Source organism: Silene latifolia, chromosome 8 (genome assembly GCF_048544455.1).
Source record: "Silene latifolia isolate original U9 population chromosome 8, ASM4854445v1, whole genome shotgun sequence".
NCBI classification, from domain to species: domain Eukaryota; kingdom Viridiplantae; phylum Streptophyta; class Magnoliopsida; order Caryophyllales; family Caryophyllaceae; genus Silene; species Silene latifolia.
In genome coordinates, this window is record NC_133533.1 from 31,810,778 (window position 1) to 31,882,866 (window position 72,089).

Genomic DNA, 72,089 nt, shown 5'->3' on the forward strand with positions numbered 1-72,089 from the left:
ACCCGATCCTCCACCGCTGGCTCTGGCCGGAGTCTGCAGTGTGATGATCTTTGGTTTGGGTGGATGCCGTCACGATTTGAGCCATCATATTCAGTTGTCTTTCCTCGGATCTTCAACGACCCCGACGAGAATGTCCATCCCTGAATCATCACCTGCATCGGATCAAGTCTTTGGGGACCCTCGCTTCGGAGAACTTCTGCGCTGAGCTTTCTGGGTCGGGCTTACGGATACGGCTTCTCCTCCTCTCTTGGGAAATTTTTGCTTTCCTATTTGGATTTTGGTCGATCGAGTTTCTTTGCCTTGGGAATCTGCGGTGGTTTCTGAGGCTGGGGCATGGCTCTGGTCGACATGCTAGCAGGGATCGTTTGGCTGGATGCTAGGGATGCACTGACTGGTCCTGCAGATGCAGAAGTAATTCCTGCTGCAGAAGATAGGGGCATACTACTGTTCTTTGGAAGGATTTGGCCAGTTCCAGACATTGTGATGGCTGGTTCGGTTTTGCGAGGCTTGGCTATAGAAAATGATCACTATGCCCCAAGGTGGGCGCCAAACTGTTTTGGTAAAAAGTTACCGAGTTATATATTTAAATGGTGAGTGATAGTGACCGATCTACGGCCGATTAATATTGGATTATGATTAATCTAACGAGTAAATATGCGATAAGTAAAGAAGGAAAAGATAGACAAAAGGATGACACGAGAGATTTTTGGTGACGCGGAAAACCCGGTGTGGGAACAACCGCGGGGGGAGTCGGAATCCCGCCAACTTTGCACTATAATCGATGTAAAATACGCCAAAATAAGGAAATACAATTTTATGTTGTTCAGTAATTATTGCCAATTGCTGATGGATTTTTAGAGACGAGTGTTGCTTGATAATCCCCAGAGTGTCCTTGTACGCTGCTTTGCCCTTGCTTTTATAGCTGTTGAAGACCAAATCTAAGGATTGAAAATTGCCTCTGCTTCTGTTGCGGAATATCAGGTCAACGTGCTGCAAAGTAGGAGTTTGTTAATTGACTGGGTCTTTTGCTCTTTCTCACGTGTGGGCTTCTTTCCTTTGGGCCATGTTGTGTTTGTTCTTTATTAATCTAGCGGTCCGTAATTTGCCACCTCAGCAATCCATCTTTCTTTCCCTTTCCAACCGTCGCGCGCCACATGTCCATTTCTTGGCCACTTTCTCCTGTCAACATGATGCCACGTTTGGATTTGTAAACAGCGTTTTTTATCCATAACAATAAGTAGGGTCGAACTCCACAGGGAGGCAAGGTATCTATCTGTAATCTGTCTATCTAAGTCACAAATGGGGTTTTTATATTTGATTTTCTAAACTACTAGAAGTCAAAGGGTAAGAGAAATAAAGTAAGAGCAGTAAAGGAAGAAAATGATAGATGTGATCAGATAAAAGAGAGTATGTCAGGATTTCGGTTCACCACGGCAGTTTATTGACTCAGTTGCAAATAGCCTAGACAATCTACTGTGAGAAGGATACAGGAAAGGTCCTTCCGATCCACTTTCTATCCTAGATTTCCGCTAACTTAACTTCCGTCCTCATTAGGGTAGTCTACTGTTCATAGCAGGTCTGTTCATTCCAATCTTTCGATCCAGGAACGAAATTAACCAGATTAATGTAATTTAGAAGCGTGCATTCAACTAAATTGGTGTACAGTTATATTGCTATGGGACAAATTCTCACAAGTAAACCATCTAGTCTATTCGCTACATCGTCACAATCCTACCATGGATTCCCTAGTCCTAACATAGAAGAAATTAGCTACTCATACTACTAATGGTGTCAACAATAATAATAATGAGCATACTAATCAAAAGCATGATGGAATAAAGATGATTAAGTATAAACTAAATTAGGGCAGAAATATTAAAGAGAGAAAGCAAGAATTTAAAGCAAACAAACAAAAAGATTAAGATTAAGAGAGAAAAGTGATTACAATCTAATGCAATCCGGCGTAAAGATCGATCCAATAGCAAAGCAAGAGATTAAAGGGAAGAGAAAAAGTGATTAACAGTGAAGGGTGTATATGAGAAAAGAGAGTTTTTGACCTAATCCCGACTTCCTTTATATAGGCAAGTCATTATTCACATAAAATAAACCTAACACGGGTTAAAAATCCCGAGTATATAAGCTAATCACTCGATTGAGTAACTTCATATCACTCGATCGAACAAATCCAAGCTAAAACCTCTCGATCGAGTACTTTAGGTACTCGATCGAACACTTACTAAATAGGCAATACTCGATCGAGTAGAAAAAGGAGTCGATCGAACACAATCGTACTCGATCGAGTACTTTCCAACGCACAATTCCTGCTTCGCGCACTGAAATTCAAACGGCTGCCATTTCTTCGTTACTTGGGAAAACAGGGCGTTTCCAGTGGAGTTGGAAAGCTAAGAGGACAAGCTTTCATCTCCAATTAGAATCACCTAAAAATCCGTTATAGAACTCGAGATATGGCTCTTCAAAATAGGCACTAGTAATTTGAAGTTCTTCCTTTGCTCGCCTAACTATCTTACTTCTTTGCTCATCATAATTAGTAGTTTCCAAGCTCCGACTCAACTCATCTCCTAAATGCATTCATAGGGACATGTTTTAGGCTTAATTATACTCCTTTCTGGTTCATACCTGCAAATAACACAAGAGAAACCAAAGTAGACAATTCGGGGGACATTTGTAGCCAAACACCACACAAAATACATTGAAATGCGTGCAAATGAAGTACCAAATACCTATATAAAATGCACATATCACATGTATTTAACAAATTAAAGAGGTGTATCAGTTTATTCTTACATTTCTGACATCTCCCCCAATTATTCAAAGTATCTAGATAGATTGATACATCCTCATAGATACATTTATTGAACTTTCTAGATACACACGACATTTTAATTGAAGAAAAATCAGTAATGTATACCTATAACTTCTTCTATGACTGAATCGTCCTCTCTTTTGTTATCTCCTACAATACAATTAAAAATAAAAAGTATTAGCATTCCTAAAGCAATTTCAGCAATGGGTCCCTAATTCAATTAATGTTTCTAGGGTTCCCCAAAAATGTATTTAGAACAATAATGCATATCTGAAGAAGGAGAACGTGATGAAATTATCACCATCCTAAAAATAGTATCAAAACATTAATAAGTTACCATCAAAAACTAAAAACACAATCTACAATCAAAATTGGTAAACCCTAATTTCTTCGAATTTCAATTGTTCAAAACCTAATTTTTGATTTTTCAATTGTTTATGTGATACAAAATAAAAATCTGAATACCAGCTTACCTTTGATGCGCGTGGACAGAAAGAAGAATGGTGGAAATTAGGATGGAGGTGCAGCAATGGAGATGAAGGCAGTGGAGATGTTGGTCCATGATTTTTCGAACAATGTTTGGTTAGTTTTGATGAGGAAGTGAGTTGGTGCGCGTGCTTAGTATGATTTAGGCTGGTTCGTACGGTTCGTACGTTAGAGTAGTTCGTTTCGAACAATATATATATAGAATCAGAATCCTGTATTAACCAAATTATGGTGCGAACCGTACGAACTGAATTACAAAACCAAATTGCCAACTCACTGTTATCATTTCCCCTACTTCCTAACTTCCCTTATACTTCGTACATATCTCATTCTCTCTCCTGCTAAAAACCATAACCCCACACTCTCTGACCTTCTGACACCGGTACCGGAGCTCCGGTAGCCACCACCAACATCAACTCCGACTAATATTCACCCTCTTCTCACACCACGCTAACTCCCTTGTACATATACACCGCATCACCAGCCTATTTATGGCATAAAATCAACCTTGACGATGACGGCGACATATTTTCCAGTTGATTATCACATGTATAGGTTCAGAATATCGATCAAGAGCATTTGTGGCATTAACTTTTCGAAATTTCTTGTAATTTTTTTATAGATCTAAAAATTAAATAAACAAAATAGAAATAGAAAAAACAACATTAATTGTGTCGTCGGATGGTGGTGGCGGTGGTTATGTTAGTTGTTGGTGGTTAGCGACGGTCGGTGGCGGTGGTTATGTTAGTTGCTGATAAGGAGATTAGGTTGTGGTGGGGTGTTGCGTGTTGGCTTGTGGTGGGGTGAGTCGTAGTGTTGCGGATCTGGGTTGGGTGGTCTTGGGGTGTCTGGTGGTATTCGTGGGGGTGAGTAATGGTGGTCGGCCATGGTGGGGACTGAGGAGTGGTCCTCTTATTTCCGGTAGATAGTCCTCCACAAATCCCAATTTCGACACTCGACATGATTTTGTGGATTTTTTTTATGTTTCATCTTGTTTTTCTTTTTTCAAGTGTTAGATCTGCTAAGAAATAAAAGTAATTTCGAAAAACTAATCATATAATTGCAATCCTCACAAAATTTCGATGATGTCTGAGTTATCGACGGTGGTCGTCTGATCGCCATCGTGATTCCGACCGGATTGATATCGGCGATAGCTTGAGGAGTTGGGGTGCTGGTGGTCCGAGGTTGAGTTCTGATGCTGGAGGAGGAGGTGGTGGTGATTAGTGTCATGGTGGTCATTGTTGGTCGTGGGGATTGCCGGTGATGTGGGGTCGGTGGTTGTCGCGGGGATTGACGATGATATGGGATCAGTGGTGGTCTAGTGGTGTAGTATTAGTGGAGGTGGTGAATGTGTCGTGTGGTTGTGAGTGGTGGTTGTATGGTGGTGGTGGCGGCGGCGGCCATATTAACAAATGTATCCAGCCATAGTAACAAATGTATCCAGCGACGGCGGAGGGCGGCGTTGGTGGTGGTTAGCGACGGTGGTTGTTGGTGGGAGTGGTGGTGGCAGTCATTATAGGTGGATACATCTAATAAGAGACTAGATACACTTATCAGTGTTGTTGGTACATGTGTATCTAAGTGGTGGTGGTGGCGGCAGCGGTGGCGGTGGCGGAAGTGGGGCTGTGGTGATGGTGGTGGTAATAGATGCACAAAATATCACCCTAGATACACGTGAAAATACTACCGGATACACTTGGTATCCGTTAGTAATACCATGCGTATCTGGAAGTATTAACATGCGTATCTGGAAGTATTAAGATGTGTATCTGGAAATATTAATACGTGTATCTAGAAATATTAACATGCGTATCTGGAATTATTAATATGTGTATCTGGAAGTATTAATTAGTGTTAGAAAGTTGTAAAAATGTATCCAAAATTTTAGTGTGGAAAAAGTGTATCTAGTTGTGTTATAAAATGTATCTGAATAAAAAGTGTATCTGAAAAGATAATAAAATGTATTTGAAAAAGAAAAAAAAAATGCAGCAGCTAGGCTAGTTCGTACGTTAACTCAGTTCGTACCTGAACCCGCTCCTATATATATATATATATATATATATATATATATATATATATATATACATAGAGAGAGAGAGAGAGAGAGAGAGAAGGGTTCTCATAAGTCTCTTATATCTTATGAGTCCCTAAGTCCTTATACCTTAGGATAGAAGGGATGGAGGGATGAGATTACATCTTGATGGAGGGCCACAAATCTCCCTCCCTAATCTACCTCACTAATCCTGTATAACTCCTTCCTAATCTGTGTAACTCTTTCCTCATTCTAATTCTCCCAACTCACTAACTCATTATTCATTCTCTCACACTTCTCTCATCCCTCTTTCTCTCTCATTTTCCTCTCATTCTCTCATAAAAAAAAACCCAAATAAAAACAAACTAAAAAAACCAAAAAATAAACACAAATCCTCCACCAAAAACCAAAAAATAACAACAAATCCTACACAAATTCTCCACCACCGTCCTCCTTCTCGGTGACCACCAGCACACCACGAACCCAAAAACCCAGCCTCCCACCACTTCCGCCTCCCTCCATTCGATCTCCACTGCCACTCCCTCCATTCGAACCCCACCATCGCAGCAACCACAACCCACCACGACCCAACGTCCTGCCGCGCACGCCACCACGACCCAACACCGCCGCACTGACGACGCACCAACACCGCGACAACAACCATCCTCCCTCCTTTTTTTGTGTATTTCAGATCTGGGTATGATAGGTTGTTGGTCGATTGTTGTTGGTTGTTGCGGCCGATGGTGTTGTTTGTATATTTTTTTTTTCTTTTTTTCGATTTCTCTGTGTTTTTGTTATTTTTTTTTTATATATTTTTAGATTTACTTAATTTTTGTTATTGTTATTTGTTTTTTTTTGTTATTTGGTTATTTGGTTATTGTTATTGTTTTTTTTATATTTTCAGATTTACTTAATTTTTGTTATTGTTATTGTTTTTCGGATTTTTTTTTTAGATTAGTACAACTTTGCCAATATTGGATGTTAGTGTTTGGTTTTTTATTGGATGTTAGTGTTTCGGTTTTTTATTGGATTTTTTTTATGTATTTTTTTTTTATTAATTTCAGATTTGGTTTTTTATTGGATGTTAGTGTTATTTAATAATGGTTTTTTTTTTAAATCTAGTATTGTTGGTTTAAATTTATTATTGTTGGTTTAAATTTAGTGTTGGTTTTTTCATATTGTATTTCTTTTTCAGATCTAGTCTAATCTTTTTTTTTTATTATTCATTAAGCACCATTTTTTTTAAGATTTAGCTCTTTTTCTCATTTTCCATATTATTTCTTTTTTTTATTATTTGTTAATTTTCGTAATGTTAATATTTTTTGAGATCTATATGTGAAAAGAGAAAAGTTACATTATTTACAACTAAAGTTATACCCTTGACATATTAAAGTTGTACTCTTTACGACTAAAGTTATACCATAAAATACAAAAGTTATAGATCTATTTTGTTATTATGGAATTTTATTTGGTTTTTTTTTTTGCAATACTATTGTTTTTTTTTTTTTTGCAATTTTCAGTGTTACTACTTTCAGATCTAGAATTATTTTTTTCTCTTTTTTTAAAGTTCATATTTTTTGCTAAAGTTATACAATAATCAAAATAAATTTATACTATTAGTCTCTAAAGTTATACTATTAACCTCTAAAGTTATACAATTTTGGACTAAAGTTATACGCTTTTACTTTCAGATCTAGAATTGGTTTTTAATTTTGGACTAAAGTTATACAATTTTGGACTAAAGTTATACGATTTTGGACTAAAGTTATACGATTTTGGACTAAAGTTATACAAAAATGGACTAAAGTTATACAAATATGGAGTAAAGTTATACCAATATGGACTAAAGTTATACAAATAAGGACTAAAGTTATACAAAAATGGACTAAAGTTACACAAATATGGACTAAAGTTATACAAATAAGGACTAGAGTTATACAAAAATTGCTTAAAGTTATACAAATATGGACTAAAGTTATATAAATTAGGACTAAAGTTATACAAATATGGACTAAAGTTATACAAATAAATACTAAAGTTATACAAAAATGGACTAAAGTTGTACAAACAGTACTTATATAAATTCAAATTTATAGTGTTGGTTTTTATTTGTTATTTTTTGTTCTTATACATATATTTTTTTTCATTTGTCAACAAAGAGAAATGAGAAAACAAAAGTTATACTTTCATTGAAGTTACACACATTTCTACTGGAGTTATACATTCGTTGAGTAGAAGTTATTCATATCGTTATTTTTATAACTTTAGTCCATATTTGTATAACTTTAGTCCTTATTTGTATAACTTTAGTCCATATTTGTATAACTTTAGTCAATCTTTGTATAACTTTAGTCCATATTTGTATAACTTTAGTCAATCTTTGTATAACTTTAGTCCTTATTTGTATAACTTTAGTCCATATTTGTATAATTTTAGTCAATTTTTGTATAACTTTAGACCATTTTTGTATAACTTTAGTCCATAACCATATAACTTTTGTCCATAACTGTGTATACTTTAGTCATTTTATATCATTTTTTTATAAAAATGTGAAATATAAGATTAAAAATCAACAAATTATAAGAATTTTAATATAGCTAAGATTAAAACAACAAATTTTATGAAAAATATTTTAGTAGATCTTAGATGAAAAAAAGTATATCACAAAAAAAAACGATATTTAAAACCCGAAATCTTTAAAAAAAACGTATAACAAGAAGAGATTTGAAAAGAATAAATAACAACAAAAACCAACAAAAATTAACAAATAAAATAAACCGACCCCAAAGAACAAATTCAACACAAAATCTGGAAAAAAAAAAGGACGAAAAAAACCGAGACGCAAAATCTGAAAAAAAAACGTGGTTATAGAATTTACCGACGGCAGTGGTGGAGGGTGGCGGTGGGGGTGGGTGGTGTCGGGTGGGATAGTGGTGGGTGGTGGTGAATGAGAAAGAGAGGAATGAATGATTTATTTGGGTTTTTTGGGTTTTTTAATTTATTTGGATTTTTTGGGTTTTATTTATTTATTTGGGTTTTTGGAATTTTTTATTTATTTGGATTTTTTGGGTTTTTTATTTTTTTGGGTTTGGGAGAGGAGATGAGTTGTGTGATATGTGAGAGAACTGATAGGAGGAAAGGAAGTTATAGTGAGTTAGTGATTAATTAGAAGGATTAGTGAGGGAGGAGAGAATGAGTGATATTAGTCCATAAACACACTTTTTGGAGGTTGATCTTGGCCATCCATTTTCACCATCCAAGGGCCCTTAATAGAACTTATGGACTCAAATACATATGGTGGACTTACATGATCTCTTCTATATATATATATATAGAGAGAGAGAGAGAGAGAGAAAGGATCATGTAAGTCTACCTTTTTTAGTTGAGTCCATAAGTCCTAATCTAAGCCTTTGGATGAGAAAAAGGAAGGGCTAAGATTAGATCAAAATGAAGGAATGAATGGTTGAGATTAGATTAAAATATGTGGCTGAGAATAAATTGAATATAAACCCTAATTCCTCTCGTTTTTCTCATTTTACTGCCACCAACCTCTCACTTTTCTCTCTTCCTCTTCTCTCTCTAAACAAACCCTAAATCAACAACCACCACCACCTCCTCTCCTCTATCTCTAAACAAACCCTAAATCAACAACCACCACCACCTTCTCTCCTCTTGTCGCCCACACCGCATCACCACTGCCGCCACCGTCCTTTTTTTTTCCAGATCTGAAAAAACCCATACCTAGCTCCTCCCTCGTCGACCTCTGCCGCACCACGCCACACCTCCCCTGTCGCCTCCCTCGTCCGCCCCTACCGCACCACGCCTCTCTCCCCTTCTCCTTTCTAATTTTTTTTTTCAGATCTAAGAGTTTGGTGTTGTTGTTGGTTGTTGCATTTTGGTGGTGGTGGGTGTGAGAGATGCGGTTGGTGGGTCTGCCGCCTCCCTTTCTTTCTCATTTTTTTTTTTAAAAATCGGATCTGAGGAAATTAGTGGTTGGTGTTGGTTGTTGAGGTATGTGGGAGATGCGGCTGGTGATGCACAGTGGGTCTGCCGCCTTTCTGTCCTTTTCTTTTTCTTTTTTTCTTTTTTTAAAAAAATTTCAGATCTGAGATAATAAGTGGTTGTTGTTGGTTGTTGCGGTTTTTTTGGTAGTGGTGGGACCGTGGTGGTGGTGCAGTGGTGGTTGGGGTAGGAGGTGGTCAATAAAAGAAGATTTATTAGTATAAAGTTACAATTCCGGGGACTAAAGTTACAGATTCAAGAACTAGAGTTACACTCAAAGGACAATAAAATTACATCTCTATTGATTTGAACTTTTCACCTCCCGGACTAAAGTTACAATCTTGAAAAACAAAAGTTACACCTGAAAGGACTAAAATTACAATAGTAATGTATATTAATTTAAATTTTTACATACAAACTAATATATAACTAAAGTTACGAATCCAACGACTAAAATTACACTTGAAAGGGGTAAAGTTACACTCGTAAAAGTATATAAATTCAAATTTATGCATAGAAAAACCATCATATGACTAAAGTTACACCTAAACGGACTAAAGTTACAGTTGTAGGGCAGTGAAGTTACACTCCTAAAAATTACCTAAATTCAAATTTATTTATTTAAAATTACATTTTTATACCATAAATTAAAAATTTTGTGAAAAAAATGGCTTGAAAAGGTTGAAGTTACACTATAAAAGTTGAAGTTACACCAAAGTATTGGGATCAAATGAGTCCTCCTCCTAAGTGTGAGTCCATAAGTTCTCTTTAAGGCCATTAGATAAGTGAGATGGAGGGTTGAGATTGAAACACAAAAATGGTGTTTAATAAGGTGTTTAAGAGACTCTCTCTCTACCAAACTAATTAATCTCTAATTTCTCACTAATTTAATATATATAGCTTTTATTTTCTCTCCCTACTTCACTTCTCCCTCATTTCACAATTCAATTCTCTCCCAAAACCAAAATAATTTCCCTCTCTAAAACATTCCACACAAATCTGACAAAAACAAATCACCCAAAAACTCTCAGCACCCCACTCACCAATCGACGAGCCACCACCACCAGCCCGCACTCACCAACCACCCACCCCACCGGCACGACCACCTCCCTCCCGCACGACCACCCACCATCACCTCCCCCCTTATGCCATATCTGCCGACAACACCATCACACACCCCACCTACTAACACCACAACCTCACCAATCACGACCACACCCTCACCCCACACCAAAACCACCGCACACATACCCATCACACACCGAAACCACCAACACACGCCACTCCTCGATCTGAAAACCCATGCTCTGCCTCTTTCTCTGCCGCCACCCTTCTTCTATTTCCCTCTCTCCTCCGCTCCGCCGCGGCTGGTTATAGGGTAATGGTGACTGGTGGTTGTTGGTTTTGAACGTGGTGGTGCTGAGTGAGGTGGGGTGGTGTATTTCCTTTCATTCTCGGTTTCCAGATCTAATTTTACCTTCTTTTGTTTTTTCGTTTTCCAGATCTGAATTTTCTTGTTTTTTTTTTTTCGTTTTCGTATATATTTCTTTAGATGCTAAGTTTCTTAAATGTCGATGATGGTGTTGTTGTGTTTTGTTACAACCGACGCGGTTTGGTGGCGGTAGTGGCGGTTTTGTGTGACACGGTTTTTTTAAATTGAGTTTTTTCAGTTTATACTCGTTTTTTCCGATTGAGTTTCACTTTTTTTTTGTATTGTTTTTCAGTCTTGGTGATTTTATTATAAATTTTATTTTGATTTTAATATTAAATTCATTCAATATGAAATAGTTTTTTTTTTAAGTTTCAGATCTGGTGGTTGTTGATGTTCTTCTCATTATTTTTAAAATTTTGTCTAAATTTTTGAAAGAATGATTTCTGCCCTTTTTGTTTTAGATTTATTTTTTAGATCTAGTTATGAAAATGTTAGATCTAGTATTTCGGATCTGTTTTTTTGTTCCTTTTTACTCCCATTTTTTTTATATTTTTTTGTCTTAGTACATGCAATTTTTTTTTCCCGGATGGTAGTATGACATTAGGTATGTTTTTTAAAATTTATATGTAGTTTTTTTGAAAAGTAACACTTTTCCCTATTAGAATTACACTTTTCTTTGTTAAAATTATATTTTTTTTCTATTATTAAAGTTACACTTATCTCTATTAAAGTTACACTTTTCTTTGTTAAAATTACATTTTTTTCTATTATTAAAGTTACACTTATCTCTATTAAAGTTACAGTTTTCTTTATTAAAGTTGCACATTTTTTTATTAAAGTTGCACGTATATCTATTTAAGTTACATTTTTGTCTATTATTAAAGTTCGGTTTTCTCTACTAAATTTACATTTTTTTCTATTAAAATTACATTTTTCTTTGTTAAAATTACACTTTTCTCTTTTAAAGTTACATTTTTCTCTATAATTAAAGTTACACTTTTATCCATTAAAATTACACTTATCTTCATTAAAGTTACACTTATCTCTGGTTACCCTTTCAATGGACTAAAATTATACTCTCAATGGACTCAAGTTATACTCTCAAAGTCTCAATGGACTAAAATTACACTCTCAAAGGACTAAAGTTACACTCCATATGGACTAAAGTTACACTCTCAATGGACTAAAATTACACTCTCAAAGGACTAAAGTTACACTTTTAATATGGACTAAAGACACTCTAAATGGGATATCTAAGAGATGTAGTGAGGATTTAGGGACTCAAATATATAGGTGGACGTATAAGAACTTGACTATATATATATATATATATATATATATATATATATATATATATATATATATATATATATATATATATATATATATATATATATATATATATATATATATATATATATATATATATATATATATATATAGAGAGAGAGAGAGAGAGAGAGAGAGAGAGAGAGGAGATCTAATGAGTCCCTTACCTCATTTGAGTCCTTAAGTCCTTATAAGGACCCTTACATGGACAACATCTATGGTGGAGATTTTTTAAAAAATGTAGGCAAAAAAAAAAGGGAAAAGCTTGGCTATGAAAGAGGACAACAATTCCTGCAAATTGTCCTTACCAATGATCATTTCCTGCAGACAAAAGCATATATCCTTTGTACTATGTTTCCACTTCCCACATTCTTCCTTCCTGAACACACTTAATTCCAACCTTTTTCTTTCTTTCTTCTCTCTAAAACTGGGTGCTTTCATCTCAAAACGAAGCTAAAGTTCTCTCTAAATCCTCCAAATCAGCGTAAACATGCAAATAATAGATGGCATCAATGGTATTTCTTCATTTTATTCATTGTTTTCAGTCACGTTTTCATATTTTTCAGTTGAATAGGAAGGATGAAGGTAATCATTACAGTTTTGCATGTCATCGAATTTGTTCATTCTTGTTTTGATTATTTGTTACTGGGTTTGAAATGAAGATTGTTAGAAGTAAATCTTCATGCTGGGTTTTCATTAATTTGAGTTTGGATTAGCATGAACGCATTCTGACAACATTTACATGAACATTTTTGCTATAGTTTTACATTTACACTTTTTATTGTTATATTTTTTATGTGAGTTAGCATTCTGACAACATTTACACTTTTGTTGACATTTACACTTTTAAAGCCTCACATTTACACTGCATTACTGCTCACGTTTACACTTTTCCTGTACTTTTAAATTTACACTTTTTTATTATTATAGTCACCTTTGCATTTTTATTGTTATATTTTTTATGTGAGTTAGCATTCTGACAACATTTACACTTTTGTTGACATTTACACTTTTAAAGTATCACATTTACACGGCATTCCTGCTCACATTTACACTTTTGGTATACTTTTACACTTTTGTTGACATTTACACTTTCAGACAATCACATTTACACGTCGTTTCTGCTACACATTTGGATGTTTACTCTTTTTGCTATAGTTTTACATTTACACTTTTTAATTGTTATAGTCACCTTTTAATTGTTAATATTATAGTTTTAATTTGAGTTAGCATTCTGAAAACATTTACACTTTTGTTGACATTTACACTTATAAAGCATCACATTTACACTGCATTTCTGCTGACATTTACACTTTTTCTGATATTTACACTTTCAGAACAGCACATTTATACTTCGTTTCTGCTGACATTTACACTTACACTTTTGGATGTTTACTTTTATTATAGTTTTGACATTTACACTTTTGATGACATTTACACTTTCAGAACAGCACATTTACACTTCATATCTGAGGACATTTACATTTACACTTACACTCTATGCACATTTACAGACTTGGTAAAACAGAATGGGGTTCAACCTGACAGGCAGGAGCTGTGGAGGGAGGTGGACAAGAGGTTTACACCGTACATCGGCCAGGAGTTTGGGGGGGTTGAGGATGCGGTGACTTTTTATAAGATATACGCCATTTCTTGTGGGTTTGATGTACGTAGGTACACAACAACAAAAATGGCGTGGCGGTGAGATCAAGTCAAAGCTCGTCGTTTGCAATCGAGAAGGTTTCGCTCACAAGACGCCCAGAAAAGATCAGGATGACGGACTGGATGGGGAGAAGTCACAGAGGATATTCAGGGTCACTAGAGTGGGGTGTAAAGCAAGGATACGACTATATATGAAGAATGGTCTTTTATTAATTGACCGGTTCCACGAGGGTCACAATCACGAGCTTATCTCACTTAAGGACAGAGAGTTCCAGAAATTGTCGCGTAACATAACTGATTATCACAAGATGATAATCGTTTCAAACTCAAAGGTTTGTAATACATAATCACTCTCTATACTAAATAAATAATTCCATTCATGTTATATTTATATGACGTATCTGTTAATGATTGATTGGCAGCTGAAGATAGGAGCAACAAAAACATACAGAATCTGCAAAGAACAAGTGAATGGATACAAAAACATTGGAGCAAGCTTAAATGATTTTAAGAACTTCCATAGGGATGTTAAATGTTTCATTCACGAACGGGATGGTCAGTTGTTTGTTGACCATTTCAAGGAAATGACTGAAACAAGAATAGGTTTCTACTTTGACTATGACCTTGACGATGATGGCAGCCTACGTAGGGCCATATGGGCGGACGGTACCGCCCGAGATAATTACAAAATTTTTGGTGATGCGGTGTCATTCGACCCAACTTACTCCACCAATAAGTATTCTATGGTATTCACACCATTCACAGGTGTTGACCACCATAAACGATCTGTGACGTTCTGTGGGGCTCTAGTTGCAAGGGAAGATTATGAGTCGTTTAATTGGGTTTTCAGCCGGTTTTTACAAGCAATGGGGGGTAAGGAACCCGAGTACATAATTACAGATCAGGACCCAGGTATTATCAAATCTGTCCCTCTTGTTTTCAAGACAGCGCGCCATCGGTTCTGTATGTGGCATATAATGAACAAAATGCCAAGTAAGTTTGGCGTCTCGAGAAGCGATTATAATGAGTTCATGTGTAAAATTAATGACATTATATGGGACGATGAGCTTGAAGCAGCAGAATTTGATGGTATCTGGGAGCAAATAATTGAAGATCATGGTGTTGGCGTAAATGATTGGTTTGCAGATACATATGTTATAAGGGGACAGTGGGTGATGGCGCATTGCAGAGACTTGAGGATGGCGTCGATTATGAGGACAACTCAAAGATCAGAGAGCGAAAATAGCTTTTTCAAGAGGTTTGAGCACAAGTCAGGAACATTGGTTGAGTTTTGGATGCGTTTTGAGAGCGCTATGGACCAACAAAGACATACACGAAGCGACTTGACAACATGGATAAGCACTCGTCCATAGCAACGGCGTCAACACATCCGGCATTAGAGATTCATGCGCAAAGGTGTACACCTATTCAGCTTTCCACAAATTCAAACAAGAAGCCATCTTCTCAATTGATACATGTAGAACAGAGAGGTTTCGAGAGAGGCGAGCTAGAGGTAACTTTGTCAAAGATTCAACCAGAAAGAAGAATTTTGAAGTTGCGTGATCCAGGTAGTTTACACTTCCTATGACATTTACACTTTCTGTTTTTATCTCATTTAAATTCCTATAACTTAACATTTACACTTCTAATAACTTAACATTTACACTTCCTATTAGTTTACATTTACACTTCCTATTAGTTTGCATTTACACTTCTAATAACTTAACATTTACACTTTACAATTGATGACATTTACACTTTACATCATATGACATTTACACTTCCTATACCTTAACATTTATACTTTTCCACTTATTGACATTTACACTACATTTCATGACATTTACACTTTACATCATATGACATTTACACATTTAAATCCCTATAACTTAACATTTACACTTCTAATACCTTAACATTTACACTTCCTATTAGTTTACATTTACACTTCTAATTACTTAGCATTTACACTTTACAATTGATGACATTTACACTTTACATCATATGACATTTACACTCCCTATACCTTAACATTTATACTTTTCCACTTATTGACATTTACACTACATTTCATGACATTTACACTTTACATCATATGACATTTACACATTTAAATCCCTATAACTTAACATTTACACTTCTAATACCTTAACATTTACACTTCCTATTAGTTTACATTTACACTTCTAATTACTTAGCATTTACACACTACATTTCATGACATTTACACTTTACATCATATGACATTTACACATTCAAATCCCTTAAACTTAACATTTACACTTCTAATACCTTAACATTTACACTTCCTATTAGTTTACACTTCTAATTACTTAGCATTTACACTTTACAATTGATGACATTTACACTTTACATCATATGACATTTACACTTCCTATACCTTAACATTTACACTTTTCCACTTATTGACATTTACACTACATTTCATGACATTTACACTTTACATCATATGACATTTACACATTTAAATCCCCTATAACTTAACATTTACACTTCTAGTACCTTAACATTTACACTTCCTATTAGTTTACATTTACACTTCTAATTACTTAACATTTACACACTACATTTCATGACATTTACACTTTACATCATGACATTTACACATTCAAATCCCTATAACTTAACATTTACACTTCTAATACCTTAACATTTACACTTCCTATTAGATTACATTTACACTTCTAATTACTTAGCATTTACACTTTACAATTCATGACATTTACACTTTAGATCATTACATTTACACTTCTAATAACTTAACATTTACACTTTACAATTCAATACATTTACACTTTACATCGGTGACACTATTTTTAACGTTCACACTTACATGCTAGCTTTATCTGATGACACAGGTACACGTAAAGCAAGCTGCAGTTGTACGATGTTTGAAAGAACCGGAATCCTATGCCGCCATATAATATGGATTTTTTCAGCAAGTGGGATAAAGACTATACCAGAAGATTATGTTCTGAATAGATGGATGAAAGAGTATCTCCGATTAAGGATTTTCAATACTAATGGTGAAGGAACAGAAAACATGCAAGTCATCGATGAAAAACAAATTGCAATGTCAATAATGTGGTCAGAAGTTCATGAAGCTATAGGGCTCCTTCGAGACAAAGGAATAGCTGATGTTGACAGCTTTTCTGCTGTAATTAGATCATTTAAACAGTCCTTGTCACCATTAGGGGAAGTGTTGAATAAAAATCAATAAATGGAGAAATTTCTGAATTGTACGGCATGTGAGGTAGTGACGATATTGCTACCAAAGAATTCGAAAAACAAGGGGACCGGAAAAAGATTGCTGTCAGCCAAAACAAAAGCAATGGTGTTGGCTAGGAAACCCAAACGTAAGTGTAAGAATTGCAAGAGAATGACAAATCACGACAAGAGAAACTGCCCTAACCCCTTCTCAGCACACACGCCATTGTGCGAAGGGTCGTCTGAACCAGAAGAGGATGAAGGAGAGGAGGAGGAAGAGCTGGAGTCAGAACAAGAATAGACGTCAGATCAGTGACAAGTGTTGCTCTATATATTTTGAGTGTGTAACTTTAAACTTTGATGTGCTATAACTGGAGCGGGTGATTAGGAATTGGTCTCATGGCAGCGTAACTTTGAACTGCAGTTGGTGTAACTTTTAGTAACACCAACGTTAGAGTTACACTATCATAAGACCAAAATCTCTCTGTTTTATTAGATAGCCAAACATTGTGTTACTTGAACTTATTTTGGATTACTTATGTTATTTCAAGTAATAGTTACACTTATTTTCAAATAACTGGTGTTAACATTTACACTTGCCATCTCAGCAAATTTATACTTCAAGTATCTTCACATTTACACATACTATATCCTCACATTTACACTTTGAATATCTTCACATTTACACTTCCAATTTAGTCAGATTTACACTTTATTTGTTCACATTTACACTTCTCCTATATTCACATTTACACTTTCTATTTGTTCACATTTACACTTTCTATTTGTTCACATTTACACTTTTTTTTGGTTCACATTTACACTTGGGCTGTCACCACATTTACACTTCCTATATCCCCACATTTACACTGAAATTCAATTTAATTTCAGTGTGTTTACATTCACACTTTCAGTATGATGAAGTTGACACTGACAGTGTTAACATTTACACTTTAAGTGTGCTAACATTTACACTTAAAGTGTAAATGTGACTAAGTTGCAACTGTGTTAACAGTTACACTTGCAATTTAGTCACATTTACACTTTGAAAAAACTATGATTATAACTGCGAAAAAATAGTCAACCATTACACTTCATTAGTGTAATTTACCATTACACTTCATTACTGTAATGATTACACTTGCAAACATTGCCAACCAAAGTACAAAACATTCTTTTCTAAGTTCAAGATTGCCAAACAAAATACATTTCAAAAAAAAATATGTCCACAAATTGATCACTTTTTCGATAACACAGCCTTAATTTTGCGCTTCTTTTGCAACTTATCCCATAAATCTTCTTTTCCAGCGATAAACCCATTCAACTTTGCTTCAAAAATGTCTCTGTTGACATTTATGTCAGCTAGAACAAGAGTCGCCACCAACTCGACTACCAAGTACCGTCGATTCCTCTTCCTCTCCAAGTCTGGATGATCAAAAGGTTGACCCTCGTACATCAGCATATACATCATACAGAAAATCCCTGATTCTGTTATGTTAGGAAGCGGTGCACCACCCTGTGCCACTTCACTGTCACCGCTGTCTGACAAATTTTTCAGCGCGTTATCAATACCAGCTGTCGCTATAAATTTCAACTGAAATGAAGATGAACTATCTTCAATTGACGGGACTACCACATCCGCATCCACCTTGTTCGCTACTTTTGAAAAAGACGCCTCCCCTTCACCAGAAACAGGCCCCTGTTCTTGAGCCAGCTCCATATCCATACCCTGCACAATCTCATCCTCACCTATCTGTACACAGCCCTCTGCCGCTTCACCACCACCATCCCCAACATCTGTCAAACCTTGCAGCGCATTATCAATATGAGAAGTCGAAATAAATTTTAGTTGAACTGAAGATGAACCATCTTCAGTTGACTGACCTACCACATCCGCATCAACCTTATTCGTTGCATCTGACTTACACTTATGAACAACATCTTGACTTTCTCGGGGCACCACTAGTGTCGGCACTTCCCCTCCCAAACTTTCCCTGCTCCTCGTTCAATGAGGGCTTTGTGTAAGCTTCTTCAACTTCATCCGGGCTATAAATTTTCTCTAGAATCGTAGGTCGATCGTGTATTGAGTCAAGTCGTCGGTTAAATCTAGCCCGCATTCCTCTTCCTCTCGTCGACAGGCTTCGTTAAGTTCAGCGGTGTTGTAGAAATCAGCGGTCTCCATTACCTGTGACATCGCCGCATCACCTGCTTTATCACCCAAATCAGAATCTTCTGCAAGTGATACAGGCTCTACAGTAGGCGTAAACTCGAACTTAGGAGCCTTGGTCTTTTTTTTTTCTTGTTTGCCTTTGTTTTTTTCTTGGTCACCTTCCCAACATCTGACAATGAGGGAGCGTTATCATTATACTTCTTCATTTGGGAAGCTAAATTTCCAACTTCTTCAACATATTCCTTCACCTTTACACCTTCAAAAAAAGCTTGCGTCGCTTGTGACGGAACAAGATCAGTTGAAGAAGTAGCACCTGTTGTTAAATTCTTAAGCATTGCAGCTGCATCTGTATACCAGGAATAGAAGGCCACATCGTTCCTTTGAATCTTCAAGTACAGCTCGTGTACACCCTACAGTTGGTAACAAAAAAAGATTTAAGAGTCTAGATACACAAAATATATGCTAATAATATATATATATATATATATATATATATATATATATATATATATATATATATATATATATATATATATATATATATATATATAGAGGCGGGATCCGGTGAGTTTGCCACTTTTCGTGAGTTACCCCCGCATTTATATACCATTGGATCTAACAAGATCAAGGGCTGAGATTAACCCACACAAAAATACACAACCTTAATTTTTATTTCTCTCTTCCAGTTCATTCTTGTTCTACGTTACCCTGCTTACTATTTTTTCCCCTCCCTTTCTTCATTCTTCCCCTCTTTTTTCCTATTTTCTTCCAATTTATGGCATAATCCAATCAAAGTTTCTCAATACTTGAGTAATTCAAGTTGAAAACACAAAATTAATTCATTATCTTCATTCAATTTGATTAATACACGCATCAATCGTCAGTTTTTACCCAAAATTTGCAGAAACCCTAGCGCAAATTGACAAAACGAAGGTAAGTGTAGATTATGTAAGTGAATATATGTTATTTTGCGAGTTATTTCAATTGTTACTCCGTTAATATGCTTGTCTATCATACCGTTGGCATTTGATTGGTGATTTATTATCATAATCCTGAAAAATTGTTGGTAATATAACTTAGCACACCAATTGTATGTTATAATGTCTAGTTCAATATAGAAACTCAGTTATTGTAATGAAGAAACGTGGTTATTTAATAGTTATTCAAATGCAGAAACTCAGTTATTGTAATGTAGAAACTCAGTTATTGTAATGTAGGATGTCAGTTATTGTAATGTATAAACTCAGTTATGGTATGTAGAAACTCTGATATTTGTAGTTATTGTAATGTAGAAACTCGATTATTGTAATGAATAAAGTCAGTTATTCTATATGTGATTCAGTTATTCACTCGTTAGTTGTTTAAACTCAATTACAGTTATTTTATAGTCTAGTTATTATAATATATTGACCGAGTCATTCTATATGATGTTCTGTTAAGTTATATTCTTCTTTTTGGTGATTTGCAGATTGAATCAAGATAGACGCGGATAATTGACGTTCAATGGAAAAATTGATGTATATACTTGGTCATTTGTTGTTAGCTTTCATCTTGTTTAATTGAATAGCTCAATTATTGTAATGTAGAAACTCAGTTATTGTAATGTAGAAAAGCTCAGCTATTGTAATGTAGAAACTCTGGTATTTGTAATTATTCCAATGTAGAAACTCAGTTATTGTAATGTAGAAACTCAGTTATTGTAATGTAAAACTCTGGTATTTGTAGTTATTGTAATGTAGAAACTCGGTTATTGTAATGAGTAAATTGTGTTATTGTATTAAGATGAAACTCAAATATATTCAAATATCTATCGTGTGTTTGTTTTCATCTTCTTTAATTGAATAACTAGTCATTTCCATTCAATCAATCATTGAGATTGGTTAATGCAATTGCAAAATCTGAAAAATGAAATAATCATATATAACATGGCTAAAACAAATCACGTACTTTTATTATATAACTATTTTGTTTCCAACACATTACACTTAAATATCTCCAACAAATTATAGCTAAGCATCATCATCATTACATCTAAGCATTTCAAATAATACATCTAACAATAGTACATCACAAATATTACATATATTTATCTCTATTATAACGTCTAAAAATATTTCTTCCAACGAGAACCGTGTCTTGCCGTTGTGTTCACGTTTCTTCCACCGATATTTCTTCCCGACGAGAACCATGTTTTGCCTATTGATGTGGGCTGAACTAGCAGACAACAAAAGCTCACTGAAAGAAATAAAAACAAAAAGGGAGTAAGTTATAAATTACTATACAACTATAAGCAGATTATATAAGACCACAACAATAATTACAAATTTAAATAACTAAGTTAAAACAATACAATAATTGAGATGTAATATTACTATAACCAACTTAAAAGCATTATATAAGAAGACGTCATCTTGCAACAACTCTAATTTGAAATAACTAATTTAAAACAATACAATAATTAAGTTTGAATAATACAATAATTCGGTTAAAGCAATACAATAACTGCACAAGTTATGATTAAAACATCAAAAAAAGTAAGCGCAAAATACAATAACGAGTTTGTATAATACAATAACCGTAAAACAACTATAAAATAACTGGATATTTTAGAGAAGTAAAGTATACTATTATAACCGATTATAAGCATATTATATGAGACCACAATAATAACTCCAAATTGAAATAACTAAGCTAAAACAATACAATAATTGAGGTGTAATATTATTATAACCAACCTAAACAGATTATATAAGAATACGCCATCTTACAACAACTTTAATTTGAAACAACTAAGTTAAAACAATACAATAACTAAGTTTGAATAATACAATAACTCGGTTAAAGCAATACAATAACTATTATTAACAGAATATATTCAAACATAGCAAACAAGAAGTAAATACAAAATACAAAATACAATAACTGAGTTTGAATAATACAATAACTCGGTTAAAGTAATACAATAACTGCTATTAACAGATTAACCAGAGAATTTGAGATATTATCAAAGATACAAAAAACACAATTGAATAAAAAAAAACCTACTCAAACACCTTACAAACAAGATGAAAATGCACAAATCATTTAGATTTCTCATCTCAAACTCAAAACCTTAGAAATTATTGGCAAAAACAATGAGAGAACAAGTAATTTAACAACAAAGACATAAGAACAAGCAGATATACAACGAATTAACGAAAATGAAACGAACATTAGATAAGAACGATAATGAAAACGCACAAATCAGATCTGGAAAAACAAAATTAGTACTTACCTATTGTGAAATTGAAGAGAAATACGAAGATGAGGCGAAAGTGACGACGAAATCTCCTTAATTGATGACGAATTTGAATGAGTATGATGAAGACGAGTTTGTTAGCTGTAACTTGAACGAAATTGATGAAGATTGAATTTCATAATTCTTATCGATTCTTTTTTTTTTTTTGTTACGGTTTTTTTTAGAGGTTGAAGGAGGAGAGAGAGTGATTTTTTCTAATAATGGGAGATATTGAGGAAAAAGTGGGTATTTGTAGGTTGGGTAAGATCTAATCTCAGCCATCCATCTTAGATTAGATTAGTGGTTCAGATTTAGAGGGGTAACTCACCAAAAAAACCAAACTCATATGATCCTATTTCTATATATATATATATATTAAAAAAAATATGCGATTAATTAAACATTCATAACATAAATCTTACATCTACAGCCCTAACTTTCAACTCATCGTCATCTTCAACACCGGGAGGGAGTTCAATCTGAATAAACTTCTTATCGGGTGATGTACCCGACGTTGAAATCAGAAGAGGCGTAGGGCTTGCCAATGGCGCCTTGGGCGCCCCAGCTATAGCCAACATCGTATTACCAGTGTCCTTCTCATCAGGGGTCTTGTTTTGACATCGCGGGTACTTCACCTTCGACAAAGTTAGTCGACCCAGTGGACCCACGTCCAGCTCATCTTTTAACCTCTTCGATAGAGTTTTCAGATCCCAATGCTGAATAAGTGGAAGGCCATCTGGGCAACTCTTGGCACGGTAATCATACCACTGAAAATAAGTAATCATAAGGAAAGGGATACAGCCAAGCAGATGTGACTGCACGCTGCGAGCCTCGGCTGCAGCATTAGCTAAACATTCTAATACATACGAGCACCAGGCATACTCCGGTATGGCACTCACATCTTCAACCACTTTCAAAAGTTTGATTTCAATGTCGTTGTTCAATGTCGGTGTAAGGAATGATGAAATGCTAAGAAGCACAAACAGGCGGCAGAATTCATCACCTCCATCTTTGAATTGCTTTGACTCAATATAATTGAAGACATCTCCTAAAGGAATAGAATCAGAATTTGATTTCACTTTGAACTTTTTGCGCCACAGTTGTTTTATGCGCACATATTTTTCATCTTTAGCACCAGGCATATGTCCAGTAGGTACTATTTCCATCTCTCTCTCACCAACAGGTAACATGAAACAGTCATAGACATCATACTTAGTAACCATAAACTCCTTCAACTCCGATGCCCTGAAAACATGAGAACCATAGCTGAAAGCCTCAAGAAATTCAGGAACATGTGAAAGCGGGAAACTTCTGAGTTTAAGATGAAGCAGCCCCCCAAATCCAATCCTCTGTACAGCGGCTCGTTGGGCAATGTTAAGCTTACTAATAAGCTTGTGAAGCCGGTTGGGGCGACACTTAACTAAAAGCTTGATAGGGGTAACTTGTGGTTGTTCTTCGCTTTCAGGTACTTCTCCATCAGATACCATCTGAATCAGTCACAAAAAGTACATAAGAAATGCACAATATCAGTCAACTTATAACAGTCTACACATTTACATTTACACTTACTCTATCCTCACATTTACACTTCCAATATCTTCACATTTACACTTCTAATTTAGTCAGATTTACCCTTTATTTGTTCACATTTACACTTCTCCTACACTCACATTTACACTTCCATTATCTACACATTTACACTTCCAATTTAGTCAGATTTACCCTTTATTTGTTCACATTTACACTTCTCCTTCACTCACATTTACACTTCCATTATCTTCACATTTACACTTCCAATTTAGTCAGATTTATAGTTTAACTGTTCACATTTACACTTACTCTATCCTCACATTTACAATTCCAGTATCTTCACATTTACACTTCCACTTTAGTCAGATTTACACTTTATTTGTTCACATTTACACTTCTCCTATCCTCACATTTACACTTCCAGTATCTTCACATTTATACTTCCAATTTAGTCAGATCTACCCTTTATTTGTTCACATTTACACTTCTCCTACACTCACATTTACACTTCCATTATCTGCACATTTACACTTCCAGTTTAGTCAGATTTACCCTTTATTTGTTCACATTTACACTTCTCCTACACTCACATTTACACTTCCATTATCTTCACATTTACACTTTCAATTTAGTCAGATTTATAGTTTAACTGTTCACATTTACACTTACTCTATCCTCACATTTACACTTCCAGTATCTTCACATTTACACTTTCACTTTAGTCAGATTTACACTTTATTTGTTCACATTTACACTTATCCTATCCTCACATTTACACTTCCAATATCTTCACATTTATACTTCCAATTTAGTCAGATTTACCCTTTATTTGTTCACATTTACAATTCTTCTACCCTCACATTTACACTTCCATTATCTTCACATTTGCACTTCCAGTTTAGACAGATTTACACTTTATTTGATCACCTTTACACTTCTCCTATCCTCACATTTACACTTCCAGTATCTTCACATTTACCCTTTATTTGTTCACATTTACACTTCTCCTACACTCACATTTACACTTCCATTATCTTCACATCTACAGTTCCATTTTAGTTAGATTTACAGTTTTAGTGTTCACGTTTACACTTAATCTATCCTCACATTTACACTTTGAATATTTTCACATTTACACTTCCAATTGAGTCAGATTTACAATTTATTTGATAACATTTACACTTCTCTTATCCTCACATTTACACTTTCTATTTGTTCACATTTACACTTTTTTTTGGTTCACATTTACACTTGGGTTGTCCTCACATTCACAGTCCCAATTACATCACATTTACAGTCCCCAAAAACAGGCTCGATTAAAACCCTAACAAATACATTGACACTACCCATCAATTCAGATTTACACTATGAATTTAATTAAAAATTCAAACACGCAATAAAATCACATAAATTGAAACACGCAATAAAATTGAAACACGCAATATAACAATTACGACTCAAGCATAATTTGCAATATTAAAAAATTACAACAAAGAAAAGAATAAAGGATGATCAATGAATTGCCTTCAAAGTGAGGTAAAGAAACAAAGATAGGAACTACAAGGGTTTGAATGCGATAAAATATAGAAAAGAAAATGGAACTGTTGTATTTGGTAAGGAAGATAAATGGAACAGTAAGGAATAGAAAAGAAATGAAGAAATGTGAGATGAAAGACAGGAATAAGGAAGGACGGTTTTTTGAAATTATGAGGAGGTTGTATGAGATAGTGGAGGGAAGTTGAATAACGTGCAAGTGATTTGATGGAGGAACATACATGCGAGAATGGAACAAGTAAGTCTAATAGGCTAAGGAGAGAGGTAATTAGTCTACATATTATTATAATGTTATAAGTTGCTTTTTGGTGTAATCTTAGCCATTCATCCTCACAATCTAAGGGCTCTAAATGGGACTTATGGACTTAATGACTTAAGGTGGACTCACTTGATCCTTCTTCTATATATATATATATATATATATATATATATATATATATATATATATATATATATATATTAGTATTTTAATGAAGTAATTATGTCTAAATAGGGCTGTAGGAACTAGTGATAAACGTATCTGAAAGATCCCCCTCAAAAGATGCATGAAAATACGAATACAAGTACGTATTGTATTATCATATTAGGGTTTAAAGTTATTAGTTACAAGAGAATTTTTTCATTAACTTCTATTATATATGTTTTCGATTTTTCATATCAATCTAGTAACAACTTAGACTTTTATTTCAAAAAACCGAGGCTAAAGAATATCAATATGCTTTAACTTCATCCATGCCAAGTTGTCCCTCTAATTCAGGCTGGGTGTCAGCTGGTCCGAGTACGGAGTTACTATCAATCAAGGTTCTCGATGAACAATTTTTTTTGGCGGCGGCAGCAAGAACATGATAGTAATTGCCCTTCTCCATAAAAAGTTGTTGAAAGTGATGCTTGCAATACAACACTCCGTTAAGAGCAGCATATGATGAATGTGTCAGGGGACATCCTCCTATTGCACACCTGAAGCATGGTTTATGGTAGGATTCTCCTTCCATTGTTATCTATAAATAGTAAAGGTAACATAAATATTAAGGTTCTTATAAAATAATACTATAATTATATATCCAATCATTTTTTATGTTTACTTTTGGAACAAAAGTCAATGAAATGAGATATGGTATGCTTTATAAATAATTGTAACGAAAGATGACGAAATGGCTAGATAAGAAAATGTAAACTTATCATTGGAATGGCGGAAGCAAATAGTTATAATACGGGTGATTGGTTACTTTGATGATAATTTTGTTTTCGAATATATTATACAAAATTTATTGTGAAGCTTTATACAGAAAATTTATGATTGTATCGTAAGACTTTTGTTAATGATTAACTTACTAACCTTCTCAAATGGGTATACAGTCTTGTGACAAGTTGGACATTTCTCTTGGGTTCCACAGAACAAAGCAGATAATTTATTGGGTGTCTTACTCTGATGAATAATAATGAAAAGAAAAATTATGCATAAACGAATTAATACAAAGAAGATAAGTGTAACCATGAGTTATGATGAATTGGGCAGCACAATAAGGATAAATACTTACATATTCACTTTGCTTATCTGTTTTTACCCCTTCAAAATAAAAACGGAGCATTGTTAAGAACATTAAATAATTAAGGGAGTATTTGCATTGTTGTCACTTCAATTTAAGTAAATGGTTTTTCCATAATTTCAATTTTGTATATATACTATTTCAATTTGGTAGACTAAAACTTTCTAAAATGGAGGAATTGAAGTTCCTATGGCAAGTACTCATATAACGTGTCAATTCACCCACCAAAAACACCTTGATTATTCCCTCTTTCCATATTATTCGATTATTACATTATCCCAAATAAGTTCAAGCAAATTGACCTAAATTGTACATATGTTTTTAACTACATGAGATATAGATCCTCCATGCTTCAATGATGTATATTAACCAAATAAGCACAGACAACTAATTATAGTTATTTGGGTTGCTTGATTGCCTCAAACACACGTAAATCATACGAATAGTTTCCTATGAATTACAATTCGTTGACGTTTTTTCGTTGCTCATTATTTTAAAAAAATTTGAGGAATTGAAAGTTTCATAAGAAATTAGATAGCATGCGGTCCTTGCACGATGTGGGAATTAACCACTTGATCTTTCACATTTCTTATGATTTCTTTATTATGACATTACTAATATACCCTCACATAAAAGATATATACTCCCTCCATTATTTTATATATGTCATTCTCACATTTCGAGACACTCACTTATCTCTTCAATATCTCTCAAAATATATAAGCTAATAATATGAAATGTATACTCTTTTGAAAGCAAACTTTATGACGAATCTAATGATATATTTTTCATATTTTTTTCTAAAGTATATTTTTGGGTTTTTTGTCGAAAACTACCTTATATTTAGGGGTATTTGTAAAAAGACTACCTTATATTATTTTTCTTGTATTATACTACCTTTGTTTTGTCCTTTTTTGGTCAAAAACTACCTATGCTGAAAGTAAGACGAGATTTGGTCCATTTAGCGACATTAACTTATCTCACATGACTCTGTCTACATTTAACAACAATAATCAACTGCGTCCAAACCACAATTTAACTTCATGTAAGCAAAATTTATATTTTCACATTTCAATAATAACTACGAACATTTACTAAAGCTTAAGCATAAGTATATCATGACTTCCCAAAATCGGGCCTAAGCAAGATTAAAGCATAAAATAGTCAAGTAAGATAGGTTCCAGGCAGGAATTAGAGTAAGTTTGTCTAGACTCTTAGTGTAGGTAGTTATAATAAAGAAAACAAAGGTAGTTGAAAACAAAAAAAATAATATAAGGTAGTTTTTTTACAAATACCCATTAATATAAGGTAGTTTTCTACAAAAAACCCTATATTTTTATATAATTGAAAGTCAAAGGCTTACCTCGTAAAACAAAAACGTCATATATAGAATAATGGAGGGAGTGTATCATTTAAAGACTAATTTTTATGAAAGGTTTAATGACATTTACTCACAAAAACATGGGATTTAGTTTCCTTGATAATGCATATTCCTTGATATCAAGGAAACATATTTTGCAATCACAATTTGTAGAAATCATATTCATGAAAAATTTGATTTCCTATATATAAAAATTTTATTCCCACCTAAACCAAACGACCATATTCTCTGTTTGTGAGAAGTTATCTCTATTTTATCTCTGTTACCTCTTATTACTACACATTATTAAAATTTATTTTTATAGTGAGTTTAAATATTAAATTCTCTATGAAAAAGTGATCTAAGAAACCGCGCTTTCGCGCGGGATCTACACTAGTATAATCTATTGAAAGAACTTTTAGTGTGAATTTAAGGTTATAAATGAGCACATAATTCTCTTTAGTTATTATTTTTGTGAAATTTTTGTTAAATTATCTTGAATGGAGAATGAAATAAAACATCATATGACATATTACCTGAGTGAAAATTCTTTCTAAAATCTCCAGACTCTTTGAAAAGTTGTTCAAAATGTGTTTTGCAATAAAGAACTCCATCCATTGAGGAGTAGTTGCTCATCTATCATAAATCAAATTACAATTATGCATACATTAATAATTAATCATAATTATCATCAAATAATAACAAAGTAGCATATTTTATTTAGAGACTATCACAATTAAAGAATTTAAAGAAATATGTACCACAAGAGTTCCTTTGCAGTGAGTGCATTTAAAACATGACTTATGATAAATTATTCCATCAGCGGTAAGAAGATCATTAAAGTATACAGTTTTATCACAAGCCTTGCATTTATCAAGAGTCCCGGTAAATGCCATATTTTCACCTTTTCTATTTATATTACTAAGTATTTCTCTAAACGATTTTTATGAAATGAGTTTTATTTACTAGGGGATGGATGATGATCAAGAACACTAATTGATCATTCAATTTCCCCTAATAAACAGATTATTCAATGAGGTAACCTTTATTATTTTTTTGTTTTTTTTTTATATGGCTACCTTAATCTCAAATATTTTTAAAACTTTAAAGAGACATTTGTGTCTTTATCTCTTAAAACATATAAACATCCTAAATTTTGAGGTGAGAATTCAAAGGTAAAGCAAAAAATGTGGAAGAAACAAAAATGAAAGGTTGTGTGGTTCCTTCCAAATCAAATGATGGAAATTTAATATGAAACCAACTATATTGCTATTTTTGTATTGCTAGGATAACTCTCTTGTAAGTCGATAACAATCTAACATGATAAATTATTGTGAAACTTTTCACCCTAACAAAGGTACATGATAATTATGAAAGACAACAAAATACAATAAATTAGATACTAACATATAAAAACGAGTATCAATTAAAAGTGTCACAAATACATTTTTGAGCGATAAGAACATTAAAAACAAAAAAGTTCACATGTTTTATCCACTGGTGTGCTCTTATAATGAATAACTAGTTTTGTAACCCGTGAAAATCACGGGTCTTATATTGATTACTTGTTTTGGAATTCTTGTTATAAAGGTATTATAATATCGTTGTAGTGTAACCAACTAAAAAGAATCTCAATATTCATCATTTGATTTGATTGAAGGGTTAATAAGTCGGTAACATAAACAATTTTATATAGTCTTAACTGTTACGGCTCATTGTATGGATCAAATTCACATACGCAGTACACGCATTAGCTACTCTACATGTTCTTTTCATTTAGCACACATTCATCAGTTGGGACTTGGGAGACTTGGAGCATTCTGGCCAAATGTGGGAGCTAAATTATTGTAATTGCAGATTTGAAGGTAGTCAGATACCACCTAAAGAAGCATTAAGATGTCCTAAGTAAATACCAATTCATGAGGATACTAAGTAAACATAAAGGGCTTGCACCCTAACAGCAACGATTCGAGGGGTTGTCAACTCGTCATACTCATCCGCCTGCATTGAATTGGCTTTGATGCAGCCTATCCAAACTCATACTCCGTAGAAATATACAAACAGGCTTTGGCATTATCTTACTTCACACTTATGTCTGTCATTTAACGAAGTTTCAAAATCATTCAATTAGTGATCTTTATTGCTCCCAATTCAACTACACATTTGAGCTATAAAACAACCAATCGACTGCAGCTTCAAAGATTTAACCAATCTCCGATCAATCCATTCAATAATCAAACAACTACAAACAAAACCGATGACGCTACAATAAAATTACATGAAGATGACGCTGCTAACATCCAAATTTGTTCCCAAGCCAAAGAACAAACTTTGCTATACAATAACCTTGACATATAGGTTAAGTTTGTATATTATGGATCATTAAGAATTAAGACGAAAGATATACATGGGTATCAACGGCTTTGTACATTACAACACAAGTCCCTTCGCCAGGTGTGTAGCATATGAAAATTGATTCATCGATCGCTGTCATTAGTACCCAACTTGGTAATCTACAATGACTTGAAAATTACCAATAAAAAAAAGACAATTGAAAGCTTAATTACCATAGAAGATAATAATGAAAATAAGAACATCATAATAAATTACACTCCCTCCATCCCACTTTTATTGTCCCCTTCCCCTTCAAATTTTATCCCATAATTATCATTAAACATTAGCATTCTCCAAAATCCTAATTCAACAAAATACGGAAAGCTTAACTAAAAAACAGAGCAATCCCATTAAAAAGCAATTAAATGAGTGAGTAATCTTGAACCTGAAATCATAGTGTCATTCATTATACCAATATAAAAATTACGAACAGTAATATTATCATTGTATGGAAGGATAAAGTATGCAAACTTACAAATATTATACAATATCTCCACTAAGGCTATTGCAATTCATGGAGTTTATGAGGGACAACTCCATTTTATAGAGAGGAGGGTCAGCGGTTAAAGAGACTCCAATTTATGCATGATGAATTAATAATTAAAATTAATTAGGAAGTAAAGAGGGGGAATGGAAGAGTTCCAATAAACTGAAAAGCATGTCGAAGAGACGGAGGACTTAAAAAGAATTTTGAACGCTCAACTCAACAACAATGAGAGGAAATTTAATAGACTAATTAATTTTTAATATTTTTTAGCTCAAGCAAAGAATTTTCTAGCGAGGCTACGCTACCTAGTACACAAACCACAATAGTTTAGAAAATTGACACTTAGACTACTGCGTGGCATTTCTAAATCCTATGTGGATTTGTCTACATGGAGTTTATGGGTCATTTTAGCCTAGGCTTTTAATAGTATTTTATAGATTATTGTAGACGATCTCATATAAGAACTTATGTGACCTCAAATTTTATTCCCCTTGTATTAGTTACCGAGGTAAAAATATTTATATCACGTATTGATTTCGTGATAGAATAATAGTAAATATATTTCGTGATGAAACATTATAAAAGTAGCATTGCGAATTACTCCGTACTTCGCCAGTATTACACAAACCATGTATAAGAATTGCACGCACATAATTTTACTGAAGCATTTTGCTTTGGAATAGAAACCAAGGCAATACAAACTTACAAAGTGCTTTGGAATAGAAACTAAGGCAACACAATTTGCTGGGATAGTATGATATCAGAAATGGTCTTTCCATGGCGGTCAATCCTCCTAGAGCAATTAACGCCACTGTCGAGAATATTGCGAACGACGACATTCAGAGATCCAGTCCCTTTAACATCATAAATCTCAACTTTTACATTTTCTGCAACCCATTTATCTCTCTTCTGAATATATTCTGCTGCAAGAAAGGGAGAAGGATTCAAAAGAGGAGATAGTACTTCCTTGACCCATTGCGTGGTTATGATCGTCTTTAACCTCTCGATATCTGAGGGGGAATGTGGGATTATCGAGAAGTTAATATCGTTCCCTTTATCTCCGACCCTGCTATGTGCAACTTCATAGAGAGAAACCTTCTTGCCAGAGGGTGCAGGTGACCGTTGAAGTTCATTTGATACAGTTTCTGGGTTTTGACTGTATAAATCATCGACCTTGACTGGTAACGGGAATTTGTGCGGTACAGATACTTGAGTCTTGGGTTTCTTCGGGTTACCGTGATTTTCGCTGTGTGGGGTACCCGTATCTGTGCTTTTAGCCCCTATATGCCAGAAGATAGAGTCACGTCCAACCTGCGTAAATTTAATTATTAACATTTTTCTAGTGAACAAAAAGGAATGCGGAAATTGTCTTATTTCCCTCATCAAGAGTCACTGGTTTTTCTCGAACTTTTTTCAGTGAGAGATTAAGAATCACTATGTATTTTACACTTGAACTGCCCAGTTCCAGTCAAACATTGACTGTACAACACCATTATCCTAGTAGCTCAAAGCACCTATAGGCTATAGCAGGGTTAGGCATGTTGGATAATCGAAATTTAACCCGGCAAACACTAAGTTTGTTTTCGTATGAGTTCTGATGAAAATGCATAGAGAATTGCATCTGACCGACCATTACTTCACAATATATAACTTATATAACTTATAAGTAGGATGGACAAATCACTCAGCTCTTGTACTCTTGAGTCTGAGATCTGCCAATGATTCAAAAGCCAAACAGATACAGTACTGACCACTCACAGTAAAAGCACTGCAGAAGGGAATCAAGGAAACATACCAAATGCTTTTCCAGAAGGATTTCTTTACGATGTCCAGAACTGCATTCCAGGGAAAAATATCATGAGATTTGAGAATAACCGGTTACAGAACCATAAATTCTTCATATATTTCAAAAAAAAAAGAGTGAAATGGGAAATACATACTCAGTTACCTGATTCCACCACAACCTGCAGGTCCATTAGTATACAACGCAGTGAACTCTCTGACGAATTGAACTGCGTGTTCCTTTGATTCAAATAACCCATCCATGCGTAACCTTATATCTCGGCAGCCAGCTTCCATTGAAGTTAGACTTTCACTGTTCGCCACTTTCAGACTATCAAGTCCGATAATATAAGAAATTATGCAGCTATTTTTACTCGGATATGATTCTTCCATCCAGGATCTAACCTGAAAAGGTATTAAATCCATGAGCCCTCATGTCATATGGTGATTATTTTGAGTTCTTGGCTGGACACAAACCAGACCAAAATGGATAATTTTACCCGGTGAACTGGGTATCTCAAAGTCTGCCCCCTTTATTGAGGCCAAATATTCTGCCCTTCCACCCTCGACACCCCCTCCTTCCTAGCGAGACAGTCACCTGCATGCTAGCGGGATTTTTATTTGTTTTTTTAAGCCAAAATGTAGACTTACCAGATACTCGGCCAATCTTGCTCGTTTTACACATTGGTAACCTCCATAAGATATCTCTCCCCAACCTTTCCATCCAGATTCCTGTACCAGACAAGAGAAGAACAAGAACACAAATGAACATGAACAATTCTAGAACACAGAGTTTTTCACACATTGTCCTGACATACTGATTACAACCTAAAAAAGGATACACATCCACACTAGTGCACGAGGAGTTCACCCAGTAAAGTTGAAAAAAGAAACTAAAGAAAGAAATGTAAACTACTCTCGTGGTCTTGCTCCTAATCAAAGACCCCCAGTTCCTGTGAATAACTTGTACGATCTTTCTTTTACTAAAGAAAAAGAGGAGAAACAACAAAATATTCCTTGAAAATAATGCAAGGATTAAACCCAATTGCAGTCTCACTTTTCTTTACTCCTTGTTCAGATACATAGATTTGGAGGGAAAGAGAAGGGAAAGGAAGAGGGACAGTTTCCCTAGTTTGGATGAAAGAAAATATGGGAAGCGACTCAATTTCGTCCCGCACCTCCCTTTCCCTCAAAATCCCCTAATCCAGTCGGTGATTTAAACATAAGCACGATGATGCCGGATAATTACAAACTACCAGGATACGGATCATTGCTCTGCCGAAAGCTACATTTATAGCTGTGGGGTATGGATCAGCAAGGTACGGACATGTTCATTACCTTTGGTACTAACTGTAGAAGCTTCTCAGGAGTTGATGTTTTCGATGGTTTCGCTCCAGTGCAGAGAATTTTGTTGCTTGATAAGGATTCAAATGTCACATCCCGGATATCTAAGACCTGGCTAACAAGAATGATATCCTAAATCAGTCATCTCGAGTAAATTCCAAAAGAACAAACTTTAGGATCTATCATACCACATCAGGAGTAATATAAGCACTTGGATCAAAAATCTCATAGAGGAGCTGTTGAGCACAAGTACTGAAATTCAGAATACCACCGCTGCCATCTGCTTTTGCTACACATACTTGTCCTTTGTAACTTACTTCGGCAAAAGGAAGTGATAAATCTAAAAGACATGAGGGAGATAGATCTCTATATTTGTCTCCTGCATGAAAATAAAGACTGATGGTTAGATGTAATGTCGGATGCACGTCACAAGACCCAGGATCCTTGAACACCGGAAAGTTCTCTTTTGCCATTTCCCTTTTAATTGTGCTTAAAACAACAACAACAACAACAACAACAACAACAACAACAACAACATCAGAGCCTTAATCCCAAAATGATTTGGGGTCGGCTGACATGAATCATCCTTTCGAACCGTCAATGGTGAACGCACGCCTCAAAATGCGAATAAAAAAAGGGAAGATGAAAAACAAAAAGGAAGAACGAAAATGTAATGGAAAGTCAAGGTAAACTTAGGGGTTTTAAAATCGAATTCCGTCTTTCTTTTATAAAAACTTAAAATTTAAATCGAGAGAAAAGATTAGTTGTGCTTAAAACATTTTAAATTTTTGTATAATAATATTTTTGCAATATTCAACAGGGTTCTAGGTCCGCAGTTGTTAGATATAGATTAGATAGCATGTTAAAGCATTGTAATATGGAGGAGCTAAGACTACCATAGTCAGTCTTAAGGATTATGAACATTAAGAACAAACCTGGATGCATAAAGTAACCTCCAGTTAGCTGACAACCACACTCCAAAAGGTGACCAGCTAAAGCCCCCTGAGCTAGCTGCTCCAGGTCATCCCAGTTCCAGCCCAGTTCATAAACCTAAGGGTAGGCATATGTCACTTGGTTTGGGGTCATAACCGTGTCCAACAAAACACTCAAGAATATGGAACTATTTGACACTCACCGATACAACATTTCTAGTAGAGATACGAAGCATACACTATGGTTTTTGACAATTTATAGCGCTGTCTCAAACATTTTCCCATTTCACTTTAAAACTCAACATTTCATATTTTAATGATATATTTTTTCTAGAAGACGTGTCCGACCGTTACAGGTAATCTCATTTTGAGACAGGGTCCCCAGCGTCTCATATTTAGAGATTGCGAGTACACCATCTTGATAAAACACAGGGCATAGGTTATTGAGATGATACAACAAACTACACAAGGGAATCAATTACAGTGAGCATAGAACCTTTTTTTTTTGGTAGTTAAGGCTCCGCCTTGTTATTTTCAACTCATTTTTTTAAATATTGGAACTATTATCTAGCAGTGATCACAAGACCAACCAGTATTTTTATAAGTATATCAGAATTAATAGCTGAGTACACAATTCAAAGCAGCTTTTGAGCTCTTCGATACAAATATTTAAGCATTGTATCCAGGGAAACCAGTTCTAGAGAAGGGTGTGCAACAGAGACCTTCATTGTTTGTGTTATGCTATGATTTGAGAATTAACTTCATCAAATCTGACACTTCATATATCTAGGTATGTGCATTCTTGATTTCTCAAGGAAGGCAGCATGGACAAATTCTTACCATTGGGCCAAGAAATAGAGCAGCATCTGCTACACGACTGGTAATGACGACATTTGGCTTGTATGATTCAAGACACCTGACGATAGGAGCTGCTCCTAGATACGTGCTAATACCCTTCAATATCACGGAAGAGAAGAAATCTTCGTTAACACTCATAGCACTAGTTCTTATATATAGCAGTAAAATAAGAGCATAAGGGACAAATTGCTCATGAAATAAGAGCATAAGGGACAAAGAGTAATGTCTTACACCATCCTTGACTAAACCATTTTTTGTTGGACATCCTAACCCTGAATTACAAGAAAAACATTATGAAAGCAGTGGATTTTCTGAGATTCAGTACTATGAAATTTGGCTTTTATAACGATCAGGTAAACCAATTTTTTTATCCAATGCAATAAAACAGCTGTTACCTGAATCTTTCAAGTCAATTTCATGAGCAATAGCTACTGTTATGCTGAGCCCCAGGCTGCTGGCAGTTTCTAGGACCTTCTGTTGAGCACCAATTGGATCCACTTCATGCGAACATAGCCGGATCAGACAACATAAATGAACAACAAATCAGATTGACTCGTTAATTGAATGTAATATGAAACTTCGTATAACACTAAAACGCTACTTACTTGCACCCATGTTTGTAATTATGCATGTTCCTCTCTGCAGTGCCAAAGGTAAGAGCATCTGCATCCACTCAGAAACTGTATACATATCATACATCAAGTATCAACCAAGGGCAGCGGAAGTCTCACAAAAGGATAGGAAACCACACCACAAGACCATTCCATATTCACTAATCAGTAATCATCCATTTCAAATTCGGTTTGTGGGTCATGGAAATAAAGCAGAATGGCTCATTAAATTGTTTACGGACTTTACGCTACTTTTTACTGTGAGATAGCAGTCAACTGTATACATATCATACATCCAATCTCCCTTACCCCGCCATTTGTGAGAGTTCTTGAGTTATTGGGGGTAATGTACTCTCTCTAATCAGCATTTAAAGATAGTACAATAACATAACGATTGCCATGGTTCAAAAACTGTGAATGTAAAAAGACATACTGCGTGGATCATAACCGTCTCCCCCTGACTGCTTCTCTTTGTAGCGGTCAGCTAGAGTACGCTCAGCAAGGCATTCAAGAACAAGATAGTTGAGTTTCTCCACACTTTGAAGCAATTTAAGAGCTGCCCTTGGTCTGTCACCCGAAAATCCAGCTCCACAACCAATATAAACATTATCGAGCCTCCTTTTAGCATTGACTCTCTGAACACATTCATCCAACAGTGTCAGTCAATAATATATATATTAAAGCATGATATGCAGTTGAACTTAGATTGTAACCTAACCAGTTTGATCAAACAATTATCGATTTCATCATCGCCTACAGTTTCCATCGTCCAACGGATCAAGTCACGTACTCCGACGGTTAAGCAAGAAGCTGTATCAGAGAAGATTCTGCGCAAAACTACCTGATATCATCACAAGAACAACAATAAGAGGGCTAAATCCCAAATTGATTTGAGTCGGCTAACATAAATCACCAGTTGGAGTCGTGAATGAGAAATCACTGAAATAAAAATAAAAACTTATCATAGTTGGAAAAATGTAAATTATTGAAGCTACAAAACGGACTTGGGTAACTTGCTTACTAAGAAGTAAGTAAGAACTCAAGAACCAAAATTTATCCAACCGAATATGATCAAGTTTCACCATCTCAGTTTTCAAATAAGCAAGTGAAAGATAATGCAACAATCTATTCACAAACATTTAAACTGGTCAAAATGTACAACCTTACCCAGATGAAGGAAAAACACTTCCCTACCCATCTACAAGTCGGGTTTAGGGAAGTCGAGATGTACCCAACTTTACCCCTGAACAATTATGTATTTAATTTAAATGATAAATTTCCATACTCTTTGCCTACCCATTCAACTTCAACTTCAACTTCCTACTATTGTCTGAAAAACTTCCATCACTAAATTACCACAATCAATGCAACAGAACTTCCATAAGAAAAAAAATAACAGTACAAATTTCAAAATTTAATTGTTTTCCCTGGAAATATAAATTGGGATTTACGTATGTCCATTAAATCAATACAGCATATTAACAAAGTCAACAGTAAAACGGGTTATGATCAATTTTCATATAAAAATGTGTGATCAAAACATACTAAGACCACAAATTATTGAATAAGACGGTCTTAGGGCAGAGTGTAAATTAATCTGAGACGGTTCCTTATTGATTAAACACTCAACCATAATTACCAATATAAGTAGTAAGATACGCTCTCCCTCTAAATTATTTGTGTACCATTGATTAAATAAACAAAGAATATAGGAGTAAAAAGTAAACAAATAATTAGGATTGTAAAATAACATACCTCAGTTGGGATTCAAAGAAAACGATTTGAGTTGGATGTTTGTTGATATAGTGGGTGACAATTATAGTTGATTCTGAAAAATAGATATAGATATATCGGGAAAGTAGTGGAATACACATCAGGTGTAGAGAATGTAGTCAGTCATGTAGTAGGTTTTCCATGCACAAGAACTGAAATTGCACGTCATTTGTGTTTTTATAATGTGGATGATGTGCTTTTTGAGTTTTGATAATGTGAGGGAGTAGTTCAGATTATTTGTTTTAATTGACGGTTAAGTTTAAGAGTTGTGAATCTGAATTTTCCTTTTACATTGTACACTTGTATTTAATAGTTGTCTATGTTTTCAGTAAATTTCGTGCTAAAACTTACCTGCCTCAATCACACTTTCTCTCTCTATTTTTCTAGAGAGAGCTTTTTCTCTCTTTTTTGAGAGCAACGAAGCTTATTCCTTTTCACATTAACCAAAATCTTAATCATTTCACTTTAACCAAAAATCTAAATCATTGATTTCTTCTGCAAATAACCCTGCTTTTCCCATGCTAATTGGGTGTTTCAGGGAATCAAAGGGTTTTGTCCTAATTAACCTACAGCTACAACTACCTATTGCGTATTGAAGTTTATCTAATTTAACCAATTATCTTTCCAGTTGATCATTTTCAATGTGTCTCTGCAAATTCTAGCACTTTTTTTTTTTTTTGAGGAATCAAATTCTAGCACTTTTTAATAGGTTGTATTTTGAAGGAATCTAGGGTTTTTGTCCTAATTCTCCTATTACTATTACCCTATTCCGTATTGATCCGTCATTAATATCTCGTTATCATTACAAAACAGTTTCAATTACTGGGGGTTTCTGCTTTTGGAAGGATCGAGGTGTTCTTAAGGTTCTCCTTTTTCTGATGATTGGTGGAACGATTATGATTTCGGAGTGATCGTTTCTACTTCCCTTTTTTTCAAATCCCTTATTTATAGTCGGAGAAATGGGGAAATTCAATCCATCAAATTTCAATCCATCAATCTCCAATCACTCTAATAACTTAAAACATTGCTTTCATTTATCGCAAAATCCTAATCTTAATCAACCAATTTATACCAAAGATATGGACTATGAGAATGATGCTCATCCACAAAATTTCCATCAAATTCACCCTGGTGCTGAGTTCAACCCATCAAACCCTTTGCATGCAAATTTATGGAGGTACCCAAGGTCAGGTGGAGTCATTAACGTTGATCCAGCTGAACTGGGCAAATCAAGGGAGTTCTGGGGTAACTGTTGTCTGGGTTTTCTGGTAGATTATCGCTTATTTGATGCTGCCATGATCAATGAGCTGATACGGAGAAAATGGAGTACGAATGGGAGGATAAGAGTTTTCAAGATGGGGGATATATATGTTTTCCACTGTGAGGATACTGCTGACCATGAGGGACTTTTAGCAAGGAGTACGGTCAGCTTTGATGGTGCTCTAATGGTGATTGCCAGATGGTTCCCTGACACTATTCCAAGAACTGTACGATTCCCTTATGCGGAATTGTGGGTCAGGGTGTGTGGCCTGCCTTTTGAGTGCCTGAATATGCACGTTGCTCATGTAGCTGGTAAGTTGTTGAGTCACCATTATCAAGTAGAGCCTTTTGATGTTATTCCAAGTAATGACTATCTAAGATTAAGGGTCTGCCTTCAACTAAATGAACCCTTAATGCCCGGTTTCTTCCTGGCTATGGATGGGGGTCACTTGCTATGGGTCCAATTCAAGTATGAGGAAATTTTTAAGTATTGCATAAGGTGTGGAAAGGTGGGACATAGGGGATCTCAGTGTAGGGAGTCCATGATGAATGTTGTTTCGAGTATTAATGACATGATGGATCGTTCAGTGGGGAGGGGTTTCGTGGTTTTCCAAACAAATAGCAGTCACACCATGTTCAATCTTGACCTAAGGGCCACTCCCTCAACTACGAAGCATATCTCTTCGAAACTTCAGTTGGGGAATAGGAGGCTAGCAGGGGAAACCTTTAGAAGACAGGAAAGGGAAAGAATGGTTTTATTTGATCTGGGTATTACGCCAGGGGGAAGGGTGTCTCCGGGGATGAGGTTTGCTGTGACGGCCCAACCCTTTGCTGGGCCTGTTATATTTCAAGTAGGACCTGGAGCTGTACACATAGGTGAAACAGGTGAGAGGGTGGATAATAGAACCCGTGATTCTAATGGGGATGTTGAGATGAGAGAGGATAATAGAGTGGGACAAGGTAATGGAGACCAGTTAGAGGAACAAGGGAATCATCATGTTAGAAATGATGGTAAGGGACTGGGTCAGGCTGGAAATATAAGGGGTACGGAAGGATGGCTGAATGAGGAGGAGGGAGTTAACCAGGAGGACTATCATAGTGCTGAAGAATATTTTGAGGTGCCAGCTGCTGAGGATACTGGTCCTCACCACAATGAAGTCAATGGGGCTTATGTATTAGTGGATGATGGGGGAGATCCTAGGGGTGGGATTGACCGTGACTTGAGAATTCAAGATGCAATACGTGGAAGAGTTGAGAGTGACATGGAATGGGCAAGTATGGAGGATGAATATCGTGGTTTTAATCAAACTTTTGACCCTCCCTTGGAGGGTTTCCCTATCAGGTATCACTATCCTGAGGGGGAGGAACCAGTTGTAATACTCCGTATTTATAAGTCTTGGGGTACTCTATCGAGTAGCCCTTACTCTGTCGAGTAAGGGCAAGTTGCGAAATAAAATAGTTTCTGACCTGTTGGGTACTCGATCGAGTAGCTGGGGTACTCGATCGAGTAAGGGGTACTCGATCGAGTACCTTGGGGTACTCGATCGAGTGTCTGGTTTTACGGGGAGTTTTCTCGGGTTTTGTTAATTATGCGATTAAGGTATTTAAACATAATCGTCATTGTTTTAAATCACTTTTGCAAAACCTAAAACCATGTTTAAGAGAGAAAGCGATCGAGTTCATCTTCCTAATCGCATTCTTAGCAATTCCGGAGTTCAGACGGTCAGTTCTTGTCGTTGTTCGTGTCGTTGAGTTCCTTGCGTCAAGGGTAAGCTTTTAACATAATTTTTATAATGTTTAGTTAAGTTTGGTTAAACCCTAATTTAGGAATTGGGGGTTTTTATGTGTAGTATGTGATGTATGGCCTATGTGTGTTATATGATAGGAGGAGGGTTCGTAGAAGAGGCGTTTTGATACACGGTGTAGATACCGTCTCGCTTGTTGTGCTTTCGGTAGGATTTCTACTCGTATTAGTCCCATAATGGGATATTGGTGATGTCTTGTAGTTAGTTGTTTGATATGATGATTATGATTGTGATTATGATTGTGATTGGTTGTCTATGGTTCTCGAGATGCGTTCTCGGCTGAGTGGGGTCACTTGCGGGAGTGACTTCACGCCCTAATTTCGCCCTTCGTGGAACCCGCCACGGAAGGGGATGTGCACATTAATGGGACAGGGTTATCGCTCGGTATGATGAGCGGGGCTTAGGTGGGAACGGCTGCGGTCCCCATCGCGTGTCTGTCCGGTGGACGGTCAAGATTGAGATGATGGGAGTTGGTGGTGTGTGTGTGTGTGTGTGACGGTTCAATTTGTCTGTTTAACTTATTATTGTTATCAATATTGATTGTGTGATTAATCTTGACCCGGTGTTGTTTTGTAAACCTGCGGTGATCCATTCGGGGATGGTGAGCGAGGTATTGAGATAGAGTCTTGGGATAGCCGGGATGCCACGACATGATGATAGGAGTCTTCCGCTGTAGCCTTTAGTTTAATTACATTTCGATTAGACATCGTTTGAGAATAATGTATCGTACTTTTAGTTGGTTTCATGGATTGTAACTATGCGTTAAACTATTTATAATAAATGTTGTTTCGTTATTGTTGTTTGATTATCATTGCCTCGGGTAACCGAGATGGTAATGTCTTCATACCTGAGTGGTCCTGGTAAGGCACTTGGAGTATGGGGGTGTTACAAATGGTATCAGAGCGACGATCCTGAAACCTGTAACCAATGAACTTAATGAACGTAGGGAGTCAATTAAAATGAACCCGGGGTAAAAGTTGTAGGAGCTAGTGCAAAGGCTTGGGAGACGTCCTAAAGTCGCGGGGGTCGCCCTACAACTTTGAACCGGTCACATGGGGGAAGTGTTTGTCGAGTCGTATGTGTGTTTGGTTAACTTGTTTACAAATGTGATGGAATGTGTTGATTGTTGGATGTTCGAATTGAAAGTTGAGGAGGTAAAAGAAAAGTGATGATATATATAGAAACTGTTGATGAAATGATAGCATGTTGGATGTTTTACAACGTGGCAATTAATAGCATGATTGTTATGATATAATATGTGGTTTATAAAGTTAGCATGTTAGCATATGACGTAACATGCGGGTAGCTCTTACGAATTAGGGTTACTCGATCGAGTGGGGCTGACTCGATCGGGTGGGTTTTTGGCGATTTTGAGTCGAATCGAGTTTTGGGGCACTCGATCGAGTAACTAGGGGTACTCGATCGAGTAGAAAATCACTCGATCGAGTAGCCTAGATACTCGATCGAGTAGGAAAGAGATCAGAAGGTCTGTTTGGTTCTGGAGTTTGGGTACTCGATCGAGTACGTGGGGCACTCGATCGAGTAGCCCGTTACTCGATCGAGTATCTTTGGGAACTCGATCGAGTGGGTTCTGGGCATCGTGTTTTCGTGTTTTGAGGTTTAGTACGTGTGTTTATGTTTACCCTTTTCTTATATAGCTTCAAGATGCCGCCCAAGAGAACTGCTTTGTACGCGAGAGCTGAGCTTATGACCGTGGATGACATCGTTAAGATGTTAGAGCACCAGGATGCTCTTACTGAGACCCTGAAGAGAGTGAATGAGGACAAGGATAAGGGTAAGGAGAAGGAGGTTGATCATTCTAAAATCAGCCTCTATATTGCGAGGTTTAACCCGAAAGAGTACAAGGGAGTTGGGGAGCCTAACCTTCTTGATAGTTGGCCGAGAGAGATGGAGAACATATTAGATTTGGTTCACTGTCCCGATGAGATGAGGGTGGAACGACTGCGTTCTATCCGAGGGAGGGCAGGCAAGTGGTGGGATTGATGAAGGTGAGTGCTAAGGAGATATACACCAACCAAGGCTTACCCGCTATACCTTGGGAGGAGTTTCGTAGGGCTGTGAGGAAGGAGTTCGTGCCGGAGCATGTGAGGAGTAAGTTGAGGGAAGAGTTTGATAAGTTTAAGATGACCGCCGAGATGTCGGTGAGTCGAGTACTACGACAATTCAATGAGAAGTCCAGGTATCTTGAGGATATGGGTTTGAGTGAGGAGAACCCGGCATTGAGGTTTGAAAGAGGGTTGACTACCACGATTATGGATAAGTTACCCGTGGGGATCCTTACCGATGTTAAGGAAGCCTATGAGAGGGCCGGGAGAGCCGAGAGGCCGGTGGAGATGGCTCGGGAGAGGTGCGGTGGTGAGAAGAGGAAGTCGAGAGCGAGGGTGGTGGCCAATCTAATTATAAGAAAGGCAACCACAATCGATCTAAGGGGTTTTCTTCGGGTCGGGTTGATCTTTGGGGCTTCCTTTGGGCGTGGCCGTGGGAGTGTGAGTAATAGTTGGGGAGGGACCTGCTTTGGTTGTGGTGGTGTAGGCCACAAGAGACATGAGTGCACGAGTGCAAGGATCTTTCAGAGAGACCGCATAGAGCTTCGCGAGCAAATGACCGGCTGGATCATGGCCAAACCGGGGAAGTCGAGTTACAGAGTGGAGGCAACCGCAACGGCGGTAATTCTTATCGAAGACACCGACGAACAACAACAACAATCAAGGGTCGGGTGCTAAGCCGACCGCATCAGCCGATCTTGTCCCAGGAGGTGGACGGAAGACCGATGGCAAGTTGTTCATGATGGAGAAGAAGGCGGTGAGGAAGATGCGCATGTTATCACCCCGGTACATTCCTTGTTAATGGTATTCCTACGTTTGTTTTGTTTGATTCGGGGGCTTCTCGGTCGTTTGTGTCTTCGAGTCATGTAAAACAGTTGGGTTTGAGAGTATATGAGTCTGTTAGTGAGCAAGTTTTCATACCTTCGGGTGAGTCTGTATCGTGTGGGAGGTTGTTTAGAGATGTATCTTTGATAGTTGGGCAAGTTGATTTCCCTGTAGACTTGCTAGAGTTTCCTTTTAATGGTTTTGAGATGATAGTTGGGATGGATTGGTTAGGAAAGTATAAAGCTATAAGATAGATTTGTCATCAAAATAAAGTGTCCTTAAGAGGTCCTAAGGGTGTTAGTGTGTCTTATCGTGGGTTTCTAGTCAAACCCAAAGTTAAGTTGATTGCAGCTGTTACCTTGAAGTCTTATCTGAGGAAGGGATGCCCTTGGATCTTATGCCATGTGAGAGATGACCGGATAGAGAGTCCGCGATTGATGAGATACCGAGTGGTGGGAGAGTTTGCAGATGTTTTTCCAGAGGAGATTCCGGGGTTGCCACCGAAGAGGGAGATAGATTTCACCGTAGAGTTGAAGCCAGGGACGGGGCCAATCTCTAAGGCACCGTACCGTATGGGTCCTAAGGAGATGGAGGAACTTAGGAAGCAGTTGGATGATTTGATAGAGAAGGGATACATTAGACCAAGTGTATCGCCTTGGGGAGCACCAGTTCTGTTCGTGAAGAAGAAAGATGGGAGCTTGAGGTCGTGCATAGATTAAGGGAGTGAACCATGTGACGATAAAGAACAAGTATCCTTTGCCAAGGATAGATGACCTGTTTGATCAGTTGAGCGGTGCAACAGTCTTTTCTAAGATTGATTTGAGGTCGGGGTACCATCAGGTGAAGATTAGAGAGGTGGACATACCAAAGACGGCTTTCACGTCAAGGTATGGCCATTATGAGTATGTGGTGATGCCGTTTGGGTTGTCTAATGCGCCGGCAGTGTTTATGGATTTGATGAATAGAATCTTCAGACAATTCTTGGACCAGTTTGTAGTAGTGTTTATCGATGATATCTTGGTCTACTCTAAGACTAAGGAGGAGCATGAGGAGCATCTGAGGATCGTGTTGCGAACTTTGAGGGACCATGAGTTGTATGCTAAAGCTTTGTCCAAGTGTGAGTTCGGTTAGAGAAAGTTGCTTTTCCGGGGCATGTAATCTCTAAAGATGGGGTAGTTGTGGATCCGACGAAGATTGAGGCGGTGACAAAGTGGGAAGCACCAAAGAATGTTCTTTGAGGTTAGGAGTTTCTTGGGTTTATTTGGATACTACGGTCGGTTCGTGAAAGATTTCTCCAAGATAGCTAGACCGATGACAGCGTTGATGAGGAAAGAGAACAGGTTTCGTTGGGATGAGAGTTGTGAGACGGCGTTCCAAGCATTAAAGGAGCGTTTGACCACAGCTCTTGTCTTAGCATTGCCTGAAGGGAGCGAGAATTTCGAGGTTTATACAGATGCCTCGAAGAATGGGTTGGGATGTGTGTTGATGCAGAATGGTAAAGTGATTGTCTATGTGTAATACCCGCCCTTTTAGGGATCCTTTGACCAGCGTTGACTGCCCTTGGGAGCGGGAGTAGTCTTAGGAAGGTATACCAAAACCTGTTTGAGCTGCGTATAAGAGTGGTACTCGATAGAGTAGAGGCTACTCGATCGAGTAGCTAGGGTACTCGATCGAGTAGGGGGCCACTCGATCGAGTAGGTTGGGTACTCGATCGAGTACCGGTTTTCAGCGAGGGTTTTATATCGCGTTTTGTTAAATCCGCAAATCACTTCCGCCACTTTCCTCCTATCCTTCAGCCGCCTCTTTCCCTTCCCTTCACCTCAAAACCTCCATGGAAGCCTTTGTGAAGATCCTTATGCCTTAGGAGAGCGTCTCTTGAGTCGGGTAGCGGTCTTTTGCCTTGTCTCTCCCTATAGGTATGTCACAATCATCATCCGTGTCCTTGGTCTTCATAGTTAGGGTTTGCTTGTGAGTAATCTAGAGTTGTATTCTAGTTATAGGCGTTGCTTGGTCGCTGGACATATTATCTGTCGGCACGGATTGGTTGCGGTTGCTTAAAGGTAGGTTCGCCTACTCAGTTTCTGTAGATGGTCTAGTGTGTCGATCGTCATGGTAGTATTGTGTTTGTTTGATATCGTGATTGTGTTGTATTATGATTGTGGTGGTGATCGTTGTTGGTGGTTCTCGAGATGCGTTCTCGGCTGAGTGGGGTCACTTGCGGGAGTGGCTTCACGCCCTAGTTTCGCCCTCCGTGGAACCCGCCATGGGAGGGGATGTGCACATTAATGGACAGGGTTATCGCTCGTATGATGAGCGGGGCTTAGGTGGGAACGGCTGCGGTCCCCCACTGGCAGGGCTGGTCCAGTGGACAGTCAGTGACAGAGTTGATTGGATTGTGGTGAATGCGTGTTGGTTGTTAGTGTCGTTTGCATTGATAATTGTAGTTGCCGTTGTCTTATCTTATCTTATCTCAGTACTGACCTTGTGTGGTTGTTTGTTTGTTATGTGTCTGCCGTGATCCCTTATGGTGAGCAGTCGGTCTTAACAGGTGTTGGTGTTATTGATAGCTGAGGTCCGGGCAGGGATGAGTCTTCACGAGATATGATGGTCATAGCGAGTAGTCTTTGAGTTGTACCTTTGTATCGTATTTTGGTTTGAATCACTTGTAATATAACTTAATAGTTCTTTTATTGACGCTTGATAATTACTTTCCTCGGGCAACCGAGATGGTAACGCCCTTATATGCTAAGGAAGGCCTAGTTAAGGCTCCTCTGGATATGGGGGTGTTACAAAGTGGTATCAGAGCGACGATTTTGGAACCTGTAACAAATAAACAGAATGAACGTAGGGAGTCTAATAAAATGAACCTGGTGTATGTGTAATGGGAGCCCCGGCTGATGCTAGATTTTGGGTGAGTACGCGCCCTCATTTCAAAATCTTGGCCCCATGACGCTTAAGCCAGTCACATGGGATGGGAACGTGGAGTCCGTGTGTCTATGTGTGCTAGGTATGTTAACTGTGCCGGAGCTATTTCCGGTCAAGTCTTTGTTAGAATTGATAAGGGTGTATTAGCGATATATTAGACCGTGTGTGGTAATTGCCGATGAGATTAGTGAGGTTCTTTGAATGATTAGCGAGCTTATATGATAACTATGATATATGTGACGAAATCATACGTCATGGAGATGCGTGAAAGTGTGGAATCGAATGTGTAATATGAATAGTGGACACGTAGGTGTTTGCCATAAAATTAATGATGACGGAAGTCGTAAGTGAGATTATAGATCCTACCGCGATGACTGTAGTGATAATATTAGTATAGATGAGTAATAAATCGAGTCACGGTATATGGTGAGGTGTACATTCTTTGCTATTTAGTTGAAATTGTTCCGCTGCGTAATATTTGATTTATGCAAAATAAATTGCTTATGATAGAATGTGAAACATGGTAGATTAATTTGTTTTGAAAAGTATGCATTTATGTTATACGTGAAAGAATGAACTAATGTTAGTTTAAATGTTTCAATTTGGTAGTAATATATATAGTAAGCTTAAACGTAATACAATGACGTGAATGTGTTTATGGAAGATTCGGTAGCAGGTAAACCGAGTAGGGTAAGGGGTGTAGTGTAAGTGGAATAAACTTCATTTGTTTGACGATATGGTAGGCTTTGTTAATAATAGTAATGCGTGAATGAGCTTAATAATGATTGCCGAATTCCGAACTTAGTTGGAATCGACACGCTGTGTTGTTTTTGCAGGAATTTTCAAGTTACTTCGTACTTTTGATCGAGTACTTAACTATACTTGACCGAGTGCGAGTATTTACTTGACCGAGTAGACCTTGCTCGATCTAATTAGGAAGCTATGATGCCGGGATGTGGGAAAATTCCTGCAGTTACTCGACGATTTAGCTCCTACTCGATCGAGTAGGGTGGTACTCGATCGAGTACCCAAGGCACTCGATCGAGTAGGTTACTGTGCAGTAATTCCTACGGGTTTTCTTAAAACCCTTCCTCTTTCTATTTCTTCCTCTTATTTCTCTATATTTTGACACTTAACCTACTTCCAATTCCATATTTCCTCTCAAATCCTCTCTTTCTCTTGGGTTAGTAGTGAATCTTGGGGTTGATTTCTTAGCTTAATTTCGATTCTCCACTTTGTTCATCAATCAAGGTATGCTATTCTTCCTAATGTACATGGTTTATTGCTTTGAATGTGTTAAAATAGTGAGATAATCTGAAATTTTCGATTCACATGAGTAAGTAGTTGCTTAGATAGTTGAAATATGATTCACATGCCTTCTTTCCATGTTTGTTGGTGACTAATTGCTGTAAATTAGATTAGAAATTGCAAAAGTTGAACCCGAAATTTCTAGGGTTTCCAAAATTGAAATCGATTTTTGGTTGTTTTACAATGATTAGATGGTGGAATTGAGCCTTAAGTATTGTTTATATCATGTTGGAGGATAGATTTTGATGATTTTACCCTTAGAAAGTTGCCTTAAAACTCCGTCTTAAAAGTGCCTTATGGGAAATTCGTGATTCATAACTGAAAAAAAAAAAAAAAAAAAAAAAAAAAAAAAATTGATGTTGTAATCGACAGCATAAGCATGAGGTGAACTTCAATATGTTAATAGAAACAATGATTGATGAATACATGCCGCAATTTTCACAGCTGTAAAGACCGTCTGAAAATTTTAATTGAGTTGTTTTACATAATAGTGAAGGGTGATATTGATTTGTCATAAATTATCCATTCTCTTGAATTAGTAACATGTAATTAGCAATGTAAATAGAACAACCCTTAGAAGCATTATAGGGTATTCAAATTGCTGAGCATATGTGATCATCATGATAATTCCTTTCACCACTATGGCTTATGAGTAGTAATAATATGAACTTGTATGTTGAAATCGTAGGAACTGCTAATGAGCATGTATACTTATCTTAATACTCAAAGTAACAATGTGAAATATGTGCTTCACATGCTGAGAATTGTTGATGAATTGTTGTGTACCTAGCTGAGCATCCAAGTTTAATAGCGTGATTTATGTGCTTCAAATGTGGAACTGGTTGATGAATTAGTGAACTTACTAAGTATATAGAACTCAAATTGTATGAAGTATATGCCTACATGTTTTATACAAGTTGCTTGAACATATGCATTAACCAGATGCCGAGACTGAACCTTGGACTCCGCCAAAGTAAGAGGGGAAGGGGTGACCCACCTGAGTCGGGAGAAGGGAGTGGGCCTGTGGTACCCGCAGTCCGCGAATACCCTACCGTTGTTTTTGTCGACTTCAAACAAAGAGAGCGTTTTGTAGCCTTACAAAAACGCAAGATGAGACCTACACGATGTATTGACACTACTGTGTTGGAGGACCTGAGAATAGAGACGGATGTCCGTCACATATTTGAGACTCTGGGTCTTCTTGGGCTGTATAGGCTGAGGAAACACTCGTACCCTTTTCTCACCTTGGAGTTCATGAGCTCCTTTCTCTATGACCCATCGGGCCAGACTGTTGAGTTTAGATTGATGAACACTAGTTTTCTGTTGACAATGGATTTGTTTGCTTCTCATCTTGGGTTGGCCAAGCCTCCCAAGAATTCTATCACCGATATCCCTGCCGAGTGCGGTGTATGCCGTCTGTTGCCTTGTCTGACCGGGAAACCAGCTCCTACCTCGAGCAGCATGCTGATTAATGACGTTCAGCATGTTACCTTGAGGGTCTTTCTCCGTTCTCTTTCGAACCTCCTTTATGACAGAAAAGATAGCAGTAAGCTGAACAACCATGAGGTCTTGCTTTTGATGTCGTACCTCAACGCGGAGCGGGCCAAGAAAGTGATCTTTAATGCTCCTTCTATAGTCTGTGCTGCCCTTGCCTTGATGGCTTCTTCCTCTTCCCGGTACCTGAGTTGTGGTGCTATTGCCACTCGGTTAGCTGAAAAGCTAACCTCCTTTGAGGCTTCTTCGGCGTACGTGCCTTTAGCTACTCCTGTACCCACCATGGATCGTGAATACTATCTTGACCTAAAGTGGCTGAGAACTTTGGCGGACGGTAGCTTAGCTTGGAGGGTGTGGGGCGTGAGTTGGATGAAGATTCCAGCTCTTGAGCACCTTCCACCGACAGAGCCCTTAGAGCCGGCAGTGGTGGCTGTGGATGTGGACGATGAGGAGGAGGAGGAGGAGGATGAGGATAGACCCCGCCAGCTGCAGACCTATCTCATCGACGACACCATCCTCGAAGTGATGCCGGAGCCGATGAAGGGCGAGAATGCGGGAGTTGCAGTGGTGGAGAGACCTAGATTGGGGAGGGGACCCCGCCGAGTGAGGGAGAGGGCCTCGGAGACTAGGCCACAGCCAGTAGCACCGCAGCAGCAGTAGTCCTTTCCATGCTACCCTTATCTCGACACCCCGGAGACGCGATCCAGTTACCTGGCGGAGAGAGTGTCATCTACCTTGACACTCCGAAACATGCATGAGATGGCGTACACTCAGGGGATAGGGACCGAGGGACCGCATCCAGTCTGGTGGAGTGGAGTTGGGAACTACTCGGGAGTTTTCCATTCCTACGGGGTGGATCAGTCGACATGGGGAGCACCTCAGTCCTTTCCTTATGGAGGCTTGACTCCATGGTACGTGGGCCCGGGAGCAGGAGCAGGAGGTGATGCGGGAGTAGGTTCATCTGGAGGTGGTGGTGGTGATGATGAGGTGATGTTTGAGCAGCAGCAGTAGGAGTGATACTCCTTATTTCTATCTTCGTTCATGATTGTTAGTGGTAGTTGTTGTTGGTAACATGGTTAGATTTTCGGTTGTTTTAGTTGAAACTTTATTCAGGAATTTGTATGGTTGGCCATAAGGCCGGATTTCATATTCTAACTGTTGCAGGATATTAGAAGTCGGGGAGTCGTCCCGACTCGATTTCTATGACCAGTATGCGAGTGTATGGTAGCTTATGCAGGTTTTATGAGGAGTCGGCTTGTGGGTACTCGACAGAGCACCCCGTACTCTATCGAGTAGCTACAGGGTGACATGAGGAAAAAGCATTCTGATCTCGGGCTACTCGATCGAGTAGCCAAGACACTCGATCGAGTAGCATGGCACTCGATCGAGTACCTATACATACTCGATCGAGTGACACTGTTACAGGGGGTTTTTGAATTTAAAATGTTCAAATGTTTTGTAATGGCAAGTTTAATGTTTAATGTGCTTATTAGTGCGTCGTAACACCTTTGAACAGTTAAATTCATATGTTGGAAGTCGTGCTTGAAGATTATAAGCGTATGTGTCAAAGCTAGCAACGTAGCGATAATTTCTTGTTACTTTAATATAGCATACGCCTCCTTACGATCGATATTTGTCAGCGTTGTAACTTCGCCTATGTTTGCGCATACCATTTTAACGTGTGATGTCAACGGTAACTAGTTATTCCGGTGACTCGTGTATGATTTCTAACTTAACGAGTGTATAATTGGCGAGTAATGTCCACAACAAATAATATGGTTTTCTTTAATGATTAAGACGTAAATAATAAATAATATGCGGTAATATTTGGGTGGTGAACTTCGGGGACGAAGTTCCTTTTTAGAGGGGAAGAGTAATGTCACGAAATAAAAAGGTTGTTTTTGAATAATGTTTTGCTTGTTTATAACGTTGTTGGTAGTTGTTTATAATGTTGTTGATGTTATGGTCTGCTTTAGTATAACGAATTACCTTAGTCCTTTAAAGTGAGTGTGGTTGTATGTTTCAAAAGATGGTTATGACGGAATCGCGTTGCCAGATAACATGGCGGTAGTAGTCACACCACATGAAAGTTGATATGAGACATGTTCTAGATTGACAATCTGATAGTTGTTGTGGTATGTTGGGAGATCATGAGTGACGATTCGCATTGCGCGTCGGATGTTTTATATATATATACAAAATAACGGTTGACTGTGGTTAAGCTTGCATGATAGTAGTAAGAGTCATTAGGTGTAAGTATAGACGGATGATGATGACGTGGGGGGGGGGGGAATGATATTTCCAGAGAGTTGTGGGTTGAGCGGGAAGATGGGTGAGGACGCGTTGTCCTCGTGTTTCGAGCGGAAGATGGGTGAGTTGAACTTCGGGGACGAAGTTCTTTTTAAGGAGGGAAGACTGTAATACCCGCCCTTTTAGGGATCCTTTGACCAGCGTTGACTGCCCTTGGGAGCGGGAGTAGTCTTAGGAAGGTTGACACGTCTGTCGCGTACCTGTCAAAAATAAACCAACTGGTTCCAACTAACTAATATAGCTAGGGAAGTCGGGTCGAATCCACAGAGAGGTAGGAACTTTTCTGCTAAACTAAGTTCGTCAAAGTAACCAAAATGGGGGTTTAATAATTGTGATTTCTAAACTAACAGAGTAAAAGGGAAGAGAAATAAAGAAGGAATTTAACAGATAAGAGAGAATAGCTAAGACAAGCGGTTCGCCATAATCATCAGGTCGAGTAATCTAGGTCCTAGGTTAATGTAGTACAGTCTAAGGGGTAGCGAACGTCGCCTTTCGGTCCCTAGTTCACCCTAAAGCGTAAGCGATTTAACTTTCGCCCTCATTTGCGATACTCTATTGTTCGCTACTAGTCTCCCTCTTCCAACCTTTCGGTCCAGGTCAAGGTCCACCAAGAATAAGGGTCTAATTGCGTCGACTCAATTAGGCAATTACAGTTATATGTAGCATTTTAACAACGAAGACGGTACCGGTATTAACCTAGTGGTTCGATTACTCTCCCTTCAAATCATGGGTCCCCTATAGTCTTAGCATAGGGAATTAGCTACTCATAATTGTTGGGGTAACAATCACAATAACTGAACAACCAAAACTAAACATGATGACAAATATAAAAAGATGATTGAACGACTATAAATCAAAGAGAAGAAAAGGAATTAAGAACAATAAAAATGATTAAGAATTAAAATGGATTGATAATACCGAAATTCGAGTAGCAAAGTAGTGAACAAAGATCCGAAAAACTGTCAAAGGTAACAGTAGAAATGTGCGTCGTAAAAGTGATAGGAGTAACGTAGTGTTCTCCTCAGTCTTATACTGTAAAAAATGTTTAAAACCTAATCCATGGACTGATTAACAAAGCCCATAGAAGATTAGGCGGAAATAATACTAAAAACAGACGAAATCCTCTCGATCGAGCAAAGAGATCACTCGATCGAACTCCACGTCACTCGATCGAGCTAGTGCGTCCACTCGATCGAGCACTGCTGTATGAACTTCCTCGATCGAACTCCACTAACCAGTCGATCGACCATCTTCAATGTAAAAAGCATTCGATCGAGCAGTAAAACCACTCGATCGAGCTATATAAGCACGTCAGGACTCGTGTTTCTCCCTTGCTCAGCTCATGCGTACTCTAGGTGTGAAATTCCTAAGCTCCGGCTCCAAGTTTCCCATGAATGCATACAAATGGGACAATTAAGGCTCGTTTTAGCTCCTCTCCGGTCAATTCCTGCAAAATACAATAAACGGACCAAAGTAGAATATTCGGGGGTATTTGTAGCCAGATGCTACATAAAAAGCACAGAAATGCGTGTAAAAATGAGGTGAAAACCTTATATAAAAGACACGCATCAAATCTCCCCAAACCAAACCTTTGCTTGTCCCCAAGCAAATATGAATGCAACTAAGGGTGAACAAAAGAACGGGACCAACGCATCAGCTACAAATCATCCAACAGAACCAATTCAATGCAACAAAATGACAAAGTGGCAACTGAAAAGTGCAAACGAGTTAAATTAATGTTCCAAGCTTACTGAACCGTCGACCTTGCAAGATTCAAAGATGTCGGACTCTCACGGGTCGCTCGTCACTCAAATTAGGTACAAGGGTGAGTATAAATGTGAAAGATAGGAAGAAGCAAGACACTCACCTAACTCGACCTATAAGAACATGCATGCAGTTAACGTGAATAAAGTCTCTACAACCGTACATATGCATTCTAACCATACTAGTGACCAAGACACGCGCCGAGGACTTACATTTGGGTTAGTGAGGTAATGGGTAGAAGGGGTTAAAATGAATTTGGATATGTGGGGTTAATAGCTAGGCTAGCAACAACGGATCCAAATATAGACTGCATCCCAACTTCGTGCTCATTACAACAAGATTAAACGGTGCAAAATTGTGCACTAAACTCACCAAACACCAAAAATCGTCAACTCCCCATAAAATATAAATAAGGCATGGGAGTGCGGAAACAATATGCGATTCTCATTCTTTTTCATTCCTTCCTTTTTTTTTTTCATTTGAATTTTTCTGTCTCTTTTTTTTCTTCGCACTTCTTTTTCTCGTTTTTTCTTCTTTTTTTCTTTTTTTTTTCTTTTCAATTCAACACATTTTTCTTTCTTTCCCTTCAATTCTTCCACCATATTCTGAAATCAGATGAAATAACCATATTGCAATAACATATTCCAAGAATTACTCGTTACTAGCTCAGCTAGGGTAGGAAAAATTATAGAAAGTAGTTGATGGGCAAAAAAAAGGCAATTTGGCTATGTGAGGCTCATGGGTAGAATGAAATAAGGGGGATTGCCTCTCCTAACACGTGTCACCATCCACAGACCGAATGCATACAGGTATTAAGAAGACTAGACTCATGCTCATGCAAATTGATGTTACATGTCTTAAAGAGAGTACTACTCACATCCTAAATGAAACCGGTCATGAATGTCACCAGTTTAATAAGCTCTAACCTCAGAATGTTATTGTAGCTTGCCGACATAAAGAATCAAGTCTATTCGTTCAGATAAAAGAGAAACAAAAACTCGTGGATTATGCACATAGTCATGCCAACTGAAAGTCAAGGATATGCAAGGCTCAAGTAAGGATTTGAAGTAGCGTCAGTGTTCAAACGTTCCGACTCAAATTAAACATGAAAAGTGAAATGAAATTTTTTGAAAATTTTTGAATTTCATGATTTTTTTGAAATTAATTAAAACAACAATGCATGCGGAAATAAATAAATTCAAACAAGCAAAAATGCAAGAAACATGCAGACACAGATATGGATGCATACCTCCCCAAACCAAACCGTACAATGCCCTCATTGTACCGAAAATAGGAGAAGAAATGCAAACTAAAAAGAAAAGGAGGAGTGGAGTCGGAAAACTTACAAAACGTCAAATAGCGGGACCTCCCCAAACCGACCATGAACATGGGAGGTCAAAAAAGTCAAAGTCAAATGGCCTTGCGGACGTAGAAACAATGTTTGGAAGTCATAGCCACTCGACCGCACGCTGGAACAGATCGATCGAGTGGACAATGTATGGGAAAGGCTCGATCGAGTGACAACCAACTCGATCGAGTAGTCATGGGTATGGATCTGGTCGATCGAGGACATAACCCCTCGATCGAGTGGCAGCCGCGTCAGAAAGTGCTCGATCGAGCTCAAAACCTTTCGATCGTGCACTTTTATTCTGCAAAAGACGCATAAAAGCAAGGAAGCATAAAATTTGTTCAAAAGCAGCGTCTAATTATTAACTTAAAGTGAAAGAAGAGCAAAAAAACTGAAAAACAAATAGTTCAACAAAAGCACAAATAAAACTGTCCGGGCTGCCTCCCGGAGAGCGCTGGTTTAAGAGGTCCCGCACGACCTTTCTGGTATCAAGTTACTGCTGCGTCGAGCTCGTCGAAGTGCAGGACTTCAACGGGGTTGTCCGCTTCACTCGCCTCATAGTAATGCTTCACGTACTGGCCATTCACCTTGAATCTGTGGCCCTCGGAGTCTTCAAGTTCTACGGATCCAAATTTGGTGACGGCTGTCACCGTGTATGGACCGATCCATCGGACTTGACTTCCCAGAAAGATCTCAACCGGGCATTAAACAAAGAACACCTTACGCCCCACATGGAACTCCCGAGGTATGATCCTCTTGTCATGCCATCTCTTCGTCTTCTCCTTGTAAATGCGTGAGCTATCATAAGCATTGAGCCTAAACTCCTCTAACTCATCAAGCTGCAAAAGACGATTCGACCACACGTTTAGGATCATAATTAAGCTCACGAATTGCCCACCAGGCCTTACATTCCATTTCAGCGGGTAAGTGACACGATTTCCCATAAACTAACCTATAAGGTGATGCACCAATTGGTGTCTTAAAGGCAGTTCTATAGGCCCATAACGTGTCATCTAGCTTAAGACTCCAGTCTTTCCGTGATTTAGAAACTACTTTAGACAAGATCTCTTTCAGCTCGCGATTAGAGACCTCTCACGACCACTAGTTTGGGGATGATACCCCAAACCACGCCGGTGTTGGACACCAACTCTAGACAGTATGGAAGTGAGTTTCTTTTCCTTAAAATGCATCCCCCCATCACTAATGACGACCCTAGGGACACCAAAACGGGGGAATATGATCTTTTTGAACATTTTAATCACGGTCTTACCATCGCAATGGGGTGAAGCAATTGCCTCAACCCATTTTGACACGTAGTCTACTGACTACTAAAATATACCGTTACCTTTCTTCGGACGGGAACGGTCCTTGGAAATCAATGCCCCGGACATCGAAAACCTCAACCTCTAGAATGCCGTTTTGTGGCATCTCATGTCTCTTCGAAATGTTCCCCGACCGTGGCATGCATCACAAGCTGTGAAACAAAAGACTTGGCGTCAAGCAAACAAAGAAGGCCGGTAAAACCAGTTGAAGTACCTTAGCCACGGTGCGCGATGGACCGTGGTGACCACCATATGAAGAGGAGTGACAGCCTTCCAGGACTATTTTGGTCTCCCACTGCGGAATACACCGTCTGTAGAGACCGTCTGCACATTCCTTAAACAAGTAAGGATCATCCCAGAAGTACTGTTTAGCGTTATAGAGGAAACGCTTCTTCGTTGAGAAGAAAGAAAGGGCGCTGACTTGCCACCGACAACGAAGTTAGCTATATCCGCATACCAGGGCTCCGATCAACAATAGACGATATAGCGCAATTAAAGTATCGTCGGGAAAGAATCATCAATAGGGAGAGAATCTTCCCCTTCTTGTCGCATCAGCCGCGACAAGTGATCAGCTACAACGTTCTCAGCTCCTTTCTTGTCTTTGATCTGCAAATCAAACTCCTGGAGGAGGAGTATCCACCTCAGTAGCCGTGGTTTTGCCTCCTTCTTAGCAAGGAGATGCCTCAAAGCTGCATGGTCAGTAAAAACAGTGACTTCTGACCCAACTAAATAAGTACGAAACTTTTCTAAGGCATAAACTACGGACTAAGAGCTCCTTCTCGGTGGTAGTGTACTTCACTTGAGCCTCATCCAGAGTTCGGCTCGCATAGTAAATAGCATTCAAGGCTTTGTCTTTCCTCTGACCTAGCACCGCTCCTAATGCATAGTCACTCGCGTCGCACATGATCTCGAACGGCAAGTCCCAATTGGGAGGCTGTATGATCGGCGCAGAGACTAAGGCCTCGCTTTTAACTCGTTAAAAGCGAGAAAGACAAGCATCGATAAACACAAAAGGGGCATCTTTAAGCAACAGCTGTGTAAGTGGTTTAGCAATTTTGGAGAAATCCTTGATAAACCGGCGATAAAAGCCGGCGTGACCAAGGAAGCTCCTCACCCCTTAACATTAACAGGAGGTGGTAATTGCTGAATCACTTCCACCTTTGCTTTGTCAACTTCTATTCCCCTATCAGAAACCAAGTGCCCTAAGACAACTCCCTCGTTGACCATAAAGTGGCACTTCTCCCAGTTTAGCACAAGATTAACCTCAATACAGCGCTGCAACACTTTCTCAAGGTTAGACAGACAGTTAGAAAAATCACTTCCATATACGCTAAAGTCATCCATAAAAACTTCCATGATAGACTCAATATACTCTGAAAATATCCCCATCATACACCTTTGGAAGGTGGCAGGGGCATTGCACAAACCAAAAGGCGTGCGGTACGCAAAAACGCCCTTAGGACGGGTAAATGTAGTCTTGGCACGATCATCAGGTGGATAGGGATCCGAAAGAACCCCGAATACCCGTCTAAATAAGCGAGAAAAATTTGTGGGAAGCTAACCTTTCTACCATTTGATCAATAAAAGGAGGGGGAAATGGTCTTTCTTAGTGGCGGCATTCGGTATGCGTAGTCTATGCACATCCGCCAACCGATTACTACTCGGGTAGGTATTAATTCATCTTTATCATTCTTAACTACGATTTGTCCCTCCTTTCTTCGGGACTACATGACTGGGCTTACCCATCTAGAATTACCTACCGAATAGATAATACACCGCATCTAGCGACTTCATTACCTCGGCCATCACAACATCCTGCATCTTCTGGTTCAACCGACGCTGACCCTGCCTGCAAGGTTTGTGATCCTCCTCCAGCTCTATCCTGTGCAAACAAATATCGGGACTAATCCCCGTGATATCATCCAGTGAATAGCCCATCGCTTTCCTGTTTTTCTTAAGTACAGCTAACAAGGAAGTTAGCTGATCATCACTAAGCTTGGCACTAACGATGACGGGATACTGCTCTGTATCGTCTAGGAAAGCATATTTAAGATGAGAAGGAAGAGGCTTACGTTCCGGTACCTTTACCTCAATGGAGCAAAGAGTGCTGATCATTTGTTCCACCTGCTCTCCCTCACGCTCATCTAATTCATCAACAAGTAAATCCAATGCAGCGTCATCGTCCTCCTGGGCTATCTCGCACACTCATCAAAAAGCATGAGAGCTTCCGGTGGGTCTTTCATAAAAGAACCCGACCGAAGTCATAAATAGACTCATCAATGATATCGACCGAATAACAAGTGTCCTCTATCATTGGGTGGGCTAAGGTATTAGGCAAACTAAAGGTGATAGCGTCATCCCCTACTGCAAGAGTCAGACGCCCTTGTCTAACATCAATAACGGCCCAGTGTACAAAGGAACAGTCTTCCTAGAATAATGGGTCCGGGTGTCCTCGCCTATGTCCAAAACAATGAAATCTCTTTGGGATGTAAAGCTTGCCTATTTTCACGAGCACATCCTCCACGACACCTAAAGGTCTCCTAACAGATCTATCACCATCCGTAGGGTAATGTTAGTCACTTTGAAGTGACTCGGTTTCAATTTCTTGCAGACAAGAAGGGGCATGACACCGACACGGCACCTAAATCGCAAAGGGCATTATCAATAAGCATATTGCCGATGATACAAGTGATAGAAAAGCTGCCTAGGATCTTTCATTTTTGGAGGGGCCTTATTTAACAACAAGTTACTAGACTCTTCCATAAATGAAATCGTCTCAAATTCACTCAAGTTCCTCTTACGCGTCACGATATCTTTCATAAACTTAGCGTAAGTGGGCACTTGAGTGACAAGTTCGGAGAAAGGAACGGTTACCTGGAGGTTCTTCACGATGTCCACGAACTTACCGTCTATCGTTGCTCGATCCTTGCATCCTTCAGACGACTCGGAAAAGGTACCCTGGTAGCTATGAGTGGTCCTGCGACCTTTCCTTTACCCTTGTCAATTCGTGACGTCTCCACAGCAGGGGGAGATGACACGGTGGCGGTATTAATTAACAAATTGGGATTCCCGCCACTTACAGCACTGGATCGAACGTCTTCACTGGTCGATCGACCAGTTTCTTCCTCAACTTCACTCGATCGACCTATCCTGGCACTCGATCGAGTGCTTCCTTCAGCCTCTTTACTCGATCGACCAACCTGGGGCTCTGTACTTCTCGATTGACTGTCAATGTCACTCGATCGAGTGACTGGGTGATTAGAACCGCTCGATCGAGTGGTTACCGCACACGCAGACAAGCATTTCCGCAGGAACTCATCTAAATCGTCCTCTTCATGTTTGCCAACACCTCGTTTTCTTCGTGAAGAAGGTCACTTTGGAAATTCATCCCACTGACGGGATCACAATTTGGAGAAGTCTTGGCTTGATCTGCCGCGAGTGTTAATCGCGCGACTTGCTCTCTTAACTCCGATATAACGAGAATCCGATTGTAACATGATGGATTTCGGTTCACTGCAATTGCTTCTCTTGAAGAAGGAGAACCCTTTGTGATATTGGCGTAGAAGGGGTTGAAACGCTCTTTATCTCCTCATACAACTGGGAGAAAGGAACTCCCTGCTTGAACTTCTTGTATGCAATGGCACGCTCTACACCTGCCGTGCACTCATAAAGGTCATGCCCTTCCTCGCCGCATCTACCACATGGCTCGTATGCTTATGTAATCGTAGGCATCTTGACAAATAGACTGTTATCCTGCAAAACTAATCAAAGCTTCGCGAAAATGAGATCAGTCTCAAGGAATGAATCCCTTGAGACGAAAGACAAACTTAATTAAAGCAACAAAGATTGCGCCACCTCCCCGGCAACGGCGCCAAAATTTGACACGTCCGTCGCGCACTGTCAAAAATAAACCAACTGGTTCCAACTAACTAATATAGCTAGGGAAGTCGGGTCGAATCCACAGAGAGGTAGGAACTTTTATGCTAAACTAAGTTCGCCAAAGTAACCAAAATGGGGGTTTAATAATTGTGATTTCTAAACTAACAGAGTAAAAGGGAAGAGAAATAAAGAAGGAATTTAATGAGATAAGAGAGAATAGCTAAGACAAGCGGTTCGCCATAATCATCAGGTCGAGTAATCTAGGTCCTAGGTTAATGTAGTACAGTCTAAGGGGTAGCGAACGTCGCCTTTCGGTCCCTAGTTCACCCTAAAGCGTAAGCAGTTTAACTTTCGCCCTCGCTGCGATACTCTATTGTTCGCTACTAGTCTCCCTCTTCCAACCTTTCGGTCCAGGTCAAGGTCCACCAAGAATAAGGGTCTAATTGCGTCGACTCAATTAGGCAATTACAGTTATATGTAGCATTTTAACAACGAAGACGGTACCGGTATTAACCTAGTGGTTCGATTACTCTCCCTTCAAATCATGGGTCCCCTATAGTCTTAGCATAGGGAATTAGCTACTCATAATTGTTGGGGTAACAATCACAATAACTGAACAACCAAAACTAAACATGATGACAAATATAAAAAGATGATTGAACGACTATAAATCAAAGAGAAGAAAAGGAATTAAGAACAATAAAAATGATTAAGAATTAAAATGGATTGATAATACCGAAATTCGAGTAGCAAAGTAGTGAACAAAGATCCGAAAAACTGTCAAAGGTAACAGTAGAAATGTGCGTCGTAAAAGTGATAGGAGTAACGTAGTGTTCTCCTCAGTCTTATACTGTAAAAAATGTTTAAAACCTAATCCATGGACTGATTAACAAAGCCCATAGAAGATTAGGCGGAAATAATACTAAAAACAGACGAAATCCTCTCGATCGAGCAAAGAGATCACTCGATCGAACTCCACGTCACTCGATCGAGCTAGTGCGTCCACTCGATCGAGCACTGCTGTATGAACTTCCTCGATCGAACTCCACTAACCAGTCGATCGACCATCTTCAATGTAAAAAGCATTCGATCGAGCAGTAAAACCACTCGATCGAGCTATATAAGCACGTCAGGACTCGTGTTTCTCCCTTGCTCAGCTCATGCGTACTCTAGGTGTGAAATTCCTAAGCTCCGGCTCCAAGTTTCCCATGAATGCATACAAATGGGACAATTAAGGCTCGTTTTAGCTCCTCTCCGGTCAATTCCTGCAAAATACAATAAACGGACCAAAGTAGAATATTCGGGGGTATTTGTAGCCAGATGCTACATAAAAAGCACAGAAATGCGTGTAAAAATGAGGTGAAAACCTTATATAAAAGACACGCATCAAAGGTATACCAAAACTTGTTTGAGCTGCGTATAAGAGTGGTACTCGATAGAGTAGAGGCTACTCGATTGAGTAGCTAGGGTACTCGATCGAGTAGGGGGCCACTCGATCGAGTAGGTTGGGTACTCGATCGAGTACCGGTTTTCAGCGAGGGTTTTATATCGCGTTTTGTTAAATCCGCAAATCACTTCCGCCACTTTCCTCCTATCCTTCAGCCGCCTCTTTCCCTTCCCTTCACCTCAAAACCTCCATGGAAGCCTTTGTGAAGATCCTTATGCCTTAGGAGAGCGTCTCTTGAGTCGGGTAGCGGTCTTTTGCCTTGTCTCTCCCTATAGGTATGTCACAATCATCATCCGTGTCCTTGGTCTTCATAGTTAGGGTTTGCTTGTGAGTAATCTAGAGTTGTATTCTGGTTATAGGCGTTGCTTAATTTGGACATATTATCGTCGGCACGGATTGGTTGCGGTTGCTTAAAGGTAGGTTCGCCTACTCAGTTTCTGTAGATGGTCTAGTGTGTCGATCGTCATGGTAGTATTGTGTTTGTTTGATATCGTGATTGTGTTGTATTATGATTGTGGTGGTGATCGTTGTTGGTGGTTCTCGAGATGCGTTCTCGGCTGAGTGGGGTCATTTGCGGGAGTGGCTTCACGCCCTAGTTTCGCCCTCCGTGGAACCCGCCACGGGAGGGGATGTGCACATTAATGGACAGGGTTATCGCTCGTATGATGAGCGGGGCTTAGGTGGGAACGGCATGCGGTCCCCCATGGCGTGGTAGTCCAAAGTGGACGGATCGATGTGAGTTGATTGGATTGTGGTGAATGCGTGTTGGTTGTTAGTGTCGTTTGCATTGATAATTGTAGTTGCCGTTGTCTTATCTTATCTCAGTACTGACCTTGTGTGGTTGTTTGTTTGTTATGTGTCTGCCGTGATCCCTTATGGTGAGCAGTCGGTCTTAACAGGTGTTGGTGTTGTTGATAGCTGAGGTCCGGGTAGGGATGAGTCTTCACGAGATATGATGGTCATAGCGAGTAGTCTTTGAGTTGTACCTTTGTATCGTATTTTGGTTTGAATCACTTGTAATATAACTTAATAGTTCTTTTATTGACGCTTGATAATTACTTTCCTCGGGCAACCGAGATGGTAACGCCCTTATATGCTAAGGAAGGCCTAGTTAAGGCTCTTCTGGATATGGGGGTGTTACACTATGCTTCTAGGCAGTTGAAGCCTTATGAGGAGAACTACCCTACTCATGATCTGGAGTTGGGTGCAGTGGTGTTTGCTCTCAAGATTTGGAGACATTACCTTTATGGAGCAATCTTTAAGGTATTTTCTGATCACAAGAGTCTTAAGTACATCTTCACGCAGAAGGAGTTGAACATGAGACAGAGGAGGTGGATGGAGTTGATTGGCGACTACAACATGGAAATCATCTACCATGAAGGGAAGGCCAACGTTGTAGCTGATGCTTTGAGTAGGAAGAGTGTACATTCCTTGTGTACAGCTCTATCTTTGATGAGGCTGAGGGATGAGGTAGCGAGCTTTGGGATACATATGATGCAGAAAGGAGATGCCATGGGTGATATGACAGTACATCTGGAGTTTTATGATGATATTCGGGATAAGCAGGCTTTGGATCCTAAGATAGTTGAGTGGAGAGCTGGAGTAGAGAAAGGGACAGTGTCCCGGTTTTCTATTCATACAGATGGTAGTTTGAGGTTTGATGGTAGGCGGTGTGTTCCTAATGATGAGGAGTTGAAAAAGACGATCATGACAGAGGCGCATTGCACACCATATTCAGTTCATCCAGGTGGAGACAAGCTATACAAGGATTTGAAGAAAACGTTTTGGTGGCCTGGGATGAAGAAAGAGACAGCTGAGTTTGTGTCTCGTTGTTTGACATGCCAGAGAGTTAAAGGGGAACAGAGAAGACCACAAGGTAAGATTCAGTCTTTGGAGGTGCCTGAGTGGAAGTGGGAATCCATTTCCATGGATTTCATTGTGGGTTTGCCTAAGAGTCAACAAGCAAGGTAACAACATGATTTGGGTGATAGTGGATCGTTTGACCAAGTCGGCTCACTTTGTTCCAATGAAAGATACATGGACTAAGGCACAATTGGCTATGGCTTATCGAAAGAACGTGCTTAAGTTACATGGAGTCTCTAAGGACATAGTGTCTGACAGAGATGCGAGGTTTATATCGAGGTTTTGGAAGGAGTTGCAGGAATCGTTGGGAACAGCTTTGAAGATGAGTTCAGCATTTCATCCTGCGACAGATGGGCAGACTGAGAGAACAATCAAAACTCTTGAGGATATGTTGCGAGCTTGTGTGATGGAGTTTGGTGGTAGCTGGGAGCAGAGGTTGGACTTGATAGAGTTTTCTTACAACAACAGCTATCACACCAGTATTGGTATGGCACCGTTTGAGGCTTTGTATGGGAGGAGATGTAGGAGTCCAATCTGTTGGGACGATAGTCGAGGCAATGGTTTTAGGACCGAGAAATGGTGCATGAGATGGTGGAGCAGATTAAGATGATCGGGGAACGGATGAGAGCGACCCGGGATCGACAAAAGAGTTATGCAGATCTACATCGTCGGGACATAGAGTTTCAAGTTGGGGATAAGGTTCTTCTGAAAGTGTCTCCGATGCGTGGGGTTATGAGATTTGGGAAGAAAGACAAGCTAAGTCAGAAGTTTATAGGGCCTTATGAGATCTTAAAGCGAGTTGGGGAAGTTGCTTATCGTCTGGCTTTACCAGCTGCGTTAGAGAGAGTGCATAATGTGTTTCATGTATCGCAGCTGCGGAAGTATGTGAGTGACCCGTCACATGTGTTGGAGGCAGAGAGCTTAGAGCTAGATGAGTCCTTATCATATCTTGAGGTGCCTAAGCGGATTCTAGACCGAAAGGTTAGAAAGACCGGGGAGTGGTGAGACAGTTTTGCTTAAGATCCTTTGGTCTAACCACGAGACCGAGGAAGCTACATGGGAGCCAGAGGAAGCTATGAAAGAGCGTTACCCTTTCCTCTTTGATCAGGTATGTATGGTTACGGGGACGTAACCTTGTTTCTTTTAGGGGGGGTAGGAGATGATCGCGAGAGTTTTTAAGAGTTTTATACACCTTTTATATGTTGTGTCGGGATGTTTGTCGGGATAAGTTGGGTCAGTATCATGTTTTCTGTTCGGTTGCTGAGTCGGGAATGTTAGGGGAGTACCTTTGTTTAGTAGTGGTTTGAACTTCGGGGACGAAGTTCCTTTTAAGGAGGGAAGACTGTAATACTCCGTATTTATAAGTCTTGGGGTACTCTATCGAGTAGCCCTTACTCTGTCGAGTAAGGGCAAGTTGCGAAATAAAATAGTTTCGACTGTTGGGTACTCGATCGAGTAGCTGGGGTACTCGATCGAGTAAGGGGGTACTCGATCGAGTACCTTGGGTACTCGATCGAGTGTCCGGTTTTACGGGGAGTTTTCTCGGGTTTTGTTAATTATGCGATTAAGGTATTTAAACATAATCGTCATTGTTTTAAATCACTTTTGCAAAACCTAAAACCATGTTTAAGAGAGAAAGCGATCGAGTTCATCTTCCTAATCGCATTCTTAGCAATTCCCGGAGTTCAGACGGTCAGTTCTTGTCGTTGTTCGTGTCGTTGAGTTCCTTGCGTCAAGGGTAAGCTTTTAACATAATTTTTATAATGTTTAGTTAAGTTTGGTTAAACCCTAATTTAGGAATTGGGGGTTTTTATGTGTAGTATGTGATGTATGGCCTATGTGTGTTATATGATAGGAGGAGGGTTCGTAGAAGAGGCGTTTTGATACAAATCTGTAGATACCGTCTGCTTGTTGTGCTTTCAGTGTAGGATTTCCTACTCAGTATTAGTCCCATAATGGGATATTGGTGATGTGCTGTAGTTAGTTGTTTGATATGATGATTGTGATTGTGATTGTGATTGGTTGTCTATGGTTCTCGAGATGCGTTATCGGCTGAGTGGGGTCACTTGCGGGAGTGACTTCACGCCCTAGTTTCGCCCTTCGTGGAACCCGCCACGGAAGGGGATGTGCACATTAATGGGACAGGGTTATCGCTCGGTATGATGAGCGGGGCTTAGGTGGGAACGGTTGCGGTCCCCCACTGGCGAGTGTCCGGTCCAAAGTGGACGGTCAAGATTGAGATGATGGGAGTTGGTGGTGTGTGTGTGTGTGTGTGTGTGACGGTTCATTGCACATGTTTATCTTATTATTGTTATCAATATTGATTGTGTGATTAGTATCCGACCCGGTGTTGTTTTGTAAACCTGCGGTGATCCATTCGGGGATGGTGAGCAGATATTGAGCAGGTATTGAGATGAGTACTGGGATAGCTGGGATGCCACGACATGATGATAGGAGTCTTCCGCTGTAGCCTTAGTTTAATTACATTTCAGTTAGACATCGTTTGAGAATAATGTATCGTACTTTTAGTTGGTTTCATGGATTGTAACTATGCGTTAAACTATTTATAATAAATGTTGTTTCGTTATTGTTGTTTGATTATCATTGCCTCGGGTAACCGAGATGGTAATGTCTTCATACCTGAGTGGTCCTGGTAAGGCACTTGGAGTATGGGGGTGTTACACCAGTGGGGGAGGATATGAATGCTGTGAATGTGGCAGGAATGGAGGAAGACCACACAAATGTCGTAATTATTAGCTCTGAGTCTGAGTCAGATGCTAGAATGGGGACACCCAACTCTGATCTTTATCCTGATTACAATTCACAGGATTTAAACTCAGTTTCTGAAGAGTCATCTGTGTTTCATCATGAGGATGTGATCAATCTGGTTACTCCGTCTGAAAGCTCTGATGGTTCCATTTCTGGGCAGCAGCAACAAATGGGAGTTATCCTTGCAAATGAGGATTCTGTTGGAATAGAACAAAATCTGGTTTCTGATAATGATGAGCAAGGTATCTCTTTGGCTATCACTCCTGCTGCAATAATTCGAAAGGACTTGGAATTGCAGATTGGTTCATCCAATATTAAATCACTGGAGGAAATTATGAAGACGGTGGATGCTAGGGACTCAGAGAAGACTAGTAGGATGGTGAAGGGGAAAGAGTTGGCGGCTGCTGATAGTGATGGAAGGAAGGGGGCACTGAAACTGTTTGATATCCCTCCTAGTGGGGTATCATCAAGACTTATTGCTGGGATGGATGAAGGACGACATATCCCAAGTCTTTCTGACGGGTTAATGGGCCTTGCTGATTGCTATTATAAACCATCTTATACCGAAGCTGAAAAGATGGTTGTGTATGGCGCTCGTAAAAGAAAATGTAGCACGGTGATCACTGATAACCTGGTGTCGGAGGAGGTTGTTTCATCCTTGGCTAGTGCAAAGAGCTATCTCCAACAACTTGCTAAGAAAAGATGCTTTGGACTGGGAAATTTGGACAACCAAGATAAGGCAACAAAAGGGGTTTTTCGTGTAACAGTGGACCTGATGGAGATAGAGGACTCTTCTGACTCTTCAACAAATAACAATGGAGGCTTTGCGGAGGTAGGGCCAAGTCAACCTCCTCTTTCGCCATGAAGGGATTGGCATGGAATTGTAGGGGTCTTATCAATACGCTCGCCCCTACAATTCCAAAATTAAGAGCGTTATTAGGTAATACGTATTATGATTTTGTTTTTCTAATGGAAACTAAATGTAACGCAAGTAGTTTATTCCCTGTATTTCGAAGTTATGGTTTTATGCATTATGTTGGCGTTGATGTCGTTAGTAGTGCCGGGGGGCTTTGGGTTGGTTATCGTAAGGAGGCTAGGATTAGCCAAATTTTCTCATGTAATAATTTTATCATTTTGCTAGTGGAAAAATATAAGGGTCGTTCTTGGTACCTAGTGCTTTTCTATGGGGCTCCTTATGTTTGTATGCGGAATTCGGTCTTTGCGGAGTTGGAAGTCTATATTAGAAACTTGGATCATCTGTTTCTAATCATGGGGGATTTCAATCAAGTGGAATTTGGTAGTGATAAACTAAGCTGTACTACAAGTGGGATTAGTGGGGCGTATGATTTTAATATTTGGAGGATTAGTAATGAGCTAGTTGATATCCCCTTCAAAGGGCCAACTTTTACTTGGTGCAATAATAGAAAGGGGAAGAAACGAGTGTATGAAAGAATTGATCGCGCGCTTGGGTCAAAGGATTGGTTTTCTCTCTTCCCAAATACTGGTATTAAGCATTTTCCTATACAAATCTCGGATCATGCACCAATTGAGTTGGATTTGAATCTTGTCCGAAACGACAATAAAAAGCCATATAAGATTGATGCGTGGGTGTTTGACCATGAGGAATGTATGGGTATAATAAAAGAGGCATGGAAATTTCGTTGGATAGGGACTCCTGTATATGTTGTGGCAAGAAAACTTGGAAGGACTAGAGGTGAAATCAAGAAATGGGCCATTGATAAAAGGCAACAATGGAACAAAATTTGGGATGAATTTGATGACAAGTTAACAAAGGGTATGGAGACTGCAGTCAACGAAGGAGATGAGGAACCCTACGTGAGAGCGAATGAGGAGGTCACAGGTTTTGCAAGAGCGGCCGCGATCTTCTGGAGACAACGGGCTAAGATGAAATGGATGGTGGAAGGAGACACTTGTACCAAATTTTTCTTCAATTGGGTAAAGGGACGTGCGGGGAGGAATTATATCCTGGGTATAAAGAATGAGGTGGGAGATTGAGTTTATGATCATGAAAAAGTCGGGGGTATGTTTCAAGGGTTCTTTAAGGAGTTGTATAACCCCCCAGGATATGATATTCAGGAACAAAATGAACAACAGCACTGCCTTGTGAAGGATTTTGTAGGGAAAATCTCGAAAAGTATCAAAAACGATGATGTGGATTTTTTAAATGGAAATTTTACGTCCAAGGAGGTTAGAAGAGCGGTGTTTCAAATGGGGGCTTTGAAGTCTCCAGGTCCAGATGGGGTGCCGGCAGTGTTTTACCAGAAATGTTGGTTTCTGGTGAAGCATGATATCACAAAGGCGGTTCTATCAGTGCTTAATTCGGGAATGGTTTTGAAGGAGATGAATCGAACCTTTATTGCCCTAGTGCCCAAGTGTGATAATCCAGAAGAGGTTGGTGATTATAGGCCTATCAGCCTTTGCAATGTCTTTATGCGAATTATTTCGAAATGCATTACCAACCGGTTGGCTAGAGTGATGGGCTACCTTGTGGGAGATTTTCAGAATGCTTTTATTCCAGGCCGACAAATTTCGGATAATATTTTGCTGGCACATGAAGCTATTCATCGAATTAACTCTCATAAGCTTGGAAATGTTGGAAAATTCGCCTTTAAAGCGGATATGAGTAAGGCTTATGACAGGGTGAGATGGGATTTTCTCAAAGAGGTGTTGATAAAATTTGGTTTCCCAACGAGGTTAATCACGCTTATCTTGAGTTGTGTCACAACAGTGTCTTATCAGGTTCTGTTTAACGGGGCTCCTCTTGAGACTTTTATACCGAAGTGTGGACTGCGGTAAGGAGACCCGCTGTCTCCTTTTCTTTTTGTCCTATGTATGGAGGCTATTTCTTCCAATATGGAATATGGGTTGATGAAAGGAAGTTTGCAAGGCATCAAACTCTGTCATGGGGAGGCACGGTTATCTCATCTTTTCTTTGCAGATGATGCGGTCTTCTTTCTTAAGGTTAAAAATGATGGAGCACGGAAGCTACGTGGCTTGCTTAATAAGTTTTGTAAAGTATCTGGACAGGTCATAAATGAAGACAAGTCAGCTGTTATCTTTAGTCCAAGTACAAGATTGCGACAAGCACGGAAAAGTATGAGAGCTCTTGGAGTAAATGTGAATAAGAGGCTTGGTAAGTACCTGGGTCTCCCTACGGAACTTCAAGGCTCTAAAAGGGAACTATTTAAAGGATTAATTGATCATGTCATGAAGAGAATCGCTTCTTGGAATGGGATTTTTCTCTCTCCGGCTGGTAGGCTCACCCTAATTTCTTCTGTCTTATCAAATCTCTCAAATTTCGTCCTATCGGTGTTTAAAATACCGGTAAGTGTGGCAAATAGGGTAAATTCCCTTTTGTCGCATTTTTGGTGGGCGGGATGTAAATTAGGGCGAACTATTCACTGGTGTAGTCAAAACTTTCTCAGTCTTCCAAAATGCGAAGGAGGGTTAGGAATCCGGAATATTGTTTGTCTTAACCAGGCAATGTTGGCGAAGCATGCTTGGAGGGTTTTATCCAGGAAAAATTCCTATTTTGGCATGATTTTTAGGAAAAAACTGCTAGAGAATGTTACTATGGTTGACGGCCTGCCAAGAAAAAAGAAGGATTACAACTTATCATGGGGGGCAAGAGGTATTATGCATGGAATGGAGTTTGCTTGGGAACAGGTAGGATGGAAACCGGGCTATGTGTCGCACTTAAATGTGTGGACGAACAAATGGTTGGATGGGAAGATCCCTGAACCTAAGGAGATTTTTCTGTCACAGGATTCGGTGGCTCTCCGGAATCTGAAAGTGGGAGACATTAGGATTGGGGTGGGCGGAAGGGAAGTTGTAAAATGGAATAAAGGGATGGTCAGGGAGATTTTCTCTGAAGATAGTGCTAGAAAAATTTTGTCCACTCCAATATTGAAGTCCAGATCTAAGGATGAAATTTACTGGACGCACAGTCCGACTGGAGAGTTTACTGTGAAAAGTGCTTATGGGGTACTGTTTAGCAACTTCATGGAGGAAAAAGGGTCACAAAAGGACAAAACACGGATTGAAGCGGGGGAGAGGACGTTCTGTAGGAAAAAACTTTGGCGTCTCCCGGGTCCTATGACATGGAAATTGCTTTTATGGAGAATCATTACAAAGTCACTATCAGTTGGGAGTAGTTTTGTGAAGCGAAATATAGATGTGGAGCCTAGCTGTAAACTGTGTTCGGAAATGAACGAAGGTTGGAAACTATGGATCACCTGTTCAGAGATTGTGAAGTGGCTAAAAGGATTTGGGCTTCCTCTAAGTTGGGGATTAGAGTTACTCAGGGGGATAATATAAGTCTAGGCAGATGGATTATGAACTGGATCAGTTATCTGGACAAACTTGATGACGCTACACCACGACTGGTAAGCTTTATGGCTACCCTATGGAGTATATGGCGAGTAAGGAATAAAATCATGTTCCAAGGGGTAGCTTTTCATCCAAAGATGGTTATGTGTTTATGGGCCCAAAATATGGAAATGGCGGATCAGCTATATGATAAGGAGATAGGGAGCCAGGGGAATGAGACTGTGGGAAATGGAGATTTAGAGGGGGACAAGATGAGGTGGTTACGGGAAAGTAAACCGGCCTTTGTCATTGAACCTTCGAACCACTGTGTTTGTGTTCGTATTATGGTGGATGCAGGTTGGAAAGATTTAGAGAAAGCGGGGGTTGGATGGGTGACCTTCTCGGCTGAGGGAAGTAGGATGTTTGAAGTTGATACTGCTATTAAGGCGGAGAGCGCCCTCCAAGCTGAAGCACTGGGAGTTAGGGAAGCCCTCACCTGGGCTAAGGAGAAGGGTCTCTGGCACTTAGAAATCTCTTCGGATTGCTTACCCCTTGTTGCTTGCCTTGCGGAAGTCAGCCGACCACATCATCACATTAAAGCTATTATAGATGATATCCTTTATCTTAGTTCGAGTTTTCACTGTCTTTCTTTTAGTTATATTCCTAGGTCTGTTAATAAGATTGCACATGGCCTTGCATGTAGGGCCATGAGTAGTTAGGTATGTCTTTTTTCACAGCTGCCAAAAAAAAAAAAAAAAAAA

The 72,089-nt window shown here is 38.7% G+C and overlaps 5 protein-coding genes across 8 annotated transcripts; 3 read left to right on the plus strand and 2 right to left on the minus strand.

The window, feature by feature from the left end:
• Positions 1-333: 333 nt before the first annotated feature.
• Positions 334-17,008, plus strand: LOC141594981 (protein FAR1-RELATED SEQUENCE 5-like). Its single transcript, XM_074414958.1, has 5 exons — positions 334-490; positions 13,780-14,099; positions 14,190-14,939; positions 15,200-15,335; positions 16,647-17,008. Exons 1-5 carry the CDS (start codon positions 334-336, stop codon positions 17,006-17,008), a joined length of 1,725 nt encoding a protein of 574 aa, XP_074271059.1.
• A 9,072-nt stretch (positions 17,009-26,080) lies between these two features.
• On the minus strand, positions 26,081-29,564 carry LOC141596704 (LIM domain-containing protein PLIM2b-like). Of its 2 annotated transcripts, XM_074416935.1 has the most exons (5): positions 29,195-29,564; positions 28,970-29,069; positions 27,065-27,093; positions 26,863-26,952; positions 26,081-26,524 (listed from the first exon to the last, which is right to left on the minus strand). In XM_074416935.1, the coding sequence occupies exons 1-5, from the start codon at positions 29,327-29,329 to the stop codon at positions 26,237-26,239; spliced, it is 642 nt and encodes a 213-aa protein (XP_074273036.1). In that variant the 5' UTR covers positions 29,330-29,564; the 3' UTR covers positions 26,081-26,236. The 2 variants fall into 2 exon arrangements, with proteins under 2 accessions (XP_074273036.1, XP_074273037.1); XM_074416936.1 differs by lacking the exon at positions 27,065-27,093 and having other exon boundaries at positions 28,953-29,069; positions 29,195-29,550.
• Positions 29,565-31,886: 2,322 nt separating this feature from the next.
• Positions 31,887-38,787, minus strand: LOC141596705 (uncharacterized). 3 transcript variants are annotated; one of them, XM_074416938.1, is made up of 14 exons: positions 38,597-38,787; positions 37,560-37,682; positions 37,275-37,476; positions 36,836-36,910; positions 36,626-36,727; positions 36,462-36,502; positions 36,213-36,326; positions 35,376-35,490; positions 34,629-34,819; positions 34,435-34,551; positions 33,748-33,828; positions 33,263-33,501; positions 33,110-33,149; positions 31,887-32,625 (listed from the first exon to the last, which is right to left on the minus strand). In XM_074416938.1, exons 2-14 carry the CDS (start codon positions 37,605-37,607, stop codon positions 32,041-32,043), a joined length of 1,950 nt encoding a protein of 649 aa, XP_074273039.1. In that variant the 5' UTR covers positions 37,608-37,682; positions 38,597-38,787; the 3' UTR covers positions 31,887-32,040. The 3 variants fall into 3 exon arrangements, with proteins under 3 accessions (XP_074273039.1, XP_074273038.1, XP_074273040.1); XM_074416937.1 differs by lacking the exon at positions 38,597-38,787 and adding an exon at positions 38,004-38,096; XM_074416939.1 differs by lacking the exon at positions 38,597-38,787 and adding an exon at positions 38,009-38,077.
• A 29,181-nt stretch (positions 38,788-67,968) lies between these two features.
• On the plus strand, positions 67,969-69,015 carry LOC141594982 (uncharacterized). The gene has a single exon (XM_074414960.1). The coding sequence runs from the start codon at positions 67,969-67,971 to the stop codon at positions 69,013-69,015; it is 1,047 nt and encodes a 348-aa protein (XP_074271061.1).
• A 2,504-nt stretch (positions 69,016-71,519) lies between these two features.
• On the plus strand, positions 71,520-72,047 carry LOC141594983 (uncharacterized). The gene has a single exon (XM_074414961.1). The coding sequence runs from the start codon at positions 71,520-71,522 to the stop codon at positions 72,045-72,047; it is 528 nt and encodes a 175-aa protein (XP_074271062.1).
• Positions 72,048-72,089: the final 42 nt, after the last annotated feature.

What these genes read in the sequence shown, in the direction of transcription:
- LOC141594981 (XM_074414958.1), top strand. Translation starts at nt 334, where the DNA reads ATGGCTCTGGTCGACATGCTAGCAGGGATCGTTTGGCTGGATGCTAGG. An exon ending in TAATCGTTTCAAACTCAAAG is followed by an intron (nt 14,100 to 14,189) that starts GTTTGTAATACA and finishes ATTGATTGGCAG; the next exon opens with CTGAAGATAGGAGCAACAAA. An exon ending in TTTGAAGTTGCGTGATCCAG is followed by an intron (nt 15,336 to 16,646) that starts GTAGTTTACACT and finishes CTGATGACACAG; the next exon opens with GTACACGTAAAGCAAGCTGC.
- LOC141596704 (XM_074416935.1), bottom strand. Translation starts at nt 29,329, where the DNA reads ATGGCATTTACCGGGACTCTTGATAAATGCAAGGCTTGTGATAAAACT. An exon ending in ACTGCAAAGGAACTCTTGTG is followed by an intron (nt 29,070 to 29,194) that starts GTACATATTTCT and finishes GATTTATGATAG; the next exon opens with ATGAGCAACTACTCCTCAAT. An exon ending in CAGATAAGCAAAGTGAATAT is followed by an intron (nt 26,953 to 27,064) that starts GTAAGTATTTAT and finishes ATTATTCATCAG; the next exon opens with AGTAAGACACCCAATAAATT.
- LOC141596705 (XM_074416937.1), bottom strand. Translation starts at nt 38,039, where the DNA reads ATGGGTAGGGAAGTGTTTTTCCTTCATCTGGGTAAG. An exon ending in ATAATTGTTTGATCAAACTG is followed by an intron (nt 37,477 to 37,559) that starts GTTAGGTTACAA and finishes GAATGTGTTCAG; the next exon opens with AGAGTCAATGCTAAAAGGAG. An exon ending in AATTGACTTGAAAGATTCAG is followed by an intron (nt 36,503 to 36,625) that starts GTAACAGCTGTT and finishes CTTGTAATTCAG; the next exon opens with GGTTAGGATGTCCAACAAAA.
- LOC141594982 (XM_074414960.1), top strand. Translation starts at nt 67,969, where the DNA reads ATGGAAACTAAATGTAACGCAAGTAGTTTATTCCCTGTATTTCGAAGT.
- LOC141594983 (XM_074414961.1), top strand. Translation starts at nt 71,520, where the DNA reads ATGGCGGATCAGCTATATGATAAGGAGATAGGGAGCCAGGGGAATGAG.